We start from the raw sequence: 72,089 nt of genomic DNA on the forward strand, positions 1-72,089 counted from the left end.
TAAACCATGCTTCTTAATTTTAACATGTACCCAATTCAACTGGGGAACTTGTTAAAATGGAGATTTTAATTTTTTTTAGAGTAAGGCCCGAGAATCTCCATTTCTAACAAGATTCCGGATGCTGCTAGTCTTGCAAGTGGTGTGGATTTCAAATTTTAAGAGGCAGGAATCTTAAAACTGGGTAACCTTATTTGGGCAAGTTCTGACACTGGGCTTGTTTATGAACTGTGAAACTTCCTACAGGGATTTTAGGAATGGAGTGGCTTCACCACCTGAGACTCCTTCCTAAGATTTCACACGCTCTTTTGGGACTAGTTTTGAAGGCAATAGTTTGTCTTTGATGCTCTGTGGGTAGACATTAATATTATTTGTCTTTTAGGGAATTTCTGAGGTTGCTGCCAGTTTCTTCCTTGAGCTGCCAAGTATTGAGTTCCACCAGAAAATCTATTAGTATCAGTGGAGTAAATGGAACAGTAAATTGAGTCAGAGGACTCTAAAAACAGCACTCTATCAGCGTGTAATTTGTTTGAGCCTATGTAGAATGATGTCTTTTCTTGGGAATTTTCAAGTTTGAAATTTGATTGTGGGACAGTTTGTAATTTTTTTTTGGTTTGCTTTAATATGTCATCATCCTATAATGGAAATTTAGATGTTCCTTGGGTCTCAGGAGCCCATAGGAGGAAAGACAGTTCTATGGCTTAGGCTGAAATCCACTGGCATGATGCTCTCATTACTTTGAACAGGAGCTGGGTCTTCATTTCGAGATTCTGTGGCTCTCAGAGAAGCTTTAGATCACATTTTCTATCATCCTCCATGTGAATGTAGGTTGTTGTTTACACTTCTTCCATCATTCAGCAAAGGGCTCACAGTGGATTCTCCATCCTTATACAACTCCCACAATATGACTGCTCTCCTTGGTGTCCACTGCATGCATGGGGGTGGCCATCCACCTCTTGGACTGAAACTGCCACCTTTTTTTATTTTTTTGGTACCAATGATTGAACTCAGGGGCATTTGGCCATTGAGCCACATCCCTAGCCCTATTTTTTACTTTATTTAAAGACAGGGTCTCAATGATTTGCTTAGTGCTTTGCCATTGCTGAGGCTGGCTTTGAACTCAAGATCCTCCTGTCTCAGCCTCCTGAGCCACAGGGAGAAATTGCCATCCTTTAAGGAGCCTCAACCAGGAGACAGTCTAGTGCAACAGAAAAGGGAACAGTCTCTGGAGGCAGAGTACCTTAGCTATGTGATTTTTGTCAACTTATTAGCCACCCTATATACCTAGTATTTCTTGCCTCTAAAATGAGAATCATCAGAGTTCTAGAATTTCAAAATTGCTGAAAGAATAAGGTAATCCATGTAAGCCCCTAATACTTCATCTGGCACACAGAAAGTGCTCAATAAAGGCTCACCATGACTCAGTGCTTTTCTGTTTTATCACCATGGGCAAGCTTCATTTGTGTTTCACCACAGCACAGTTGAGGTCAGTAAATACAGATTAACATGACATGGCTGATGCTCAAAGATAAGAAGGGTGGATCAAATTCAGGGGAAAGTACAACTGCTATTTAATAAGGGTACTCTCAGTCACAAGAGCCTTGTATGTGTGTGTGTGTGTGTGTGTGTGTGTGTGTGTGTGTGTGTCCTTGGGTCCCATAGGGGGGCTCTTGCCTCCCTAGAGGCCTTTCTATGTCAGAAGCCTCAGAGATGAGGACGGCCAGCCTGGGTTCATCTCCATGTATGGCATCAGTTCCTCCTCAGGGTGATTGACACAGGAATCTCTATTCCCTTCAAAGAAGAGCTACTCTGCCTTGTCCTGGAACGAAGGCAATGGTCCTTTCTCTTTTCCAATCTTGCTGCACAGGACAACCAAACTCTTCATCCATTCTAAAGAGATAAACTCTCACAATAATAAAAAGTTATCTGATGTTTTTTTTTTTTTCTTGCCCCAGGACTTCTGCAATGAAATTTCTAGAACACGTTTCTTATTTCACTTCTTGCTTAAGCTACTTGTTGCCCTCTGGCACTTGGGAGTCCAAATTCACAGTAGCCCAAGAGGCTCTTCAGGAGTCCATCCCTTTCCCCTTGAGATGGACTCTCCTCCCTGGTTTCCTGTGAAAATGCCCACTCTAACTTTGTGAGCCACCTCCAAATGGATTTCCTCCGGTTGTATTTTTCTCTGAAACCTGACTGGCACCAAGGGAGCCAAGCTCCCTCCTCCAGGCCCCATAGCCCTGCACATTACTCCAGCAGCCCTGGCTTGTCATGATTGGCTTCCAGTTCCTCATCCCCCATGAAAAGGAAGCTCTGTGAGAAAAGATGTTTTATCTTATTACCTATAGTGCCCAGTTTCTTAAAGTGTCTGGTGATAGGAGTGGCCAGTGAATGAACTAATACTTATTTTGCATTGTATGGAATATGTATTCAGTGACTCTGATCCTTACCAGAGGTTTGTGAGATAAGTACAGTATGTATTACTGGAGTCTCCACTTTATATATGAGAACAGGAAGTTCAGAGAGTTGGGTAAACTCATCCATAGTCACTCTGTCAGCTAAGGGAGGGAAAACAGAAATAAATTCAGACTTAGTTCTTTGGAACTTAATGCCAACACTCCCTATTCCTACTTTTTCTTGCTTCCTTTGGATAGAAACTAAAGGGTAAGGACTCAAGGAAGGCAAGACATGGGGTTAAGGAAGACAGGGAAGATGACTCCCAGGTAAAGCTGTTTGGGTATGATATGCCCTAAGCATGGTGCTGACAGATTTCTAGACTTCAGGGAAGGTGTTCTTTGATTAAAACAATGAAGATGGGGATGAAGGTGGGAAGGGAGAAACTCCGTGATAAATTGTCATGCTTAGCCCAATGACATTAAAACTCCAGCCCCAAGTAGACTTCTGAGAGCACCCTTCTTTTTCAGGTGCCCTCTGGGTTGCTCCAAGTGATGGTGAATACGTTTATAAAAGTACTAAACTGTTGTTAGGAGTCGCTTTTTAAAGCTGAAAACAAAACAAACAAACATGAATTCCTAACAGAGCTGAGAATAAGCCCTGGAGAGGGTGAGGGCAGTGGAAATAGTCACTGGAATGGAGGAGAAGATCACAATGTACCTTGTTTTAAGCCCCATGAGTGCTGTCACCTCACCCACTTGCAAGTCCTGTGGGCAGTCTGAGCTCAGCTGGGGAGAGACGGGAGACGCCAGGACGGGAGGCCTCAGAGCTATTTCAGACTGCAGGCCAATATCCACGGAGACCTTGAGTTATGTCATCGAAACTGTCTGGATTTTGGTCCCTTCATGCCAAATGCGGTTTCCAGAAAAAGGATCCGCTGCGTATTTGGAAGCCCAACTGCAAGTCGCCTCGTCACTTCACTGCATGATATCTTTTCATTTGTGAAGGGCATATTATTTTGCTTAATTATGGGCTTTGAGGAGATGGCATAGAACAGTGGAAAGAGCATTGTGCTGGAGTCAGAGAGTCCTGGGTCTGAATCATGGCTCTCCCATCCATCAGCTCTGGGGCACTGGCCTGGTGGCCTCTGTGTCCTTATCCATGAACTTAGAATAACCTTATAATCATTAACTATGTTGTAGGGAAGTTGTTAGGATTAGGTGGTCAATGCATGTCAAGAATTTCGTATTATTTTATGACTTAGATATTTAATGATTAGTAGCCATTACTAACAAACTATCTTCTAACAATAACATTCGGCAAGTAAGATCTCACTTGTACTCTGAATGTATGTCCTAGCAGGTATAGCCTCCTTTTGATTTCAAGATACTGATTATACTAAATTTCCATTTCCCTTAGCAGTTTAGATATATGAATGCTAACTCATGCTGATTTTCAGCACCATAATAATTTATTATTTTTAAATACTTATTGTTCATTTTGGAATCATCTATGCCACGATGAACTTTACTATTCTTAAGGAAGAATGCAATCCAGAAAAAAGAAAACCAGAAGCTTTTACCTCTTATCATTTGGTCACCAATGATATTACCTTCTTCATCTGAGGTATGGGGGAAAATATTTGATCTATATATTTTACAAGGTCTTTGCTTCATTCTCCCTGAAACAAAAATCAGGTAAGAGTTTTGTAAATTAAAAAGGAGTTTTTAAATTAAAAAGAAATGTAAATATAAGATCTGATGACTTATCCCAGCCACTCTGTAGTAGACAGGAAATCCTTTGTGCTGTGTCCACCTACCTGATGCTATTGACTGGCTGGTGTCATCTGCCTAGGAGTCACCTTGAGGTGACTTACAGCCTCTTTCCACCACCGGATGGAAGGAGATTGGGCAACTTTATTGAGCAATTAGCTCTTCTGACTCATATTTCTGCAGTACCCATTTTGACCCAGGTGCTACTCAGGATGAGCAAGGAATTTCCTCTCTGGGGATGTTTAAGGAATGTTTTATCTTTTTAAAATCTTATGGTACTGTCTATATTAGTATTCACAGAACAAGTATTGACTGCTACTAGTTTCAGATCTGCTGAGATATACTCTGGGAAGTGTTCAGAATTCACTTCTTTAATCCATTCTATTCATGGATTCCTATCCCTCCCTACAGACCTAGTTGGGATGGAGAAGTCCAGTTAATATACAATGTGAGTGGTCACAAGTGGCCAAGAGATAGATACCTTTTAGCTGTGTGTCTGCATCTTTTGTTCCCTTGCTTTCTGTCTCTGGTTTCTCCTTTAGCTTCCCTTTTTTCCCCTTTCTTCTCTTTTCCTGCTTTTTCTTTATCAATAGATCTGTCACGGCATACGTAGGCAAAAGTCAGTATACCTAGGCAGAAGCCGTTAGCCTCATGGGAAGTACTCAGAACATGAACAGTGTGGCCATTTAGTCCAAGTCTGATATTCTCACCCCTTTCCGTGCATTACTGGGAGAGCTTAATATTACATGGTGGGAGAGACCCTAGGGTGGAGTCTGATGGAGTCATTATCTTCAAGTTGGAGGGAGTGGACCAGATGTTTTAAAAAAAGCTTCAGAATGATTCTAATATGCATCCAGGTTGCAGATACTCAGAAAACAAAGAGAATAAAACTACCCTAAAAATAAAATAAGGTTTCTGGCTCAAAGAGCTGCAATCCTGTGGTTTTGCTATACTTGCTTATTTCCTATCCATCAAATAACAAGTGTTTTTTGAGAACCACAGAAAGAAAAAATGTTGTTCATGCCCATACACATCATCTTGGTGTGTCTCAAAGATAAGGCGAAAGACCATGAAACATCTGAGGTCATATTGGTTGAGAGCCTTCTCTGAGCCATGTGCTGTGTCAAACACTGACCCCACATTATCTCATTTAATCCTCTTACAACTCTCAACAAATGGAGAAACAGAGGCACCAAATGATTGCTCAGCCAGGGTGTATGACCCGCCCATTATCAGAAGTGAAGCTGAGAGATTTGAATACTGAAATTAAATTGCTTTACTTATTATATATAATGTATATATATTTATTATATATAATATACATATTTATTATATATAATATATTTATTTTATATATAATATATACACATTACCCATATTATTATACATATATTATTTATATTTTAGAGATTGAACCCATGATACTCTATAATGGAGCTACATCCCCATCCCTTTTTATTTTTTATCTTGAAATAGGCTCTTGCTAACTGGACTCAAACTTGTGATCCTCCTGCCTCCTGCTCTTCCAAGTTGCTGAGATGGCAGGCATGTGCCACTGTGCCCTTGATCATCTCCATTTTAATCATTACACTATAGACTTTCTACAGTAGCAGATAACACAAAATAACAAACATTTACCAAACCAGTGTTTTTCAATCTTGGCTGTGTGACAGAATCATTGAGAGGGACTTTAAAAAACTTCTTTGCTCAGCATATAGCCTGGAACATTTTTATTCTATGCCTCAAGAGTGGGACCCAGGCATTTGAAAATGCCCTGGTAACTCTAATATACAGTGAAGTACTGGATTAGAGGAATGAAGACAATACAGATGAGAGGCATTAGGAAATCTTAACAGGCAAAAGCTTACCTGAACTTGGCCTGTTTAGGCAGAATAAAGCCCTCCCCACTAGAACTCTGATAACCTTACATGATAAAGGGGAACTAGCCCTGACAATGGAATGAAGTTATTAATTAGGTAAGCTTAAAATGGAGAATTTGTTTGGATTTCCCAGGCAAGACCCAATAGAATCACAATGGTCCTTAACAGTGGAAGAAGGTGAGAGAGTCAGATGGCAGCCTGAGGGGCACTTGGTCCAATATTTCAGGCTCTGAAGATGATGAATGGGCTCAAGGAATGCAGTCAGTCAAGGAGAAGATGGAGAATCAGACTCTTCCCAGCATCCAGAATGAGCCTAGCCTTGCCAACATCTTGATTGTACCCAGTGAGACCCATTTAGGGCTTCCTATCTCCAGAACTGTAAGAAAATTAATTTGCATTGTTAAAGCCACTGCTCAGGATAATTGGACTTGACAGGAAATTAATACAGTATCTTAAGAAAAATATAGAATTCCGAGAAATATATGGTAAGAATGGAAAATACCAGTTAGCTACAGATTCAATTTTCTGTTGGAGCATAGTATATAATAATTTGGAGAAGTACATGAGGGCCTGGCTGGCTAAGCCAAAAAATATGGTTATAATAAATAATAGAGGCAAATGTGCTAAAGTTTAAGAAAAATAAACCAAAGTGTATTGTGATTATCTATATGTCACACACTTTCTATATCTGCTACACACAAGGCCTGTACAGGTAGACATTTGTATTTGTAGTTGTTCCAGGATTCAAACTCGAGCCTTCTGGACTCCAGAACCAGTGACCCATCACAGTTTCCATACTGTGTTTTATCTCTTTGCTAAGATCCTTTGAAAGTTTAGTGGTTTTTCTGAGGTTTCTTGAGTGCAAGGCAAGAAAGTGTGATGTCTTTGAGGACCTTAAGATGCAGAGAAAAAAGGATTCTCCAAAAGCCTCTTAGAGAAACAAATTGCTGCCAATTCCTGGAATGTTTAAAGATTGATCTGATCTTTGTGTGTGAGAAGGACTAAAGCAGGTAAAGATGGAAGCAGGCAGATCAGTCAGGAAGTTAGAATAACAAGTTTCTGGGGCAGAGCCTAATAGAGGCTCTGCCTGACAGTCACCATGGGAATGGAGAGGAGAAAATAAATCCAGGAAACCTTAAGAAGAAAGTCAACCCAAAGAAATTACCTTACTTAAGAATGACAAAGGAAGGCAGAGTCAGGGGGACTGGAGATTTTCAAGCCTGGCAGCATCAAAGTGGGATTGATGGTGCTCCTGACAGAATCTGAGATGCCACAAAAGATATCAAGTTGGAGGGGTGGGATGGGGTAGGATGATGTGATATAATAAAGAATCTGACAGTGGGCAAAACAGAGTTGTGCAAGACCTCGATCCTGGGGTAGAAAGAAAATGCAGAGAACATTAATATAACTTTGCAACATCCACTTTTGGTTCTTGATTGACCTCTCTGGCTTCCCCAATGACTTTGGGCCAGTGTCATGGAATCAAATATCAGGGCTTTTAAAGACAGAACTGAGTTCAAATTCTGTCTCTATTTCGTACTTGCTGTGGAATGCTGGGCGTGTAACTTGTTCTTTAAGGGTGATAGCCCTTTATCTTAAAATGGGAATATTAATGCCTAATTTGTAAAGCTACTAAGAAGATGAACATAAAAAAGGTAAGATCTTGGCAGAGGAGAGACGCTCAATGAACACAATTTTCTGCTGTCCTTTAAGATTAGTTGAAGTTGAAATGGTTCTTTCCGAGAGAGTTTTTCCTTTCATCCAGATTTATCAAAAGGAAGTCAAAGTGATTGATGTGGCTTCACTGAGCATTCAGGGAACTGTCTGACATTGGGGGATATGCTGACTCATTTTCCCAAATGCCAGTGGCTGTTTTGGTTTGTCTCAAGGAAAGTCTTGTCACAATTGAAAAATTCACCGTCTCTTCTCTGGGGAAGGGAGACATCTCTACAGTACTGCTCTCTGAGGTGCAGGAGCACCGAGGGACTCTAAGCAGCATTCTGCAATAGGCACGCTGTAAGCTTATGTGACTTTTCCAGGGAAACCAAGCAAGTCTGGAAGCCAGAGTGAAAGCCAGGCCGATGGACACCTCCTTAGATCTTCAACCGTCCTCTTCTGATTTGCCTCTCTTCCATTTTGTGGTGATATGGTTTCAGCTCTGAACCAAATAACTGGCATCATTAACAAGAGGAATGCCCTGATAATTATTGTCCTAAAAATGATTGCATGAGATGGCTAGGCACTACACCCATGTGAATTCACCCTTGGGAAGGAATACATGCTGTAAACATTTGTTTACTATGTAAAATACTAGCTAAGATAGAAATGGATAGGGACCTCTACGTTGGTTCCATAGCTTGGCTATTGTGAATTGAGCTGCTATGAACATTGATGTGGCTGTGTCATTGTAGTGTGCTGATTTTAAGTTCTTTGGGTAGAAGCCAAGGAGTGGGATAACTGGTTCAAATGGTGGTTCTATTCCAAGTTTTCTAAGGAAACTCCATACTGCTTTCCATAGCGCTTATACCAATTTGCAGTCCACCAGCAATGTGTGAATGAACATTTTTCCCCACATCCTCACCAACGTTTATTGTTATTTGTATTCTTGATTGCCATTCTGACTGGAGTGAGATGGAATCTCAGTGTAATTTTAATTTTCATTTCTCTAATTGCTAGAGATGTTGAACATTTTTTCATAGATTTTTTGACCATTCATATTTCTTTTCCTATTAAATGCCTGTCTAATTCCTTTGCCCATTTATTGATTGGGTTATTTGGTTTTGTGGTGTTCAGTTTTTGTTTGTTTGTGTGTTTGTTTAGTTATTTGTATATTCTGGAGCTTAATATTCTGACTGGGGTTCAGGAGGTGAAATTTCTCCCATTCTATAAGTTCTCTGTTCACATTCTTGATTGTTTACTTTGCTGTGAAGAAGCATCTTAGTTTGATGCCATCCTATTTATTGATTCACAATTTTACTTACTGAGGAAATCCTTTCCTGAGCCAACATGTAGGAAAGATGTGGTATATAAACACGATGGAATCTTACTCCGCCTTAAAGAAGAATAAAATTATGGTATTCACCAGTAAATAGATGGAACTGGAGAATATCATTTTAAGTGAAATAAGTCAATCCCAAAAAAACAAAGGCTGAATGTTCTCTCTGATATGTGGATGCTAACCCACAACAAGGGAGGGGAAATATAGAAGTTCATTGGGGAATGTAGGGAAGGGAGAGGAGAAGGAAATAAGAAAGGAAGTAGAATGAATTGGACATGACTTTCCTTTGCTCGTGTATGAATACATGACCAGTGTAACTCCACATCATATACAACCACAAGAAAATGGTATGCAAATGGGAATGGGTTGCACTCCATGAATGTCAAAATACTCCATACACTCATGTATATCTAAAACCAATAAGTTAAAAAAAAATAGCATTGAAATGGTTTAACCAGAGAATCATCTCAAATTTTCCACTTAGTCATCCCTTTTATTATATGAAAGACTTGTTATGTCAAAAATAAATCTTTTAATTTTAGACATGATTATTAAAATTAATATTTAGCAATGTGTGTTTCAAATAAAGATAAAATGCTAGTTATGAAAAAAATAAATGGATAGGGAATGAAGTTTCTGGGATCATATTCCATTCATTATGAACAGAGAGAGGCTGAGCCCTTAAATGATCACGTGATGCACTCAAAGTTACACTATCTGGAAGAGCCAAGATTTCAAACCTGCTATGTCAAATTCCAAAGTCATTTTCCCTTTGCCCAGTTTCTATTAGCCAATAAACATGGGGCTGCTTTTAAGAAAGACTTGTTTATTTCTAGATTGAACCTGCTCTTATTTTTCTTTTTATTCTCAGACCTTACCAGACCTTATTTTTTCTAGAAAATTTATGACATTCCTTATTCTCTACATGTGGCTTAGTCAACGGTTTATTTACAAATTATTGGGAAATAAAATAACGTCAACTACACCCAAGTGCCAGTCTGCTTCTTTTATATTTTGTTTTATAACCAGTCTCAACTTCATGGTTTGGGTTTTACAGAAATTTATTCTGGAGGCTTTAGCAAAGTTTGCTTCTTTTGCCATCTCCTCTTTAGTAAACAAATCCTTTCCTTGCCAAGAGTGCTTCATGGCAGAGTACATCTTGTCACCATCCCAGGTGACATATTCTACTGACTGGAGAGGAAAATCTGATCCAGAACCCACAAAGAGCAGACGAAGTTTTCCATGAAAAACCATTACCATCGCTGGCTAGCGAATTTCTCATTTCCCAGAAATGTGACTTTTTCTTTCTGATTCTTGATGCCATCCTAATTCAGGGGGTGATATTTGACTTCTCAAGCTTAAATCTAAAGGTAGAATCAGAATTGCTCCTTGGATGTGACATACTTGGTATAGTTGGGGCTATGAGATAAAGCACAGTTTGTTCCCAGTCTGGGCAGTAGGTAGGAGTAGAGATCCCAACAGAAAGGTGGTTCACATCAGGGGAAGTAGCTGCTAAAGCTGTTAAGATTTAATAAAGTAATGATGATAAAATAAATGAGTAGTGGAGGTCAGGGGGAGTGAGATAATTGGATCATTGGGATTTAATGAGACGATGCCTGTAATGGTCTTAAGAACAGGGCTGTGTTCTTTGCAATTTCTCAACAAATGGGATTTGCTGTAAGCAGCAAGGTCACGGTAGAAGCAGCAGCAAATCAGAGCAAGATGAATTGGGGATCTCCTGGGTTTTGGCTTTGTGAAACTTTGCTTTCTAGGAACATGAATAGATCCATTGTCTGGAAAGAGGAAGTTCTTTAATAAATGATAGTGATTATTATTATTATCTTTAGAATTAAAGAGGACAGATGAACGGACTATTACGCGAAGTCAGATGACAAAGTGCATCAATAGTTGCATCCATCCAAATAGAAGAATTGTTCTCATCTGCACTAAAAGAAACACAAAGTTAAACAAGAGTTTTAGTAAGACCAAGGTGTACTGAGCTCTACCACAAGCTGAGCAATTTAATTTCTCACATCCTTGTTTAGACGCTTAAAGAGAAGCGAAGATTATATTTCCTTAGACTTCCCAATAAGAATTCCAGTACCTTACCCTCTGATCAGCATGGAAGTGTGCTGGTAAAGTACTAGGAAAACTCATTTTGAACAAGTAATCTTAGGATCAGGTAAATTTGAAGTATACTGGGCTACAGCAATCCATAAAGCCCCCTTACCATCTGCTCTAAAATTCCGAGAAAGTTTCTAGTTAAGAAACCATTTTTTTTTCCCACTCCCAATTACAGAATGAGAGTATTAAAATTCTGGAATTGTGTTCCACTGGTTCTGTGTCAGTGTGTATATGTGTGTGTGTAGGGGGATCATTATAGTGATAAGATATTTTCAAAGTGGTTGATTCCCAAGTCACCACTCTCCAGGATGGCTAAGGTATAGTTGGACCAGAGCAGGAGCTATGACCAGGTGACCTTGTATTTTTCTCTTAGAAACCTATGATTCCTTGAGAATGACACTTATTTTGTACATCATCTGCTGTTTATCTCCACTTGTCTGAAGTCAGTGAGTCATGAAAAGCCAAAATTGCAATAGAAATGTCAAATTGGAAGATGGCTTTGTTTTAGTTAGAAGAATTTTTGTGGAACTATGACTTAAGCTTTTGTGTCTCAAAAGATGAGGTGGATTTCCCTCGGAAAAGACTCAAGAAACCCCAAGGAAATGGAAGATTTTTTTGTACTCAATACTTGGAAAAAGACAGAAGTCTCAATCCATTAGTCATAACCAAATATCCGTGATAATGTTCCACTTTTTATGACTCTTCTGGAAAGATTAATGGTTCTTTAATCTGACCCATCCTTTCCACATGAGACTCTCTCCACCCCCATCCAAGCTGAGTTGTCTATTTATCTCAAGATGGTTCTGGTATTCAACCAACTGCTTTAATTGTCTCTAGCCCAATTTTGCTCCAATTCATTCAATACTCTTTTGCCAAAATAGTTCTTCCAGTATCCTCTTGGAAAATAATAACACCATTCTTAAGATCCTAATGACTGCCATTGTGCTAATAGAACATATAAAATTAGGGCTGGGGTTGTGGCTCCATGGTAGAGCACTTGCCTAGCATTGTGTGAGGCACTGGGTTTGATTCTCAGCACCACACATAAATATATGAATGAAACAAAGGTCCATCAACATCTAAAAAATTTTTAAAAAGAAAATATAAAATTAAAGATTCTCAATCTCAAATGGACAGTCAACTCCTGAAACCCAAATATCTTCATTTGGCATTCAAGGCCCTCTTACTTACTTCAGATATTAGTCAGGATTCTTGTTTATGAATCATAGAAACTAACATAGGAAATTCAGTGATTCACAAAACTAAATAACAAGAAGAAAACAAGTGAATAGAATCAGGGGCTCGAACATCAAAATTCTTTGTTCATCTCTTCTCCTAGTTCTTCTATTCGGTCTCTTTCCCTGGGGCCTCTGGAGGCTTTAGGTTTACACCTATATGGCTTTAATCAAAGCGAAAAATAGTCCTTTTTAAGTAATTCCAAATGTTCAGATCCTAAGAAAGATCTTTGACTGGATGCCTTCATTTGAGGATGAGGAGAGTTTGGGGGTTATCAGACCCAATTGGAACCACATGGTTGAGTTGGGGTAAGGTGCATGAAGCAGCTCCCTAAAAGAAAGAGGTATTGTAGATAAAAATGAAGGGTTCTGAGTAGATAAAGCAATTACAGTGTCTTAGTAATCAACTTCTATCAGTGTACTTTATGCTATTCGCAATTTATATACAAATCACGGGGGTCTAACCAATGTTTCCTCAACATTTATATATATCCATTTTAATCGTTGAGGATTTTCCAATACAATTCCCTGTGTCTAAAATTTGCCACCTATTTCTCTCTGCCTGTAGTCTCCTATAAGACCTATCTGAAGTTTTTGCTTCTTCGTCTGTCCTGGGGTTCAGAGATATCATTCCATCAAGGTACCATGTTTATTGGACTCAGCTGATACTAGGCACATACTATATAATATCAGCAATTACTCTTTCATGTTTGTACCCTGTTTCCCCAAAGACAGTAAGCCATCTTCAGGAAGATATATATTAAATTTAGTTATAGTCATAATTGCTGCTGGCAAAGTATTGTGGGTAAATTCCTCTTTTATAACTTATTAGATGTAGGAAGAGAAATTTGGAAAACTACAGTAAGAGAGCCATAAAGAATTAGATCATAACTAGATTTGACACTACCAATCATAATTACCCTGATTCAATAGATAGTAGCCACTGGAAATTCTGATCAAGGGAACAGAGTTTATCCCTCGGATTGTATTTAGGCATCAGTTCAGGAAGCAGCTTCAGCAGGACTAAGTATGTTAGAAAGAACCCAGTCTAGGGCCAGAGAACCCACTGGAAACAAAGGGCTTACAGTTCTCTTTTCTTTGTGTTTTTCCTTTTTCTCACACTCATCTCTATACCAAAGTACAAACACCTTGTGTTTGTCAAGGATGGCTTCACAAATAGCAAAGAAAAACAACCAAATACTTGATGCTCTTGAGGGCAATGCTGGTTTACAACTGCGTCCCTTGCTTAAAAATGGTCATTAAGTGCATGGTCTTAAGTCCTCTGAATTTTTTACTTGGAATATTTTTTCAAATAATTGTCAATTAAGATTTTTAACATATAAATAAAAATTGAAGGTAGTGTGTTGAATAAGACATTTACAATACATAGAACAGAAAACAGTGATTAAATAAACAAAGGCTTCATGGAATGTTTTTGCTGACACATTTAGGAAAAGTCTTTTTCAAAATTAGCTCTTTTTTAATGTTTTTATTAGTGCATTATAGTTATGCATCACAGAAGGGTTTGTTTTGATATATTCACACCTGCATGGAGTGCAATTTGCTCCATTTCAATCTCCAGTATTTCCATTTTCCTCCCTGGCTTCCTCTCCCTGTCTCCATTCTTCTACTTGACGGGGCTTCCTCCTATTTATTTATTTTTTAATTGGTGCTTTGTAGATGTACAAAAATGTGGAATTCACTGTGATATACTCAGATATGCACATGGTATAATTTAATCAATTTAATTTCACAATTACTCTCTTTTTCCATCCCTCGTCTCCCCTTTAATTTCATTCCTCTGCTCCACCAATCTCCCTTCTATTTTCATGGAATTTCCACATTTTAAAAATTATTTTATTCTAGCTTCTGCACATAAGAGAAAACACTCAACCTTTGACTTTTTGAGTCTGGCTTATTTTACTTAGTGTGATGTTCTCCAGTTCTATATGATTTCCAGCAAAAGACATCATTTGATTCTTTTTTATGGTTGAATCAAACTCCATTGTGTATATATCCATTTCCTTTGTCCATTTGTTGACAAGCACTTGAGTTCCTTCCATACCTTGGCTATTGTGATGTGCCTGTATCACTACAGCATGCCGGTTTTTTAGTTCTTTTGGATAAATGCTGAGGACTGGGATAGCTGGATCATATGGTGATTCCTAGTCTTTTGAGGAATCTCCTTACTGCTTTCTAGGGTGGTTGTACTAATTTGCAATCCCACCAACAATGTAAAAGCGTGCTTCCCCCTCTACATCTTTATCAGCATTTATTATTATTTGCATTCTTGATGTTTGTTAACTGGAGTAAGATAAAACCTCAGTGTAGTTTTGATTTGCATTTTCCTGATTCCTAGGTATGTTGAATTATGTGGAATATTTTCCATTTATTTTTTTAGCCATTTGTATTTCTTCTTTTGTGAAGTGTCTGATTAGTTCTTTTGCCCATTTATTGATTTGGTTGTTTGGGTTTTGGTGTGAAACTTGTGAGTTCTTTATATATTCTGAATATTAATCTGTTGAAGAAGCAGCTGGCACATATAGCCTACTATTCTGTAGGCTTCCTCTTTATGTTTTTTAATTGTTTCCTTTGCTTTGAAGAAGCTTTCTAATTTGATGTCATCATGCTTATTGATTCTTGGTTTTATTTTTGTGCTTTAGGAATCTTGCTAAGGAAATTGGTGCCTGTACCAGTATGTTGGTTGACCGTATGTTTTCATCTAGCAGTTGCAAAGTTTATGATCTAATTCTTAGATCTTTGATCTCTTTGAGTTGAAAGTAGTGCAGGGTTAGAAGTAGAGATCAAGTTTCCCTCTTCTACATACAGACATTCAGTTTTCTCCGCAGCATTTGTTAACAAAACTATCTTTTCTCCAACATGTTTCTGGTACATTTGTTGAGTATCCGTTGACTGTATGTATGTGGGTTTGTCTCTGTGTCTTATAGCCAATTCAATTTGTCTTCATATCTGTTTTGATGGCAATTCTGTACTGTTTGTTATTATAGCTCTGTAGTATAATTTGATATCAGGTATTGTGATGCCTCCAGTGTGACTCTTCTTCCTCAGTATTGCTTTGGCTATACTGGATCTTTTATTCTTACACAGGAATTTAGGATTCTTTTTTCTAGTTCTGTGTAGAATGTACACTCTCACTACTCCTGAAACTCTAGCCAGAGCAATGAGGCAAGGGAAGGAAATTAAAGGAATACAGATAGGAAAAGAAGAAGTCAAACTATTTCTGTTTGCTGGTGACATAATCCTCCATGTAGAAAATTCCCCTCTCCACTGCAAAACAAAACAAAATAAAACAAAAATTCCACCAGAAGACTAGTAGAGCTAATAAATATATTCAGCAAAGTAGCAGCCTATGAGATCAATATGAAAAGTTGATAGATTTCCTGTATGACAATAATGAATCTGCTGAAAAGGAAATCAGGAAAACTATTCCATTCACAATAACCTGAAAATAAAATAACTTTAAATAAATCTAACCAAGGAGGTGAAAAATTCTATAATGAAAATTATAAAACACTGAAGAAAGAAATTGAAGATGACCTTAAAAGATGGAAAGACCTCTCATGTTCTTGTATAGGCAGAATTACAAGATCAAAATGTCCAAAAGTGATGTACAATTCAATGCAATCCCCATCAAAATTATTTCTTAACATTTTAGTCCATAATACTAACCCATAGAAATTACAACTTCTAATTGTTTCTGGATGGACAGAAAATGACAGTGAATACAGACTAATGGTGACAGTTTTAACTCCAACTTAATTTAATCTTTTACATCACTTTTTTACTCAAGATTGACTGAAAACTTTGGCTTTCACTTTGGTATGCCCAGAACTGGAGGAAACAGAGAAGAAGCTTTAGCGATGCTCCCAAACTTAGGACAAAAAAGAACCAAATTAAGTTCAAATTCATGACCTTTAAAAACTCACTGGAGACCTGAGATCACAAAACAAATAATTGGCCTGAAATCTAAGAAGAGACAGTGACTCCAGGGAAAGAAAACACACAAATGCATGCTCACCTGGATTGCATGCATCTGGGCACTAGGAAGAATTCAGCTGGATGAAAAGTCAGTGGAGGATCAGTGTAGGCTAGTGGCAGAGTGAAGATCTATGGATGCTATGGAAATTGAGGGAGCCTATTCCTTTATGGAGGTTCTTTCTCCATGAACTCCACTGAGTGGCCAACAGAATAGTGCTCAGAAAGAACCATAGAACATTAAAGGCAGAAGAGCAATGGCCCTGTCGACAGGTCAAGAAACCTCACTGGAGAAACAGAAGGGCTAATCTCTCAGGGAAAGGGCCAACCTGCTGGCTTTAAGACATCTGGTGACACTCATTGCAGTTTAAGGAAGGAAGCAGGAGGGAGAAAAAGCCTAGTCTTGGGAAGGGAGGCAGGATTCAGTGCTGAGCCCATAACTGCTGTCAGAAGGAGAATTGAAAAGGCCGTGTATGTACCTAAGACAGCCTTCATCAGAACACCAGCGCTAGACCCCCACCCCCACTGTGAGGCTAAGAAGCTTCAGGTAACATCTGCAGCAAAATAGTGCAGAGAGGGATGGTGAACATCAAATAGGTGGAAAGGGAAACTCTAAGAGGCACAGCTGAAAGACCTAAGCTCAGATAAACATTGCTGTAGTAACCATCCATGACCCTCAACACCGCTATCTGTAAGAGTTTGAAATCAGTGCTGCACTGAGAGTAACTATCACAACAACAACAAAAATCAATAAATAGTCCAATTACTAATTGGATTAATACAAAGTTTCTATTAAGGTTCTTATAGAAGGAAAGAAAGGCATGTTCATTGATTGATCTAAAAAACTCTACTTATTTTTACTAAACTTTACAACCTATGTGGATTTGGACAAACAAAATTATGAAGTGCAATAAGAAGTAAGAAAAAATATTATTTCCCCAAGGGACAGAACAATTTTCAGAAATAATCTCAAGACTGATTGTAAAGTGACGGTAATTAATAGTGTATGGCGTTGGTGAAAGAATAGACTTTAAAAATTAATGGAATAGAATAGAAAGTCCAGAAATGTGGCACACAAATATTATCAGCTAGTTCTTGACAAAGAGGAGAAGACAATTCAATGGAGAAATGCTAGTCTCTTAGTCTTCACAAATTATGCTGGAACAATTGGACATCCATATGCAAAACAAAAACAAAAACAAAAAAACTTCAACATATCACATACTGTACAAAAATTAAAGTAGTTCAGGAAACTAAATTTGTAATATAAACCTGTGGAAAAAGACAATCTGTGTGGCTTTGAATCTGGTGATGAATATTTAGATATGACACGGAGAGCACAATTCATTTTTAAAAATGCTGAACTATATTAACACCTAAAACTTTTGCTTTGTGAAACACACAGTATGCCGTAGATTGAACAACTGTTTGTAAAGCACGTACTGATAAAGGGCTTGCACCCAGAATAGGTAAAGTACTCTTAAAATTCAATAGTTATAAACTATGCAATATGATTTTTTAAAATGGACAGAAACTTCCCCAAAGAAGATAGACATGCCAATAAATAAGTGAAAAGATGCTCAACATCATTAGAGTTATGGACTCACTTGTATCCTCCCTGATTCATATGCTAATCACCACCTGCCACCCCTTGTGTGCACAACCCCCTCTCTGTCCCAGGTATTTGGAGACAAGGCCAGTAAGAAGATAATTAAGGCTAAGTGAAGTCCTAAGGTGGCCTCCTTATCTGGAGAGGAAGAGACACCAGAGCACTCTGCATCTGCACAGAGGAAGAACCTGTGAGGACACAATGATGAGACAGTCATCTATCTATACCACACCAGAAACCAACCCTGACAACAAACTTGATCTTGGACTTCTGGCCACCACAACTGTGAGAAATAAATTTCTGTTGTTTAAGCCATCCCAGCCAGTGGCATTTTGTTATGACAACCTTAGCAGACTAATATAATTAGTCATAAATCATTCGTCAAATGCAAATTAAAACACAGTGAGATACCACCATACAATACAGAAATGGATGATGTATGAAAAATTAAACCTGACAATATGAGGCACTAGCAAAGATGTAAAACAGTAAGAACTCTTCCTTAGGTTTGATGTGGTGGTGCATACCTATAATCCCAGCAATTCTAGAAGTTGAGGCAGGAGAATCACAATTGCAAGGCCAGCTTCAACAACTTTAGGGAGACATAAAAAAATTAAAAAACATAAAACAATTTAAAAATAAATAAATAAATAAATAAATAAATAAGAAAGGAAGGAAGAATGAACAAAACTAAAAGGTCTGGGAATGTATCACAATGGCAAAGCATGCCTGGGTTCAGGTCCAGTACCAACAAACAAACAAATATATAAGCAAACAAAAAACACCTCTTGGAGGGAATGCAAAGTGGTACAGCTATCATGGAAGCATTTGGTAGTTTCTTACAAAGTTAAACAAACACTACCAAGACCTAACAGTCTCCTACTCCTTGGTATTTGCCTAAGTTAAATGAATAAACAAACATTTATAGCAACTTTATACATAATTACACCCAAACAAGACAACTACAGTGTACTTCAACAGGTGAGTGAATAACCAAGAGTCTGGAACATCTTTTTGATGAAGTGCTACTGAGAATTATAAAGCAACAAACTATTGATTCACTCAGGATTATGAATAGATTCTTAAATGCATTTTGTTAAGTTTAAAAAGTCACAAAAAGTAATATATTATGTAAATTGGTTCTCATGAACTTTTGGTAAAGGCAGAATCATAGGGATGGGGAAGAGTTCAGTGGTTACCAAGGGTTGGTAGAAGCACGGAGGGCTGATGATGAAGGAGGCACACAACACTCACTGTCAGGTGATAGAACTGGTAGGTATGACCAGTTTGACAAGAACACAGTACTTGGCATCCACCAAGTGGATGTGCTTTAGTTTGCCACCAAAAAAAAAAAAAAAAAAAAAAATTTAAATGTATGTAAATTCAGAATATCAAAGATGTAGGGGAAATCCCAGGATGAAATTTAGATGGTAACAAATAAGTACAACTGTATTCAATATGTCATGTAAGTGGATGAGGACAAAAAGACCTAGCCTAAGTCACTTTGGAAACCAGTGTTTTGAATGGATACTATAGAATTAGAGACAAAGGATCTGTATAATAATATTGCATTCTAATGGGTAAATTTGTTTCTCATATGAGTAAATCTCAGCAATTCTGAAGATATTTGATAAGCATCTATGGTGAAAAAACAAGTGTTATATATCATGTCAGGAATGTTTCTCACTCTGAGAAAGAAATTAAAATAATCAGGGGGAAGGAGGATAAAAGCTAGAATGAACTTAATGAGGTAAGTATGTGTGATTTATACTATACACACACATATATACAAACACATATCCACATATGTGTATACATATATAGACACACATGCATATACACATGTACATTACACAAATATGCACACACACTGATGCACACCTATTTGCACAATAGACTCACATATGCATATGTGTGCATACAAATACACACATGCATGTATATATATACACACATGTGCATACGCACATGTTGCACACATGCTGTTATGGTTTAGATGTGGTGTCCCCCCAAAGCTCACAGTTAATACAAGAAAGTTTAGAGGAGAAATGATTGTGTTATAGCCTTAGCCTAATCAGTGAATTAATCCCGGATGGGATTAACTCTACTGGAAAGGTGTGCCTGGAGGAGATGGGAATTTGGGCGTGGCTATGGGGTATATATTTTGTATCTGAAGAGTGAAATCTCTCTGTCTGCTTTCTGATCAACATGTGAGCTGTTTCCCTTTGCCACACTCTTCCAATATGATGTTCTGCCTTATCTGGAGCCCCGAGGAATGGAGCTGGCCTTCTATGGACTAAGACCTCAAATAAGCTCTTCCTGCCCTAAAATTGTTCTGGTCAGATCTTTTAGTTGAAGCACCAAAAAAGCTGACTAAAAACAGATGCATGTGCACACATGTGCACATAGAAATGCATGCATACACGCACAGACATGCATGCAAGTGTATATATGCACACACATGTGTATTCACATGGATGCACATACACACATACACATGTATGTACACACATGTATACACACATGCATGTGTGTGTGTGCTTATATGTACCTGTATTCACACATAGATATTTGCACACGTACATTGTATTTACACACTTATATATATATATGTGTGTGTTCATATATGCATCTATGAATTATTATAGATGCATGTTTTCATAGCTTTTTTCACTAAGAAGGCCTAGAAGGAATGATACCTCAGTAGCAAAGATCTTGGATTAGAAAATACCATTTTCTAATGAAATGAAAAATATCTCATTAGGGGGCTGGAGGAAGGAAAATTATTTCATATTAAAAGTTTAAAAGAGTGAGACATGTCTTTTATGTATTTTATCTCCCTTGAGGAGAAGCTTGAGATCCCAAATGAGTCTATAGTGAGGCCAAATAAGTAAGAATCTGAGTAACTTAGCCTTGTTGCTATGAACTTTCGCACATTTCTTAAACCTTGCCAACAGGTGTAGGTCATTGCAGTTTCTCAAAAGGGAAACTTTAGTGACGAACTGGGGCTTCTGCAGGGAACCTGTGGGGAAGCCCCTGGCCTTCTGCTTAAACCTTCGGCATTTAATGGACACACCTTCTCCACATCAAGGATGGTGACCCTGGAATGCTGGTTCCCGGGTTTGAGCCTCTTGACTACACCTTTGCTTTTTATTTCCCCAGCATGATGCCCTTCTATGAAGGTGGCCATAACTGATCTGATTTCATAAACAGGGTTGATCTGCATCACACCTATATTCTAAGGTCATGGTAAAGTGAGAGAAGAGGAGACAGACCAGGAAAGGGCAGGATGTAGTGGACTCTGATCACAGGGGAATCTCCTTCTTGGGAATTGAAACTTAAAAGTGAAGGATATAGAGATACGAGATTGGGAGAAAAAGTGGGAAATTTGGCCTCCAAGGGACGCAGGGTTGTCTTGCATCTGTGCTTTCTAAAGCTTGGATGCCACCTACATTGGTTTCCTGTGGCTATTGTAGAAATTTCCCTTGAATTGGATGGCTTGAAACATAGTAATTTATGCTCACAGTTGGAGGCCAGAAATCCCAAAATCAAGGGGTCAGCAGGGCTCTGCTCCCTATAGAGGTGCTGAGGGTAAACCCACCTTTGGCCCCTTGACTTTGGAAGTCGCTTCCAATTCTGTCTCCATCTACATCATGTCTTCCTCTTCTGTCTGTCCACTCTGTGTGTCTCTTATAAAGACAACTGTCATTGGATTCACGGCCCACTTGGATAATAGAGGATGATCTCTTCATCTCAAAAATACGTATATTAATTCATCTACAAAATCTTTTTTTTTTTTTTTGATTAAGTAACATTCACAGGTTCTTGTGATGACATAAATTTAGGGGACCATTATTCAACCCAAACAACAAACCATCCTTCCAATTAATTTCTTCTTTTTCTCTAATTAAGTAGTGCCAGTTTCTATTATTTTCAACTGGAAGAACTTACTAGTTTGGCCCCTCAAAGTTTGCAGCAGCAATTTTAAGTGGCTTGTACCACCTGTTTACTAAGCCTGACTTCTGAAATTCTCCAATTGTAGTGTTAAAAAAAATTAACTTTAAAGCTTATTAAAAACACAGGCTTATACCCTCATCCCCTGAAATTTTTAGCAGATTGGCCCAGGAATCTCCATTTTTAACAACTCCTAAATATTCCTGTGATGAAAGAGGAATAGAGAAATCAGGAGTTCAGGCCCCATTATAAGGTCCCATTCAAATACAAACAAGAGGAAAAGCAATGAAAAATACTTGGAAAACTTTAATGATGTTTATATAGTAAAACCATAAAATCTCTTAAATAAGGTACATTCAATTTCTCAGAGCTTCTAATATTCAGATCATTTATAATTCACACACTTCCCAACATTAAACAATTGACTAAATAATACATTTTTGATAAAATGATATTACAGCTTATACAGATAAAATTATATCACAAAAACACTCCACACAGGAAAAAATGGCAACACCTATTAGAAAACCCTACGAACTTTCCATTAAAAATATATATTTTATCTCTTTCATCTTTCATAATAAACAGAATATAGTTTTTATTTCTAAAATTAAGTCTTATACCATTTCTCTCTAGGACGATAATATGTACAAATCTTATATCTGAATGAATATAAATAGCAATACTGGAATAGTGTTACAGATATATTAGTAACTTTTGCAAATGAAACAAAAAATAAAACAACAACAATGTGGCTTTCTAATAAAAGCCCATAGCACAGCTGAAATCTCAAAGCTACTTAAGTTAGACATTCCCATATTTAGAAAGGCACAGTGGAGTCTAGTTTTTATTATTATTTCCAGTTAAATTACTGCAAGCAGTAACATGGGAACATACAGTCAGTGGACACTGGGCCAGTCCTGACAGTTGGATCAATTATTGGGGGTTTATTGGGGAAATTTTCAGGAGACATTAGTTCTTTCTTTACATCATAGTTGCTTTTAGTGCCCTGTGGCAAAATTAGCCATTAGTGATGAGAAAGAAATCACTGTATCCCTTCAATGCCTGAGAAACAGTCTACTTATCCATCAGATCTGGCCCATTGTGAGTCTGGTTATAAGCAGCTTATTTTTCCTGATTGGACCTGGTTGCCTATCATTTCTAAAAATAGCTTCTGGTATAATCTGTACATCGTGAAGCTGTGAAGGAACCGGATGGATTTCTTCAGGCTGTGTGTGACAGTTTTGGGGAAGTGGTATGTTTTCAAGTGCTTGAGCGCATGCATCAGGCCCTTCAAGGTGTCCTGGTCCCCATTTTTTGTTCTCCATAAGCTGAGCAGCTTCAGGAGTTGCTCACTTGATTTGCATGTCTTTCTTGCTCTTTCGATGTCTTCTATTCCAACTTTCTTCCCCGGTAAGCTTTCCATCAAGCTGCGAAGCTGCTCAAAGGTGAGGTTTGCGTGCCCAATGTGCCGCTGCACACCATTTTCACAGAGGTCAATATCTGCATAAAGCAAAAGCCCAAAGAGATGTTCACATCATTTATATTCATCTAATGCCATCAAAAAAAAAAAAAAACAGACTGAGGCAAAAGGTTCTCGCAGAATTTTATAATTTTTAAACTTTCCTTCCCCCCTTTTTTTTCAGGCAACTCAAGTGACACTAGTTATTTCTGAGAACTAAGATAAATATTATTTCATGCTATAATAAGATGCTATATATTTTAGGCACCCAATACAACTTTGTGAGAGCCCCTAGTTTTGAAAATTAATAGTGGAGAATTAAAGACATCGCTCTCAGTTTTCTATGATCAGTTTGAGATCATAAGAGTTCAGAAAATAAAGAAAGTCAAGTTAGCTGTGTTGTAACATAAATTTCTCTAGTGGATCACTGACATGGGCACTCTTTGAAGAGTGTGAGTCCAAAGAACTAGAGTATATACCTCCAGAGGATATTTCAGCAGGGAGTTCAGCATAAACATGAGGCAGTAAGTAATATTCCTATTAATGACATTTGTCATTTATTATCTGTGAGCCTGAAGGCAAGAAAACTCAGTTCATCTTTTGGGAGTTGAAATATACTCATTTATAAAATAGGGAATTTGGTCCTTTCCAATTCTAACAGTTTCTAATTCTCTATTTCCTGTTCTTTTGGCTTCAGGGCTAATTATATGTTCAAAGAACACTTTTGTTTTGCCAAAAACAGAAGAAACGTTAGCTCTTTGCATAAGCAAAAGCATTCAACTCTCAAATGTGTTAGTCTCCTAAAATCCATTGCTCTGGTTCCAGATGTTTGAGGTTTTCAGGATGGTGAAGGAAAACTCAATTATTTAACTATGAGTGAAGAGCAGAATGAATTTCTTATTGGCATTGTCTGCTTTAGGAAAACCACCCTCATTTTTCTGACATGTCCTCCCAATGATAGTTGAAGATGAAACTCTTTCCATTGTACATCCTAAAGCTTACAGTCCACACAAGGTTATAGTCCACAGAGATTTCCTCTCTTTGCATTTTTCTATCACATTCTTTGTGTTTTCCATCACGTACAGGTTCTTTCTCTCTCTCTCCTCCTTTATCTCAATTCCTCTCTCTGTCTTTCTTTTTCTAGCACACCATTCATTTCTAAAGGAGATTCTTTGGAAACCTCTAAAATGACATTAGAGTTTGTGGTCTTAACCATTTTTTTTCCCAAGATGCTCAAGCACTTTTCACACTATCTTATGAATCCTCTCTATACATGCCATTTAATTGGCGATTTTAATACAGGCCCCATGGTGAGAATGAATGGGAGGGTCCACAGAAGACAGTAGCATCTCTCTGGAGAGAACTGCCGAATAGACAGAGCATAGCTTCTTGGTGGAAATGTGAGACAAGATCCAAAATGGCTAAAGACCTTATCCTAGGCATGTAGGGAGGCTAAGAAAATAGCTAAAGGATCTGCAAGCAGATTCCCTAAGGTCTAATCCTTTTGGAGTATCCAATGCACTTTAAAGAGAAATTGGGAGCAAGGGCGAGAATAAAACCTTACACAACTGCTGTAGGAATAGCATCTACATTGTCACTTGAAAACCTGTTCAGTCCAACTCTGATTCTTTGAAGGAAACATCATGCAAAACTATGCAGGCATGTGGTCTTGCTCCTGTTTTACGACAACTCAGTGTCTTTGATTTCTGACTGAGCTCCCATCTCAGGTGTACGCACCTTGGATGATCTTCTTGACCATATCTTGGTCTTTATTTTGATGCTTCCATAATTTCAGCAGCTGGAAAGTTTGTTCTTGTGAGCTGTGCCGCCTCTTTATCCTCTCAACGCTTTCTGCATTTACTTTGGTTCCTGGCAAATTATCTACCAGGATGCTGAGCCAATTAGGGGTAAATTTCGTAGGAACAGCAAACCTGAAGAATGCCTCTTCACATAGGGTGACATCTAAAGAGGGTAAGGAGACAAAGAAGATTTACTCAAGGATTGGATTTCTGGACGTATTTTGAATAGAAACAAACGAAAAGCAGCAAATGGCGTTTTCCAAAATATAATATGCTAGAATGCAAAGTTTGAGGCTCTTAGAGATAGAGTCTTATTGAACTTAGGTGCTTTCTAATTTTTTTATGGGCTTTTGGGGTGTGGGGAGGTTTAATAAATGTTAAATAAGAATGTAAATAGCTACAAATAAATTAAATATTTTGTCAAAATTCTATAATTTGATATAAATATTAACATTCAAAGATTTATTTCCTTCAAGATCGGTGTCAAAACCAATATAATCACTGACTGTAAGGAGCATGAATATATACATATATAAACATACAGTTTACCTGTGTACTCAAGGCAGGAGATAGATTTCTAAATATGCATTAAGGCATTTGGGTGTGGCTCAGTGGTAAAGCATTTGCCTAGCATGTTCAGGACCCTGAGCTCAATCCCCAGTCTGACACATATAAAATAGCATGCATTAACTGAAAAAAAAAAAAAATCAAACCTAAAAAAAAAAAAATGTCACTCAGTAAAGGGTTGTGATGGCCTAAGTATCTGGTTAGAGTCCATATATTACAGGGATTGGAAACTTGTTTTTAGATTCATCAGACCTGCATCTGAACTTGACTCTGACATTCACACCTATCATTCACTGTGTTTCTGTAAATCTTAAAGCCTATATAGCAAAGTACTTAGCAAATATTAAGTGCTCCACTAATGACAAAAATAAAATTAAAGTGAACTAAATAAAGAGAATGCTAAAGTTAGGAGTCACTCTTTTTATTATCTCTTGCCTTATTTCAATTATTAGATGAGAAAGCAGAAAGGCTAGAGAACTTGTCTAAGAAATCAACAACATAGTGAAGAAATGTGGAAACTTGGTTGGAATGATTAATGCATCAGCCCACATTCCTATGCTTCAAATACTTCTATGCATTTCAGAAAGATATTTGGGGAGAGTCAAGCTGGTTCATGCTATTGTTTGATTAAATGCACAAAGACAGATCACCCTTGGTTTGATATATCCTCCAGGGAAGGTCTTCTTGTAGTCTAGGGGTGGGGTGACAGGGTGAGAGCATACTCCAGTCCGATTAATGTCATCAACAACATGGGGCAGGCTCAAAGAGTTTAGAACCACCAGAGGAATTTGGAACTTCATGCACTAAACAGTCTAAATCCATTGGTGACAAAGCCAAGTATATGTTCTAATTTGTCGTCAGCTTATGTCATCTTGCTTCTTGGTTGCCAATTATAATTTAGCTAATAAAACAGTCATTCTAGAACGTGATAAAATGTCCATCAGTTCTACAACTTGAACTCTGCTAATTTGACCTCAAGTAACAAACTTGACACCGCCTATGAATAACACTGAATTTGAATGTGAAAAGAAGGGGAGAAAATCAGGGTTTGGGGTGTTAACTGTGAGAAGATGAGGACTTTTTCAGAGATTTTGAGTTGTGGCTTTAGCAGATGTTAAGCTGGTTAAGAATCAAGACAGGGAAAATGTGACTAAGAACTTGGCCAGAGTCTGTTGTGTTCCATTCAGAGAGAGATGACAGCGAAAATGAGACAAAAACAGAGTTTGGAATGTCATTACCTATTCCACATTTTTGAGTCGATTCATTGTTTGCAGAACATACATTGTCATGCGTCGCGTTTCCTTTCTGAGTTAGCAAGAGACCAAAAATGCTGCAGTTTGTGTGTTTTCTACAGGGAGCTTTAGAGGACGTCTCATTGGAGAAGAACCCATCTGGACATCTTTTGCAAACCGTATTTCGCTCCGGGGTTCCTAGAAAAAACACCAAGCGATTTAGCACCTTCTTCTCAAATACTTTCACAGCAGATACTCTCTTAAAACAGTTCTGGAAAGACTTCTCACTTGGTTTTTACTGCTACTATTATGTATTATGTTGCATAAAACTTTAGGCATTTTCATTTTTCACTTCATTAGACAGAGAGAACAAAACTTCTACAGTCAGCCCCTTAGGCAGGCTCCCCTTCTCCTAATACAAATGCAAGTTTGTTTTGCTGTTACCTACAAAATGATCCTGAAATGTGAGAGGAAAGGAGAGGAAGGGAGGGTGTTCATTAGTCCTGCCTCTGCTGGATGGCAGGAAGGCGGGTTGTCAACTGCATTCTTCACACAATTATTCCTGGAATATCATCAAGGTAACTGCCATGTGTCTGCTGTAACACCATCCTTCGAAATCAGCACCCACTGAAGGTTGCCTCATTAAATTCCAATCAGTTCCTACTGAAGTTCTTTCTTTCCTGAATCCTAATTGCAAAGCAACTAGGAAGCGTACTAATCTTGAGAAGTAAAAATTTACAACGTTACAATAAACTTCTCAAAGTGGCAGTAAAGTTGGCCGCTGACTCAAAAAACGTAAGCCTGCAGTGAATCACAAGAGTAAATGGAAAGTGATATACCATTTGCTTGAACTGTTGAGCGAAGGAGCACATCATTAAGACTTCAGGAAAGGTAACTGCAAGGACATCTGACTTTATTGTGGTGAGGTATTTGATAAATTTGGAGACATGGCTAATCAGAGTATATGAACCAGTCAGCAACCAAAGTAGCTGTGAAAGCTAAGTAACTTCAAACCCTTGACTCTATTATGCATGGATAGATCTGACATTATAGTGTATTTGCATATGAAAATATCTCCATCTAGTGTAAGCTAGTTGAAAAATTTAGACTTGGGTATTCAAATGTAGATTTTACAGGCCAATTCTGGCTTATGGGAGATAACAAATGCAAAAGAGACAAATGAAAGCTACAGAAAGTTATTAAACTTCATTTATTAAAAATTTCAACCTCTTACTTCATTATATTTTTTTTACCAAACGAAAGGAAAAAAAAAAAAAAAAAAGAGGAGCCAAATGGATTGGTTCTAGTTTTATCTCTTGTCCCTTTCTAAAAGATTGATGATTCATTGACCTATAAAAATGACAAAGGACTGGCAGAAACAAGAGAGAGAAAGAGAGAGAGAGAGAATGAGAGAGAGAGAGAGAGAGAGAGAGAGAGAGAGAGAGAGAGAGACAGGAAACCACAACAGCCTGAAACCTTCACATATTAAATGTTATTTTCAGCATTGTAGTGACATTATCATTATCTTAGGAACCAGCTAACAAAGCAAGGGGGTTTTTATTTTTATTTTTTTTAATGTACTTTCTTATTATATGCTTTTTCTTAAATGGAATCCAATTCTACCCCAAATTCTACAATATCATAAGCAGAGATATTTGAGCAAGAATTTCAGGACATTCATTCATTGCTAATTCACTAGGAATAAATGAATTGGGTATATGGACCCAAGTATCCTTTTGCCAACTACCACAGGTTCTACACAAAGAAGAATCTTGCTATTCTTTGGATACATATTTAGGTCTTTTTGTGCATCTTATTGAGAAGATCATGTGTATGAGATAGTATTTTAGGTAAGTTAGTCTTTAAGTTCTTTAATCAAAGGACTGAAGAATGGTAGAACTAATGCTTTATGTGTAGAGGGATCTCTAATGATCTTTCTAGACAGGAATTCCCTCTTTATACCTGGTAGAACTTTTTATATATAAAAAGATTTACTCATCTAGTAATGATTCTGCCTTATTAATATATTGGAAATATGAGAATTACAACCTGTAAGGCAAAATATGAAATATTATATGATGAAAAGAGTATGGTTTTACAGTTAATAATTCGCCATGCTAACCATAGGTAATCTCATAAGAAATCAGAAGGCCAACTAGAAGATAGAAAGGTGTAAATAAAATGGGAGAAAAGAAAATCTGACTTAAAAGCAGCAGCAACAACAAATGGATGGTTATTAAACACTTTAAAGAGTAACAGAACATAATGCTTCTTTGTCCTTGGGCTGGAAACCTTTTATTTGTCATGTGGAATTTTAGGCGGAAGAGATAAGTAAACCCCACTGTGGTGCCACAGAATAAAACATGTACCTTTGTCCTAAGTCTCCTGGTTGCCTATGTACTTCATTCTACATTCAGACATTCATGCATATGAAGCCTCTTTTGCCATTTCCATTATTTTTCAGAATTTTCCAGTTTCTAAGCTGCATAGACCATGCTTAATTATTTTGCATAAACTACTTACTGCACTGAATGAAATGAATTTGGTTTAGTGGGGTGGGCTTCCCTCACTCCACAATTTGGTTTAGCATTTGTGTCCCAAATATCACTCAGTAAAAAGTAGAAAATGTTACTAGTTCCTCCCTCAGATACTCATACTGGAGGCATCTTAGGGTTCTCCATGCAATTTGATTAATTTTTTTTTTAAGTTTCTCTTATAATTTTTTTTTTTAAGTTTCACTACTTAGACTGAACAGATTTCAATTTTGGGATATTCCCTTTGAATGCATTTAGACCTAAAGTATTTGTCATCTAACAATTGACTTTATGTATTATTACTCTCTTGTGTGTGTAGATGTGTGTGTGTGTGTGTGTGTGTAGGTGTGTGTGTGTATGTGTGTGCGCGCGTGCAGGGATTGAACCAAGGAGTGTGTTATTACTGATTTACATTCCTCAATTCTTTTTTATTTTTTATTTTTAGACAAGGTTTCACCAAGTTTCTGAGGCTCTTGCTAAATTGCTGAGGCTGATCTTGAACTCATGATTCTCCTGCCTCCCAGGTTGTTTGGATTTCACTTTTAAAAATTACATATAATTAGCATTCACTAGTCCAGTGGTTCTTGACCAGGGGTGTTTTGCTAGCCAGAGGACTTGTGACAATGTCTAGAGACATTTTTGGTTGCCTCCATGATGGCAATACTGCTATTGACACCCTGTGGTAGAGGTCAGGGTTGCTACTGAATACCCTACAGTACACAGGACCGCTGCCCACCAAGGAAGAATCCCCCAGCCCCAATGTCAATGGTGCTGAAGTTGAGAAAAACTATTTCAGTAATCTATGCAGATTACTCCTTCTTCCAGCTGAGTAAGTGAATACTCTTGATTTTTCCAAACCATGAGGAAGTTCTTATCTACATGGAAGGTTTATGCATGAATAGAAAAAAGAATTTGAGGTTGCAGATTTAAAAGAGTTTGCGCACACTGGTCCTAACCTATGCTGCTGGAAATGCAGAAAGGGAAAGCATTTTGTTCATGGTTAAGGCTTCCACTTGGCTTGACATCTGTTTTGTCTAACATAAAGAATAAGCCGTTTAAGGAGGCTGCTAGAGTGTTTATCCTTCCAGATACTCCACTAGGGTACTAGAGAAAGAACTAGCTTCATTTTAAAAAATGAAATGCATTTCCCCTAACCATTTCATTTTTTACATAATTAATTATAACTGCTCATTGTTAGCACTCCACAGCCTCATTAATATCAGCATAATTACTCTCTTGGTATCAATTAACATTTCTGATGTTTGTCAAAAAGCACTTCAATTTTAAGATGTCCATGATGAAGTGAAGGTATATAGCCACTATCATTGGTGCGACTTAGAGCATGTTCCTTTAAAAAAGGGTAATCCATCATGCATCTCATTAGGGAGCAATTTGCTGCATTTGAGATCCCTCACTAAATTACCCTGCAGAGGCAAAGTATTCCTCAGAGAAAGGGCCTTGGAAGCAATCCAGATACATAGTATATACCCAGCATGTTCCATTACCTTTGCAAGTTGCCATCCTGTAGCTATCATCAGAACTAAGGTGTCCCTCAAATATTTCACTACTATCTAGCTTGGCACAATACTGTTTTTCTGCATGTTGGAAGCAGATACGTACCAGCTTGCACCACTCCAAATCCAGGGGGACAGCTCCTGTGCTTCAAACAGAACTCTACCTCGAGGTAGCGCCCTTCCTCACACTCGCACACACGGTTGTGGGTGCGATTGCACTCCTGTTTGACATACTGCAGCTCCTTGCACACTGAGCTGCAGTACAGACACTCGTCACTGGTGTGCCAGCTGTCTGTGTAGTAGTGGTCAGGGCAAGGGGTGCACACGGTCTTCCGCCTCGCAGTACAGTGTTGCTTTAGGTAGGTGCCAGGAGGACATTTGTCACACATGAGCTGGCGAGAGGTCTCTGGATCATAATGAAGGTACTTCGGAGGAAAAGTTTCCTGGGTGGTCCACTTAACAGAGATGTCCAGGAACTAGAAAGAGAAAGAGACATAGTGGCAATTTAGCATGGAAATAAGGTTATTCTATGCAAAGGCAGCATTAGACTCAAAAAGTCCCTTAGTACTTAAGCTTAAGGCCCTTCTTGTCTCTTGAGATGGCCACAAAGTAAGTTTAGAAGCCATAATTTTTGCTTTCAGTGGCTGAAACTCAAAGACTATGAATGTGGATAGCAATAAATATAGTAAGTAAATCCAGGCTCATAGATGACTGAAACAGGAAGTTTATCAGAATACCACCTACACTTTGATAACTTGCTATACAACCATGTGACTTGAAAAAACCTGGGATTCAGGATTTTCTCTAGATTAGTGAGTGGATGAACTGGTGGCTCCCAGAATAGCTGAAATCAAATCACCTAGACTCCTTACTAAAAATGTAGGCTCCTGGGATTCATAGGCTTAAGCCCTTAGCCTTCATCAGTGTGGAGCTGAGCCAGGGGAGCAAAAAAAAAAAAAAAAAAAGAAAGAAAAGAAAAACTCCCCATAATTCCTACAGTGATTCTAATGCACAGAGAAGATGCTAATAATTATTCTTTCATTTGTTGATTGGACAACTAGTTATTGAGTCCTCAATATGTTCCAAACTCTGTTTCTGACTACCTGGGATTCAATCCTGACTAAAATAGGCAAGAAGTTCTGCTCTTGAGACACTTACTATCCAAATGGAGGACTAAGAAAATACACTGTAGATAAATAATGTTTTAATAGAAGTATTGTAACAAAAAGAAAAGATCAGGTAAACCGGGAGGATAAGGTGGGAAGATCATAATTTCTAAGTGGGGTGGTCACAATAGTCATATTTAAGACTAGATGATATCTCTTTGAGTTTTCCTATTATAAGACTTTATGATGAGCAACAAAGTCAAGAGTCAGTGATGTGTGAAGATACAGGATCACACCCACAGTCCTCATTCATTCAATGATGATCCTCTAGGAGTCAAGTACCAAGAATATGCTGGTGAGTCCGACATGACTACTGTCTCCATAAGCTCACCATCCACTGGAATTTTGAGGTTGACATTTTCTCCAAAGGTCATTTGGGCCAACACTCGTGAATCTCATGGGTGAGTGATATCTACAAAATAAAATCACTCCCTCTCCTCAAGTTAATTGGGAAAACTTCCAAGGAGCAGGCAAGGTTTCAGAAGTTGCCACACATAATGGCAGGAAGGAGTCTTCATCAGGAAAAAGTGTTTCACCAGCTTCACGTGGGCATCTATCTTTGTTATTCTACATCTTCAATGCTTCAAGGGAGCATTGGAGAAATTCTTCACACTAATTTCAGGAAACACACACTGAGAAGAAGCAGTGTTGTTTGTGGGGGGGGTGGCTTGTTTGGTTTCTATTGTTTGTTTTTGGTGCAGAAATCAACACTGACTATTTTCAGACTCTTGGGAGGTGGCAAACCAAACACAATAATTTTTTCCAAACTCACTTCTTTGCAGAGCTCAGGAAATGTCACAGAAACCCCCTGAACTGGAAAAAGCATGCCAAGCTAAAGAAACAGCAATCAGTTTTGAATTAGAGGTAGTACAGGTAAAAAATGTCCTTTTTCATAAACATTTAGGTATTTTAATGTAAGTAATTTCATTCATTTCATACTGGAACATGGCAGGTGTCTGGGCTGCTTGGACCTAGTATGAGCTGACAAACCAGAAGAAAATAACAAAACATCGCACTCAGGGCCATAGATTTTCTAGCAAGGAGCAATTTTCAAAGAGTGATTTGATGTAAGGGAGTCCCAACTAACAACAACAACAACGAAGCAGAATATAGTGAGAACTCAGGGCTGCTTCAGCAGTCTTTGCAAGACAGCCTTTTGACCTGGGAGTTTCTGGGGACAGCTTGTTCTTGAATTTCCCTGGGGGCTTTTTATTATCTCGAAGGAAAAAAAGCAAGATGAAATGACAGACTTTCTGGTTGGTCATTTGAATATGTTACAAGGCATCTTTTAAGGCCCTATGCATGGATTTAGTTCAAATAGTTCTAAAATACTCAATGCAATCAAATGAGGTTTTCCTTACACAACTTGTAAATACATATGAAAGCAGTAAGAAAAAAAAATCCTCTTGCTGTTCTTTAAATTTCCTGGAAAGCCACTTTTGGAGTTCTGTCTGCTTTCAAGAGGCGTGACTCAGAGACCCAGAGAGACCCTTTATCTCAAGGGCTACAGTTAGGTGAGCCACATCCTGCTGTATTGCAACCCCAAGATTTTCCCCAGCCTGACTTCTCATTGTTGCGCTGTTCCCATTACAACATGGCCTGTGTTTCCATCTGATCATCAGTATTGACTCTCCCTTACTTAAAAGTGATGGGGATGGGATGAGAAATCCCAACCAATGATGTTTATGTTCCCAATCTGGAAGTCCAAAATCTGAAATGCTCCAAAATTCTAATCTTTCTAAGCATCATATTGGTGCTCAAAAAAACTTCAGATTTGAAATTTTAAATTAGGTGTTCTCATCAAGTAAAGTGTATGCAAATATTCCCAAATTTAAAAAGAAAAATCTAAAATATTTCTTGTTTCTAGCTTCTCAGATTAGGGTAACTCAACCTTTGTGACTAAGAATGCTAATAAAATGTATATTTTTCTAAGTAATTGGACATGACACTGTTGGTTTCCTGAAACATTGCTTTGGAAATTAGTAGCTATTTCTTTCACATACAGGGAAGTTGGGATGAAAGAAATGCTCAGAGAAGAATAAATAAAGAAGCTTGACTTGAGGATTAGAAAGTAAGCAGTGGAGGCATTTCTCCAAGGCTTCCATATGGACACATCATCTACATTTTTAAAAATTAGAAAGTCTTGAGGAATTACAGACTTGTTTTCAGGGAGTTCAATAGGATCTCTGTGTTTGATTTGAAAAATTTCCACTTTGGTAAAAAGACAGAACTCTGTGTGGCCAGAATTGGATGTTTAGGTCTCAATCTTCGGTTAGCCCCAATTCCCACACAGAATTTCTGGAACTGGTTACTGGACAGAGGATGGGCAAGATTAATAGACTCTTTGTCTCAGTCCTTTCTGTCACTTTCTTCTGAGTTTCCTGAAAACTCAAGGAAAATGAAGATATAGAACAGACCACCATATCACTGGCTAGAGCTCCTTTTGCCAGCTGATATTTAAAACCTAATGAGAGTTTTAAAATGAATTTTTATGCAATGCAGTCTCCAAATGACCACTGATGAACACCCACAACAGCATGTATAAGGGTGTCTATAAAAGCATAAAGTGCTTTCTGTAGAAGAGCCCCTTCTTTCTTGTGTTTTGCCCTTGATTTATAAAGAATAAAGTAGAATTTTCTGTTTTTTTTTTCTTTTATCCTCCTCCCTTACCCTGTCTATTCATTCTTTATTGAAAACCATTCATTCTTGAAGAAAATCTGAAAGTCTTCCAATCTTCTACTTAAAAAAAAATATGTGTGGGTATATATATGTGTGTGTATATATACACACACATATATATATCTATCAATGGACCTTTATTTTATGTATCTATCTATTCATATATTTATTTATTTATGTGGTGCTGAGACTAGTCCCAGGACTTCTTCCCCAAGCTTCCACATCTCTTCTTAAAGACAGTTTTGGCTGCCTCTCTGATAGCCTCATGCTCCCCCTCGTCTTCCATTTTTAATGTTGGGAACTGAAGAACTTTCTATTTCAAGCCTATCTGTCTTCCCTCATCCATCAAATGTTAGCAGATGACTGTAGAGAGTGAAGATTGTGGCTGGGCTGAATCAGTTGTTCTCTAAAGTCTTTGCTCGTTCTATAATGTTCTTTTCTTTGGTTTGGCAATTTAATTAGCCAATGAACTTGGGAGCAAATGCCTTAGTCTCATCCCCTTCATTCTTCTTCCTCCACTCTGTTTACAAAACTCCTCTGTATGGCTGAAGTAGTTTTGCCACTATTCACTTTTCAGATTCACTCCTGCCTTCCCTGTCCTCTGTAAAACCACCTGATGTCCCAGCATGCTGGTAGGTATGCCTGCTCTCTAGCATGCATCTTGTGCTTGATCTTCCTGGAGGAGTCTCATGCTTAATAAAAGCCAGTTGTACATTTGTTGCTGATCTAGTGGGTGCTAGTTATAACTGTAATAAAATAATTCAATTAAATATGTAAAGTATCAAACATTGATGAAAAAAATAATTATATTTCTATGAAAAGTAAATTGAATGTTTTGGGATGAGTTGAACACTACTGCCCCCTCCCACAATCAAACAAAAACCCTGCAAAAATAATAATAAAACCAACCCACCATAGAATTTAAAGTAAGCAACACAATTCTAGAAAAAAACAATAAGGAAAGCATCAAGAAGTATTATATGCAATCAATTAGTTTTATGAGTATCTTCAAGTTTAAAAACTGAATAGATGGGCCATACTCACAGAGAAGGGTTTTGTAGGTAATACAGCATAAGAATCTAGTTAGCAAACAGAGATTCCAATAAAAGAGTTGGTCATATCTCAAAATACAGATGAATATTTATTTAAATGTTTTAAATCAAAATAAAATATTTCAGATATATGTGTATAATCTTTATTATTAAATGCTCTGACCTTACAATTGATTGTCCAACTATTGGTCCCAAATGCATATAAATTTCTGACAATAGTGCCTCATATTTAGTAAGTAGAGCAGTATGGTAATGGTTTGTGTAAACAGAAAAAAAAAACCTAAGTAAATAGTTTATTCATTAATTCATTAATATGAAGATGGAATTCCATTTTGTCTATTCCATTTAAACATACATGTATTAAATCTACTCTGTGCAAGGCAATTGGCTAATAAGCAGCACATATAATATTTTGGTTAGTACTCACTTTAGAATTCTTTTTACCATTATTATCACTAAGTCTCCACCAGCTACAAACACAAGTCTTAGGAAGGTTAATTAACATGTCCTAGGTCATAGTAATCACTGCCAGCCAAATTCAAGCCCACAGCATATGCCCCATAAAACTATTTTGGTGGAAGGTCAAATTCTAACATTTAACTAATGCTTTCACTTATACTGTTGCCTTTACGAATAGTGCAGGGGGTAAACCCCAAAGTGCTTAGTTCTCATTCAAACTCAAGGGCAGAGACTTAGGAGACCACCAGCATTAGAAGAACAACCAAAGCCTTCTAAAGTCCAAATGAATGGATAATGACGTTTCTCTCTCTGTACTAAGACTAGGACTTGTTCAAAGCTTCTGAGTTGGAAATTTCGCAGATGACAAGTGATTTGATTAGAACACTAAGCTGCTTTATGCATCTGAATGACAAAAGGATACACTTCCTCTAGAAAGCTTATTTTTGCATTACGCAATGCAGCCCATCCCATAGCCGGGCTTGCTCTCTGGTATGCAGAACCATGAATGACCCAGTGGGTTTCCATTTATGGAAGATTCATTAAAAGGAGCCCACGCAAAGCCTGAAATAACCATTTGGTTTGGGAGTTCCTTTTGTGATCCCTCGTCATGATCTTTGCCGCAGAGAACTATTTGAGGACTCTCCAGAGTTAGCTAAACTTTGGTCAATTTGGAAACCATGCCATTTTCTAGTTCATCTTAACCATGAAAGAAAACATCCAGACTATATATCATGCTGAATTTCCTAAATATTTCTTGTAATATAAATTATAGTGATTATTAGAAACAAACTACTTTCCCATAAGGGTCAGTTTATTTAATTTTTAAAAATAGTTGTATAGTGCAGGTTCTCTTCTCTGTCCTCCCTCCATTCCTTAAGTAAACAGTTTATTCATTAATTCAGCAAATATTTATTGAAACAATGGCTGTGCCCTGGAAATACAATTAAGAAGAAACATTTATATAAAAGCCCAGGCTGGTATAAAATATTCATAAACTTGTCACTGGCAAAGCAACTGGAGGCAGAAGAGAGGAGAATAAAGACCAAAAAAAGACTCAACAGAGAAAGAGGTCAGAAATTACAAGGAGCACTGTAATGGAGAAGGAGAGAAAGGGATAGATCTGGTAAGTCAGCTGATTACTTTAAGAGGGGGTGGTGCTAGAATAAGCAGTTGAAGAACATGCCTCTGAATTCCAAGGATTAGGCATTAGATGTTGCCATTGATTATTATCAGCAGGAGAAGCAGAAAGTTATGCAGAGAGAGAATGGATTTAGTTGGGAACAATTTCCATCTTTGAGACTCAAGTGATGATGCTTAGCAAATGAATGGATGTATGCATTGAGAATTTGGGGGCAGAAATACAACGGAAGACACATCTTTTAGGGTTAAAAGCACATAAATCTCTTTAGGAGCAGAAAAAGTGGATAGCATCTCCCAAGGAAATAGCATACAAGCAAAAAGGACAAAATCATTAACCTTTGGGACTTAACAAACATTTGAGAGATTGGATGAAAAAGAGCAGGTAAAAATGTAGGAACATCATGGAGAATTTCAGGAAGGACACTAACTGAGTAATGAATAATGACTTTTGAAAAGTGTGAATTAGTAAAAGCATTTTCAGCTGGGAAGCTGGTATTTGCAATTCTACCACTAGTTTAGTAATCCCAGATCACTCACTGATGAGAATGATCTTGTGTTACTCAGCCCCAGACAATTGGCATATTTCAAACCAGTAAGGAGACAAATGAAATTGATGATAAGGAAGGAAATTCCAAACAAGCAGGAGACATTATTACATTTGCTAATTACCCAGGAGGTGGGAAATGGGAGAGACTTCTGGAGAGACTGGAACCGTCTCTGGAGACATTTTGAGATTTCTTGATCAGTAGGAAGTTACACACCTAAAATGTGCTGTAAGTTGATTATTCTGTTCTTAATTATCTCCAGAAAAAGCGCACCTGACTTGGTAGAATTACAAGAATTACATTCAGTGTCTTCCCAATTGGTGTCATTTTCTTGGTCCTAGTCAAATGATTCTGGGCAGTTACATGGCTTCGCTTAGAGGATGGGATGGGATGGGATGGGATGGGATGGGATGGGATAGGATAGGAGAGGATAGGATAAAATAGGATAAGATAGGAAAGCATTTGTCTCCTATTCCTTAAATGCTTAGCATGAGGTTGCATACATAGAAAGTATTCAATATAGATAGATTAACTGTATTTAACTCACAGCTATATTAAAAACCTACTATGTGTAATTAGGATTATTGGGAATCATACAGATGCAGATAAATATCTGAGATGTAAAGGACGCATTTGCAAGGGCAAGAGCAAAGTCTGCAATTTCCTCATCTAAAATGATAGGCATGACAGAATTAGCCTAAAGAAAGCTATTTTTTAAAGCATCTTTCATTTTTCATGGCATTTTGCATGGACTGTTCCATTTCTATGTGGCTGCAATATTAAACATGGTTGTGGAAGAAAGGCAGTTCATTTGAGAGGTTTATCTAGCGCTGCCAGCTCCCCACCTGAAGGTCTTCTACTGCTTAAGAACTTTCACAATAGCCAGCTGTTTGGCTGAGGATTGTGTCTCTAGGTAAAAAAATAAGAGCAAGTGAATTAAATCTGTTCATCTCTACAGGACTTATTTGCTGCCAACAGCTTTCCTAGGCAAACGGGGACAAGAAACACAAATAATTATGATTTATTAGATGAATCACTGGGCCCAATTCTACACTGTTTTGCTTCCCATGGGGATGGAGAACTGTCTCCAGGTAAAATTCAACTTTGAGTGCAATTTTTGTTCCCTTTAGAAGTTTCCTGCAGTTGTCTGAAGGCTTTAAAATTAATTAGCAGTAACTTGTTTGGGGTGGGAATCAATCAGAATTGTCAGAATGGATTTGCTTATGACACTTTTGCTGCTTCAGTGGATTTTTATAGACAATTAACATTTAATAGATTAACAATTAAAGGCAAAAACAAACAAACAAAAAAAAACCCTCAGAAGAAAGAACTTGTAATACAGGTAAATATAATGTAGATAAACAGAACTCTCACATAATTTGACTCCCTGGATCTTAACATTTCTTTTCTTTGGCTTCTGTTTATTACTAGATTTGAGACATGACATCAGACCTGGACACCATGGTGTCCTGTGCCTTGATCTCCTTCAGGTCCCTTCACAAGCACAAGGCAGCAGCACTTCCTCAAGATTCCCCAGCCAGTTTCTATCCCCTGGGGCTCACCACTGGCAATACATTTTAGTATGCTGGTACCTCTGAATGTGTTTTGAAGTTCCATTTTATTTCTTTAGTGCTTCTCTTTTTTTAATATTTATTTTATTTTATTTTTTTAGTTGTAGATGGACACAATACTCTATTTTGTTATGTGGTCCTGAGATTGAACCCAGTGCCTCACACATGCAAGGCAGGCGCTCTACCACTGAGCCCCAGCCCCAGCCCCAGCCCCAAGTGCATCTCTTTAAAGATAACTTTAGTCCACCACACCTTTTGATTGTTAATGAAACCTGTTAAAGTCCAATCAACATGCGGCTAAGGGTCAGAGAGAGTAAGGAAAGCCATGGTGGCAATGACATGGATAGAAACCAGGAGTAAAAATGGAATCAAGACACTTATGAATTAAACATGTGACTATTTCCTGTGTGTCTGCCATGTGGGAAATATCCAATTGTTGTCCTGGATAATTTGGTGAAGAACAGTAAGTGAGTCTACTATGATCTTCTTAGACAGCAGACTCTGGACTAAGCCCACTCTCCACATCCTGTTATTTTCCATCCGTCCACCTATCTCTATGAGGATGTGGCTAGCCCCGCTTCATAGAGGAAGAAACTGAGTCACAGAGAAGTTGGGTGAGTCAAAGGTCACAGAAGTAGCACAAAGTCAAGCTGGGATTCAAATCAATTGACTTTTCTCTGTGGGGATCTTCAGTCTTATGAAAGAGACAGACAGGTACATGATCCACTGTAACACAGTATAGAATTCAGAGTGATCTATCATTTATCTATCTTCTTTTATCCTATCTTTATCAATCTGTCTATCCATCCATCCTTCCTGATGAACAATAATTCTTTCTTCTCCTGTTCCGTAGAGCAGTAGTTCACACATCCTGTCTGCAGGTGGTCCTGTGGGGCTGGGCAAGCAGCTCTCAGTAGTGTGCTCCCATGAGTTGGCTCTTCCTCCTTTTCTACCTTACTCATCATAGGCTCACTCTTGCTTCTCCAGGGCTGCACTCTCTCATAAGCTACTAAAGCTTTTTGCCTCATGCCATGTTACCTAGGGAGTCTGATTGCAGACTCATATCCTGTAAGGAAACCAAGACATTTAGTTGTCAAAGAAAAAAAAAGTATGGTAGCTCCCTAGAGCTGAAGGAATTGAAAAAGAGATGAAAACGTACTGGAATCACTTTGTCTGAGGAGTTGGCCCTCATGAACCCCATGCAGAGAACTAGGAGTTGAAGGTACCCAGAGACATGGCTCTGATTTATGAGTAATTTTCACTGGTCTTAGCTACTAGATATTAGCATACTCTATGACGAAGTAGGAAAGAACATGTCATCTCAGTAATCTTAGGGGAAAATTGCCTAACTTCTCTATTTCCTTATCTGCAAAATAGAGATATTAATATCTGCACCAAGGATTTTTATAAAAATTAAGTGAAAAATTACCTGTGATATCCAAATCCGATGTCTATTATCAACATGGTTAGTATCTTTCTATTTTGTGGTCTCCTCCTAATGGCTGGTCATACGTGGGTAGAAGTTGTAGATGAAGATGAGTCAACTTTTACAAAGAAATGCTCAGAAACCACGAAGAAATCAAAATATGATCTCTGTTTGGTCACCCTCACATAATAGGTATTTGATTTAGTCTCCTACTAAGTACCTGTTGGGCTTCCTCATTTGCAGCCCAGATAAGCCTGTGTGTAATTTCAGTTGCCTAAAATTTTGAAATTTTAGCAATAGAAGAAAGAAGAGTTTCTTTTTCAAGAATTTTCTAGTACTGGTTTTGATGAAAAAGGAATTTTAACTGGTAATCTAGAATTATGGATTTAAGTCATTTGTGATTTTTATTTATTTTCTTTTATTATTAGTTGTTCAAAACATTACAAAGCTCTTGACATATCATATTTCATACATTTGATTCAAGCAGATTATGAACTCCCATTTTTGATTTTTAAATTGTCTTTGTAATTAATGCCCCTCATTGAGCAGACAGAGTTGGGGTTTTGCTTGAGTCAATCATATCTGGTTAGGTTTTATGTTGTTCTAATAAACAACATTGAAATATCTGTGGCTTAAAAACAACAACAAAGGTTTATTTCTCACTCATGATAATGTCTCTGCTGATGGCACTAAGCAAAGTCCCCTGTCCAGGACCTAGGGCCACCAATATCTGGAAAATTGCCAGTTTGCTTTGGAAAAAGAAAAGAACAACAAAACAAAACAAAGAAAAAACCCCAACCCTTGGAGGGCAGAGATGGGCAATTAAGTGTTCTAATTTGGAAATGACATATCTTTTTAAGTTGCAAGTCATTGGCCAGAACTGTTCATATCCTCCCTCACTGCATTTTCACAGGGAGAAGACTGGGAATTACAATCCTGCCAAGTTTCTGGGAGGAAGAAGAATTGAGAACAATTGGCAGAAAATAATATCACACCTTCCCCTCCAAAACATCACTCAATACTTTCTAGTTCACATTTATTCAGCCCAACCTACTTGATTTTTTTCTTTCTTTTTACTGGACAGTAAAAGAGGAGGCAAGGAACAGAGTGTGGGTAGCAGAGGTCCTCTGTCTATCAGCCTGGTGTATTATTCAAATGTAGTTTTTAATGGTCTTGCCAAGCTACCTATTATCATGCTTATTATGCCTGAAGGTTTGACATTTATTCCAAAGAGCAGTGTGCAATTGTCAAGTACTTCTTTGTGAATACAAATTCAAAGAAAATTCTGCTCAATGAGTCTAAGGAGGCTGCTAGTGACCATAATTATACCTCTTCAGTAAGTCCTGAAGGAATGTCTTGGACCTGACTTTTCACTAAATGAAATATGAAAAAAAAAAACATATTAACAAATTCTATGCACACCTGCTAAAGACAGAAAGAACTTGTTTCACAATGAGAAAACAGTTTTTTGGCTTTAAAGAACAATTTGTGATCCTAAAATATGTAAGTCATGCTACCTAAAAGTAGGTAGTATTTCAAAAGCTGATTCCTCTTGTGATCTCATTGACCTCCACAGAATTTCCTATACATGATGAACTAATGGAGCAGAAGAAATTTTGACAAAATAGATTATTTTAAAAACATTTCTATAGAGTAATATTTTTATACAAAAATGGTATTTATTTGCATGATTGTGGTGGGAAATAGTAATAACCAATCTTTTATCTTTCAATTCAAATGTAAAATATTTAAATCTAAAGTATACCTTTCATATATGACCTGTTACATCACCTCTATGTTGGAGATGTGTTAAGGAAGACCCAGAGAAGGGGAGTCACTGATTGCCCCTCAAAGTCTAAGGCAGGACTAAGAAATTCAAGTTTTTGTCTCTCCTCTGCCCTTGCTGTTGCAGAGTATTGTCACAATGCTTACAAGTGAATTCCTAAGTTATAGTTTGTTGTTTCTGGTGGTGATGATGCAAAGTGATGGTGAGAGGAATCATAATGAATAGGGTCCTGAATGCATATTTTTAAGGAAAAAAAAAAGCACAGTTTTTTAAATAAGAAAGTAATAGAAGTTTTTGCTTTTCATCAATAAAACACATGGCTAAGAGCAAGACCAAGCACATGAATAAGACCAAGGCCAAGGCCAAGGCCAAGAATAAAACAAAGATAGGATAAATTAAAAACATTTCTGGGCAGATGGATGCGTTAATTAGTTGGTAGAAATCACTTTACAATGTTTAGCAAACCCTTTATATTATATACCTTAAATATATACAGTTTTTATAAAAATATAAATTTAAAACAAGATGATTCAAGGAGATTAAGAGTATTTTCATGGTAAGGCTGTAAAATTCTAAGGAAGTGCATTTTTTGAAAAACTTAAAGAAAGTGATAAATCAAGGCCATGAATAATTCATTACTATTTTAGAAGGACTTCATTTCTCTTGCGTCTTATATCCATTTGTGATATGGCTAGTTCAGGTGCTTCTGAGAAATTGGAGTTAAAAACCTACCCAAGCACCTGGGAAATTATGTCACCTTGTAGCTGGAAGAAACCATTTTGGTATGTCTGTAAAGTGTTCTGGCTCTGAAACATTAATTTAGAGAGGCCAGGTAAGTGTGAGAGTGGGTACCACACAGCTTCTCACCTATCATGTTGCAACACTATTCTTATCCCTTACAACTGTCTAAAAAAATTCTTTTTTTAGACTTTCTATGCTAGTTACCCCAAAATATTCTGTGGTGCTGAGTTCCAAAAACTAATTACATGTCACATAAAAATACTGTCCTTGTATCTATTTCAAGTTGGCCATACCTCACTCATTCTTCTTGCATAGATAGTTTACAGATGTTGCTAGGATTTCCGATTCACTAGTTCCTGCTATTGTGGGTTGCTAAGTTTTATTTTGATTTTTGTTTTCTTTTCTAAACATGGCTGCTAGTGCTGTTCTTATTTGCATTTTGTTTACCAGACTATCGATATCAGAAATGTGGCCTGGGAACAGCTCTATCCTCTCCTTTTTTGCCATGAAAAATCATCTTTCTCTATGACCCTCTAGGACAGTGACCCAAATTTTTATTTCCAGTCCAAGATTCTCCTATGGCCTAAAATTTCTTGATTCTAAATACTTACTCGGAAGCTCTGTTGGATTATTTTACAAACATAGAACATATCTCAAATCCAAAATGAATACTTAATGCCCAACATTAATATCATGAACCCATTAATTACTGAAGATGGTACAATATCCAACCAGATGGGAAAGTAAGAAAGCTAGTCCAGTTGAGCTTATGTTGCACTTTTGAGGATCAATATATGAATGTGACTTATTTTTGTTGCTTGCTTAAGTACGAGCTTTCACACAGTATTGACATGCACCTTTTCTTTCTTTTTTTAGTAGTGCTGAAGATCAAATCCAGGGCCTCATGCATGCTATCTAAAAGCTCTACCACTGAGTTACATCCAAGTTCCTGATATAAATCTTCATAATAGAAATGCATAAAAGAATATTTAAGAGGCTGGGGTTGTGGCTCAGGGGTAGAGCACTTGCCTCATATGTGTGAGGCACTGGGTTTCATCCTCAGCACCACAAAAAAAAAAAAATTTTAAAAATGAAGGTATTTTGAAAAAAAATATTTGAAATATTAGTCAGCTAGAAAGAGTTATATATTAGTATGAGATCAAAGCCAATATTAGATTGTTGTTTACTGGGAATAAGCTAAATTCTGTTGGAACATTCATGGAAACTGACCGTGGATTAACCAATACTTGAGAAAATCTCACCATAGCTCCTTTGTGTCAGGCACTATGGAGACCATGGGGCTATGATGAGTAAGATAAAAATCTTTGCAAGTAAAGAGCTCATATTTGGTTGACCTCAGAGAAGTTCTGGGAATATGAACATGAAGGGTGTCCCTAAGGGCACTATGACTGCTGCTGGTGTCCTGAACAATCCCATGTCCCACATGCATACAAATGTCCTATTGACAACTGACATACATAATCTAAGTGAAAAACCTACTTGTCATTATCTGAGCCAGGATCGGAGCTCCATTTTATCTATACACAGAGTAATTTTTACATAATTATTCTACGTATGGTACTTTCCAGGAATTTGTCTACATAAAATTTGAGAGATGATGGAACTTTGTGATGTTTAAAACTCTAACAAGATTTGTCCACCATTTTAGAAAAAATCACAGCACCAAAGCCAACCCTGGTCACACTGTTGAGCCACAGTATGACACACAAGCCCAGCCTCCCTTCGTTGCGGTGTGTCTGGTGGCAATTCCACATAAAGATGACAGCAGATCACAACTTCTTTATGCCTTCTAGAGAAGCGTATTTTATTATAAATTACTTTTCTTTCATTACTCTTTTATAGTATAGTTATGCCAGGATATTGATTTTATAACAATTATATGTGGAAGCAAAATATATGTACTCTGAATTTCATTTCAGGAGACAAGGAGGTTGTTACAAAAGATTTATTATACAAGTGCAGGGAAGGAGTCTGATATAATTGAGAACTACTGCCCTGCAGGGTAAAGCAGACAAACACACTGATAATTTTGTCATCTTTGCTCCATCACAGTGACCTATGGGGCAGCCAGGCGTCATCAGGCAAGACCTTGAAAAATGCATACATAAATTTTTGTAAGATTACTCTTTCTCCTCAGTCTACTCCTCAGTTCTTTTTAATCTTGCTAGTTATTCATTTTTGATTACAAAAAAAGAGAGTGCAGGCTATAGAGAATGCTATTGGTTAATAAGATGCTCAAGAAAAGAATGCTTTTCACAGAAAACTCTCCTGCAAAGGGAGCACAGTCAGGGAGCTGAAGGTTCTTGAGAGAAAAACCCAGGAGGTAAGTTAGTGGATAGAAGAGCAAGAACGTTGGAGTGTGTTCACTGTCCTTTTGGTGAACGTTGCCAGAGTTCTCCCTCTAGAACAAACTAGATAAAACATTTGACACAGAATGTTTTCTTTCTCCACCAATGATATCTGACAGCTGAGATTTTAGCCTAAAAAGTAAAATGAACAACCAGATTGAAATTAGGAACTGCTTGAAGATTGCTAGGTGACCACCGAGGCCAGGAGGGTTGCAGTAGAGAGGGATCAGCACTGTTTGGAGTGGAGTATGTCAGATTCTCCTAGAAACTGCACAGTATTCATTTGCTTTAAAAAAAAAAAAAAAAAAAAAAAATGGCTAGGCAAATACACATACTCAGCCACTGGAGGAAGGGGAGGGAAACCAAAATAAACACAAACAAAAAGTCAAAAGCCCCAAAGAGCTTTATTCTAAAGTTAGATGGTCAGACCATCTTTATCCTTTAGGATAAAGGAAGATGGCCTGAAGAAAAACCATCTCTACACCTCCCACCCCTCCATCCAAACTTCTAGTGACCTTGGATTAATTCTGAGCTTAGCTTTAAATTCAGTGGGTGGTTCTGGCAGTACATGGTAGGAAGTTCCAGCCACCAGTTAAAACACAGGCCTAGACCAGTGTGTTCCTAGGACACCAAGTAATTCATGGGCAACCATAAAAGAAATACCATCGTGTTATTACTATCCCATCCTACAGAGCAGGTCTCTCCTAACTACACTCAAGCATTCAAGGAAAGCCCAGGATGATGCCCCATCCTTCCTTTCACTGCTTGCCAAACGAAATGTCCTCTGCTCTCACAAATAGAATCTAGAATTCTGCTTTGACATACAATTTTGCTTCTTCTACATGCTGGGTTCAGGATGCCCTGACTTCATCTCCAACAATGAAAATGTCCTACCCCTCACCAGGTGATTCTCCCTCCTCTGAGTATCACCTGCATTATTTTTTTTCTTTTTGTTTTACATATTCACTTGGTTCTAGATCATCTTATAGTTAGCTGTGAACATAAAGTTAGAAGTTACTGTTAATATGGAGCAGGAACTCTGTGTGTTTTTTTGAATGCATGCATATCATTGTAACCCATTTACATCTGCCTTCTCCACTGGGCGCTAGGTGGGCTGAGCTCTATGGGGGCAGCAGGGTGTCCATCCTGTTTTTCAATCTGTCCTGACCCCCTGGTGGCATGTTGCTACAAGAACAAGTAGCTGTATTGCTTCTGATTCCTAGAATTGCCTCTCTGTGTTTACTTACAAAAGGGGATTCAGACTCTGTATGTGTAAATACAGAGTGTCCATTTCTAGCTATTCATAAATTAAGTCAATCTCAGACTCTAAAGAAAGGCAAAGTGAAATCCTTCCTATTTGAAGTATTTGCTGTGTTCAAAACACAAATTTTGTCTTCAGATACTGTTGTAACACATAACATTGTGTTACCTGCTTACATCTCTATCTCCCTATATAAACTAATACAAATATTTCTGCTTGCTATTAAGAACATGTAGTACCATTTAGAAGAAATCTCCAAATTTAAAAGTTATTAATAATCTGTTTATTGTTAATAAATTCTATGACAGAATAAAAAGGGTTAGAGAGAATAAAAATGCTCCCTCATTTCAGAAGGGTTATATATTCTAGCCAGAACCTGGAGTGATTAGTTGTGTATCCATACAATGGAACACTATACAGTGAAGAAAATGGACAAACTACTGTACTTCCAACACTTATGATGAACTTCACTACAGAACTTTGAGTGAAAGGAGCCAAATGCAAAAACCACACGAAGTTTTTTTTTTTTAAATATAAAGTTCAATAATAAGCACAATATAATATGTTGTTCAAATCAGAATATTGATCCTTATGGCCACCAACATAGCAGTAACAGGGATGGGGACAGAAAACTTTTCAGGTAGTATTGGTAATGTAGTTCTTGATCTGTGTCAATTTGAAAATTTCATTAGCACTTAACAACTTGTGCAATTTTTTTGTTACATATTTATAAAGCTTCATTTTTTACAAAGTTCTCCAGGGTATTTGTATTAGCATACATATATAATTTATATATATATATATATATATATATATATATATATATATATATGATATATATGTTATATGTATAGATGATGTATATAATTGACATACATTAATTCCTGTCCAACTTCTCTTGAATGACTTTGTTATATGTACTTATTTGGGCCTGTCTAGCATGGGAACTAAGTGGAACACTACCTAGACTTCCATTCACACTTTGTGGGTGAGAGGCTGAAGTTTAAACATTTACTCTAACACATCCAAAACACAAATATGGCTTATATACGAATTTTCCTACCCTTGCATGAATGTCTGATTAGTAAACTTATATATTCAGCACTCTTACTGACATAAAGGAAATAGCTATTTGGTCATAAAATAACCTACATACAGATCTTAACAATGATCCATCAAAAACCCAACCTAAAATAAATTACAGAGAATCCTTTATTTTCCAAACAGCATTTAACATCGTTCTTAACCTTATGTAGTAGTGCTGAACTTCTATTATTTAAATGCATTCTTGCATACACCTAACAACATTTCACCAATATTTTCCACATTATATTGAAGTTGAGAACTAGAATAATCTTTTTTAACAATAAAGTTATTAAAATATTAAATGTCACAGTGAATGGTGTGTGTGTGTGTGTGTGTGTGTGTGTGTGTGTATGAGAGAGAGAGAGAGAGAGAGAGAGAGAGAGAGAGAGAGAGAGAGAGAGAGAGAATCTTTTCCCTGTTGCTAATGATTCGGAATTGACCACAACTCTCATAAAAGTGAGCCTAATGATGTATCGTGTTATGTTCATGGCATCCAAATTGTGTTCTATATCATAGTTTTTAAAACTGTTGGTAGAGTGCTTGCCTCACATGCACAAGGTCCTGGGTTCAATCCCCAGCACTAAAACAAACAAAAAATACTCTCAGGGGCCACAGCATTGCTAAATGATAAAAAGACCGAGATAATCAAGCAAAAATATAATGAACAACATGAGAGCAGAGACGAAGAAAGCAAATCAAATGGATCGCTGGTCTCCTTTCCCCATTAGGGAACTTTGCAGGGTGGAGAGGAGCCCAGGCGAAGCACGAAATAGCTAGAAAGAGGTTTCCTGTTCCAACCTGACCCCAGCTCCCTCCTGGGAGAGGAAGTTAAGTGGGCCCCCACCAGTGGGCTGGGAGGTCCGGAGACCAGGTGGCAGGTAGCCGGCTTCCCCTGGCCCGGGGACTCACCACGAGCGCGCAGCACAGCAACTTGTTCATTGTGGTCCCCGGGAAACCTCAGGCGCTGGGAGGCGGCGGCGGCGGCGGCGGCTGGGCCAGCAGCGCTAGGTGCTTCTCCGCGGCCACGGCGTTGGTGACGTTTTATATAACGTTCCAGCAACAGGAAGTATCTCTGGCTTTGATCAGTCATTTCTTTGTCCTGGACCAAACTTTGCACCTTCCCTTTTTAGGAACCTTGGGCGGGAGCGGGCGGTGGGGAGTGGGGGGTGGGGTGCGGGGCCGCGGAAGGCTCCGGGGTTAACGCTTTCAGAGCCGGGGTGGAAAGAATCCCCCTGAGAGGTGGGGCAGGGGTGGGGGAGGGCGGGGATGTCTGGTCTCTGCCAGGGGGCGGGGGGCGGGGGGCGGGAGGAAAGCCACCAGGCTGCGGAACAAGGCGGCAGCTGTCTCCGCGGCTGGCCCTGAGGTTTCCCAGCCTCTTCCCGCCAGCGGCCGGCCTCCTGGCAGCCGGGACCAGCGGTGGGAGGGTTGGGCACACGCTGGGTAGCCGCTGTGCTGGTGGCTCCTCCACCCAGAGCGTCCAACTAAGCCAAGATCCGGACACAGCTGGAGTGTCCCAGACTTTGTCCCCCCTGGGGGAGCTGTGAGTTTCCGCTTTGCCCGGTTGTCTGACCCCTTTTCTGCCAGGTTCAGAGAGCTGGGATAACAAGGCTTCTCATTTATGCGTTCCTGGGAGCACTGTTTGGGAAGTTTGCAACAATTAACCTTCAAGGTTGCATAGAACCTAAGAAGAAGGAACTTCTGTCAATGATGTCCAAGTCTAAAGCCCGTGCTTTCCACCGTTCACTTCTGGTTGTCTGGGCTATTCAGAGCCAAAAAGAATCAGAAGAATGAATTTTACTGCCTAACGCAGGGACAACCTAGCAACCCACTATTTACATCATCCTTAAAGTGCTATTGGTACCTTAGTATACCATACCTTGAACCTCCAGATCAATTCTTTAGGGTCATTCCACTGCCCCAAACTTTAAATAGAAGTTTGGTGCTTTGCATAAAGAGATCTTGTCTTCCTCATCAGTCTCTTCAGCTGCTTGTCTGGAACCAATCACTTCCTTTGTCTGGAAGTAAGACTTGATCACCACCACCACCACCACTACTACTACTAGTAATAATAATAATAATTACAATTCCTCCTCCTCTTCTTCTCTTCCTCTCCCTCACCTTCCTCCTTCTCCTTCTCCTCCTCCTTTTTCATTTTTTATGGTACTGGGGATGAAACCTAGAGGTACTTTACCACTGAGCTACATATCCAGCACCCCCCCACACACACACACACCTCTTTTGAGACAGGGTCTCACTAAATTGTCCAGCTGGCCTTAAACTTGTGATCCTTCTACCTCAGCCTCTCTAATAACTAGGATTTACAGGCGTACACTACCACACACAGCCTGACTTGATCATTTTTCAACTGAATTTCCATGCCAATGTCCTGGGTGCAGTTCAGGGATCACAGCTTTCAGGTTGTGACACAAACTCTGTTTATTCATGACTGGAAAAGTTCCTGCAGAACTGGCTTCCCCATTAGAGCCAAGGGTTGGGTGATATGTCACTTGAGAAAGGCACATTCTACTTTTCACCAGAGTTCAGGGAGAGGAAGGTGAGAAATCAGGAAAGAGGTCTGCTGGATGGCAAGTTTGTCAACCAGGATCAGAATGCCCACCCCTTCAAATGGACACCATTCCACCACCAGCTCATCCATAGACTAAGCAGAAAATTCTTAGAAAAAAAAATAATTTCATGAAAAATGAATTTCCACTCTGATTTCTGGGAGAGAGGGAGTCACATTCAACTTTGTCTCTGTGAAGGTGGCACATACCATCATGCTAGTTTGTTAAGTGAATTATTGATAATGTAGGTCAATGAATTATTAAGTGGAGGACTCCCTAGGAGCCCCTTATATTTTGAACTTCAGTTTTGACAGTTACAACCTAACCTACTACACTTAGACTTACATGAAACTCAGGTGCTAATCGTAAAGGCCTACATAAATGGCAGTGCTATTGTTTCTGCTAGAGTAATATTTATCTAGGATATTATTTGAAGACATTTTTTTTCGAAGCATAACACCATACCAATATGTGAGATTTAGGCCTTGGAGAAAACTGATCAAAGATTAAGTCCTTTTCTTAAACCTGGAAAATGTTCATGCCTCTCTAAGCCTCGGTTTCCTTCTTCATAGGGTTAAAAAACCAAAACCAAAACCCAAACAAAACAAACAAACAAACAAACAAAAACTGTTTTTGCAGAAGGAGCAAATAGAAACATTTTAAAAAGTATCACAAGATCCTAATCACTGTCATGAGCATTAAATAAAATGATGCATTGAAACTAACTTAGCACAGTGCCCGTAGGAAATATTTACTGAATTCTAGCTATGATTATTCTAGGGAAATAACTAATACTGGTCTTTAGATCCAGACACTTAGTTTTGAGCTCTAGCCCCACGTCTTCCTAGCTCTGTGACCTCAGCAATTGCCTAACTTAGTTGTTTCATTTTGATTTCTCCATCTGGGTAAAGACAGTAATAATCACATCTACCCGTATTATTAAGGGATTTATGAGGATTACATTAGATAAAACATGTAAAACACTAAAAATAGTATCTAGCCCCTAGTGTTAGTTATTATTTTTAGTATTTTTATCATATGAGGTTCTTGAGATACTTACATGAGCACAAGATGAATCAAAGCCCCTGAGAACAGGAACCCTGTATTTTCCTATGGTATTCACTGAAGATTTTAGCTCAGCTTTAGCTCTTTTCAACTTCAATAAATAATGGAGTGATGTTGGTGGCTTCTAGGGGCCCTGGGAGGACTGATAATTAGCTGAAATCTTGAGACAGATTGGTATACCATTTATCTAGAATCACAAAATAGACTGAGTATTGACTAAGTATCTCAGAACCTGACTATAGGCTGTTCATTAATCACTCCCTGGCAGGAAACTGACAGAGACCATGAGTTATTGGTCATTTAATTTATTATACTCCTGGACCAATCTGGCCAATCCCCCAGGATATTCCCAAGTGATCCACTATTGTGGGTAGCAGGCTCCCAACACTGAAGCTAGAGTTCATCTCAAGATTTAATTGGAAAGACCCTGTGATTCCTGACTGCACCCAATGCGGGGTATTTGAATAGTAACTTGGCAGACTACATTCTTCTTCCTGTGACAGAGAGATCCCTTATAGGCACAGGCCTTCGCGATATTAAGCAGGGTCCCATAAATTTAACCTTTTTTTTTTCTTTTTCTGGGCACCAAGAATGTGTGGGACTAGCTTTCCAGAAGAGACCTCACCTGATACCCCTTATCTTCTCTTCCCTAAACTTCTCTGAATCAAGTTCTTCACTTAAAACATTCTCATTGCTGGTATTTCTGATTGTCCTTGACAACCCACTGTCATCTCCCCCAATCCCCTACTCCACCCACTCCCAGCTCTTAGATAAATGGTACCTGAATCCTGGGAGCTCCCATGGGGAATGTAGTCCATCTCTTCTGCACAGAAGTTCAGCACCTGGTACAGAAGGTCATTCGTTATCATCAGCATCATGGGAAGGGCTATAGCTCAGACAGCAATTGATTTAGATGATTTGGGAGACAGGGCTTGCTCTGAGGTGACAAGGACTCTGAGGTGACTGACTGATCAAGTGTCTAAAACATCTTGTGCTTCTGCTTCTTCACCTGAAAAAAAAAAAAAAAAGAAAAGAAATACTCATTCTGAGGTTATGCATACAAAAGGAGGATACCTACTTGAAGAGCAAAACTAAATTCCTTGTTATTTCAATGTTATCAGAAGAAGCTTTATTCTAATCTCCTAGAAGGAACAGAGGGAAAGAAAGTATTGTGCAAATAAGTCAATGATCTGATTTTATTAATGTTTGCCAGTTTCTTCATTGACAAATTTAACTGAATTAACCCTCTAAACATTAATATTCTGACTGTAAAAGTATTGTAGACTATGTTCAGGGTTGCATGTGTACTTGTTTTATAAAAATCATAGCTAAAAAGGCAAGGCTGTCCAGCAAAGGCATTTTTCTGGTGAAGGGAGTCACCAGTTGCTTAAGGATCTGATTGAAAATGTTGAGCAGGCACTAGTTAGGGCTCCCTACTCAATCGTAAATACTCAGTGACTCATTCAGTAAAGTTACACTTTCTTTCAAAATTAGCCTTTATCAGACAATCCCATAATTTTATGGGATTTTATGGTTTGGATGTAAGGTGTCCCCCAAAAGCTCATTTGTGAAATGAATTGGGTTATGAGAGGTTTAACCCAATCAGTGAATTATTCCCCCATGGGCTTAATTGAGTGGTAACTGAAGGTGGATAGGGTGTGCCTGGAGGAGGTGGGTCATTGGGTGCTGGGAGCCACAGCCAATTAATATGATGCATGGCATTTTTGATTGAAAGGTGATGCCAGCTAGCCATTGAGATGATATGATTATGTTAAAAATTACATTCATATGGATACCGGACTCCTGCTGCGGGACTCCTGGAGAGTTCCCATTGGTTGGGAAAGTGCAGTAGGAGGGAATTCCGGGGAGGCGCTTGCGCTAGAGTTCCGGGAAGGAACCAGCAGAACGCCGCGTGGGTGGATCGGGAAGCTTCCCGGGCGGACGTGTTATTGGCGGTTCTTTCAAATAAAGTTTGTTCCTGTTTGAGTGGCTCGTGATCTTGTGCCCAGCCAGACAGCGGCAACTGGTGGCCCTGTACGGGGAGCGCCTGAAGCTTGGAGGTGAGTAAAATTGCTCGCCCCTGAGGGAAGGCGACAGAATGGGTGACCATTTCAAAAAACAATGTGTTCTTCTTTTGATTTATTTTGTTTTTGTTTCAAGCTGCCTATCCCTAGAATTTTCTCAGGCAAACTGGGAAAAATGGTTGGCTCAAGGCTTGAAGTTGTTTGGCCCGGAGAAAGAGAAAATTGATACAACTATTCTTTGCTCCGTTTTTGTTTCATTCTGTTTCGGGTTTGTTTTATGCTACCTAACTGGGTTGCGTTACCTTTATAGTAGATTAGAAACTAGTAAAAAACAAACCGAAAAACTGTTAAGTAAATTGTTAGAGGTCCAAACTGTGGTAGAAAACATGTCAGGTCAAGCAAAAGAGAAGGTCTCTCCAGCTAGTCAGACAGAGGAAAATTTGAAGAAAGAAAGCTTAGAGGAAAAACGACCATCAGTTGGGGAGTTACAACAGGAGGCTGCTACTAACTCCGTTCTATCACCAGAGGGCGTAAGAGCTGAGCGGCCCTCAATTCCTGTAGTTAATGCACAAAATCCTAAGGCAAGATCCCAAAGACTAGCATGCCCTGTACTTGAGCAGGCAGGAGGGCAACGAATTCATCGCGCTCTAGATTTCAAAACAGTAAAGCAATTAAAAGAGGCTGTAACAACCTATGGCCCGCAAGCACCCTTCACCATAAGCATGGTTGAATCTATTACCAACTTAGACATGACACCAGCAGATTGGGCTAACATGTGTCGATCTGTGCTAAATGGAGGACAATATTTGTTATGGAAGGTTGCCAATGAGGAATTCTGCATGGAGACAGCTAGGCGAAATACAGCAGCCGGTTACCCTCAAAGAAATCTGGAGATGTTGTTAGGAAAGGGACCTTATGAGGGTCAACGGCAACAAATTGAATATGATCCTGGTGTATACGCACAAATTGCTGCAGATGCAGTTAGGGCATGGAAAACTTTACAGGGGCATGGAGATTTACAAGGACAGTTATCTAAGGTAATACAAGGAACTAACGAACCTTACGCTGAATTTGTAGATAGGCTTATTCAGACAGCTTCTAGGATATTTGGAGATGTAGAACAAGCAATGCCATTTATAAAACAACTGGCTTATGACCAAGCAAATCGTTGCTGCAGAGAGGTCATTAGACCATGGAAACATGAAGATTTAAACACATATATTAAATTATGTAGAGACATTAATGAACAAGGACAAGTCTTAGCAGCAGTACAACAGGCTTTAGATGCCAGGCCAAAAACATGCTACAATTGTGATCAGACAGGACATTTTAAAAGGAATTGCCCCATAGGAGGAGGGTTTAACAAAGCTAGGTATCAAAGGAATAGAATACCAGGTATTTGCCCACGATGCCGTAGAGGGAGACATTGGGCTAATGAATGCCGTTCTCAAACCACCATAGAGGGCACTCCGTTATCAAAAAACGGACAAGGATCAAGTGTTTACCCACGATATCGTGGAGAAAGGCATCAGGCTCCATTGCCAAAAAACGGACTGGAGGGCCCAATGCTCCGGGGCCCAAAACCACAAATATACGGGGCAATGGAGGAACCCAGCAGCACCATCAAGGTAGTGCCCAGGACACATTATCCATTAAATCCCTCATCAGACAAACTAGAGGGAGCGCAGGGCTGGACATCTGCGCCTCCGCAAGAGCAGTACTAACTCCAGAGATGGGAATTCAAATCATTCCCACAGGAGTAAAAGGACCTCTTCCCCAAGGAACGGTAGGCTTATTATTGGGACGCAGTTCTTCCACACTAAAAGGACTTATGATAAGTCCCGGGGTAATTGATCCCGATTATGAAGGTGAAATAAAAATTATAGCTAGTTCTCCAAGAGGCATATCAGTTATCTCACCAGGGGATAGAATAGCACAGTTACTAATAATACCCAGCCTACATGATAAATTTTCTAGTCGTACTGTAGAAAGAGGTACCAGGGGATTGGGCTCCACAGGTGTAGATTGGGCTATGCTGTCTTTAAATTTAGATTCTCGCCCCATGCTAAAACTAAATATTCAAGGATACGACTTTAATGGGCTACTGGACACAGGTGCAGACCTTAGCATCATATCTAGTCAGGAATGGCCAAAACATTGGCCATTACAACAAGCCACTCAAACGCTTCGAGGCCTAGGAGTGGCTACTAATCCCCATAGAAGTGCAATGGTATTAGATTGGAAGGATCCTGAAGGATGTGAGGGAACTATACAGCCATATGTATTGGATCATCTTCCTATAAATTTATGGGGACGAGATGTCCTAGATCAATTAGGTTTAACGTTAACAAATAACATCAATCCTAATGCGCCCACTACTAGGGCTAAACAAGGTTTTAAAAAAGAAAAAAGATTAGGAAAACAAGGACAAAATATAGCAGCACCAATTCAAATAGATCAAGGAACAGACAGACATGGGTTGGATTTTCAGAAAGGGCCACTGAGACAATAAAAATTACTTGGAAATCAGAAAGACCAGTGTGGGTTCCTCAGTGGCCCCTGACTAAAGAAAAGATACAAGTAGCCCATGATCTGGTTAAACAACAATTAGCGAAAGGACATATACAACCTTCCATATCTCCCCATAATACTCCCATTTTTGTTATTAAAAAGAAATCTGGTAAATGGAGATTATTACAAGATTTAAGAGCCATTAATAATGAGATGGTTATTATGGGACCTGCTCAATCAGGGATTCCCCAATTGTCTGCTTTACCAAAAACCTGGTATGTTTTAGCTATAGATATTAAAGATTGTTTTTTTTCAATTCCTATTCATCCTGAGGATAGTCCACATTTTGCATTTACTATCCCTGCACTAAATCATGAAGGTCCTGATCAGAGATATGAATGGAAAGTACTCCCTCAGGGGATGGCTAATAGTCCAACTATGTGTCAAATTTATGTTAACAAAGCAATCCAACCACTTAGAAATCAAAATCCTGAACTACAAATATTTCACTATATGGATGATGTATTATTGGCACATAAAGATAAAAACATATTGCTGGAATGTTATGCCACACTTACAAACTTATTAAAAAATTATAATCTAGAGATAGCAATAGATAAAGTACAATTAAATCTTCCAATTAATTATCTAGGAGTCCTGTTATCCTCAACCATGGTCCGTCCACCAAAAATTCAAATACGAGTAGATCAACTCAAATCACTTAATGACTTTCAAAAGTTATTGGGAGACATAAATTGGATAAGGCCTTATCTAGGCATACCAACAGGAGAGCTAGGACCTTTATTTGATATCCTAAAAGGTCCATCAGATCCAAATTCACCCCGCATGCTAACGCCTGAAGCAAGAAAGGCATTAAAAATCATTGAAACATATATGGAAAATATGCACTTGGATAGAATTGATATAAGTTTGCCTTTATTATTTATTGTACTACCAACAAAAAATATTCCTACAGGAGTATTTTGGCAAGAAGGTCCATTATTGTGGATACATTTATCTTATTCTCCTAATACTATTCTTACTAGATATCCTGAGGCTGTAGGACAATTAATACTCAAAGGAATAAAAGCAGCAAAGGGAGTGTTTGGGATTTCTCCCAATAAAATTATTACTCCATATACTATGGATCAAATTGATGAGTTAGCCAATGAGTTAAATACTTGGGCAATAATCATGTGTAAATCTAATGTTTCATTTGATAATCACTTGCCATCTAATCCTTTGTTGTCTTTTTGGTCTAAGCATCCTGTAGTTTTTCCAAAAATGACAAGAAAGACCCCTATCATGAATGCTCCAAATATATTCACTGATGGGTCAAATAATGGTACAGCAGCAGTAGTTACCCCTGATCAAACTTTTACATTTTTAGTACCCAAACAATCAGCTCAAAAGGTAGAGCTTAATGCAGTATTACAAGCTTTTATGATGTTTAAAGATTCCGTATTTAATTTATTTTCTGATAGTCAATATGTAGTTAATGCTATAGTATCCCTTGAAGATGCAGGTAGGATTTCCCCTTCTTCTACTGTTTTCTCTTTGTTTTCCACTATACAAAGTCTAATCTGGGACAGAAAAGATCCATTCTTTATAGGACATATCAGGGCACATACAGGATTGCCTGGAGCCCTTAGTTTGGGCAATGAATTAGCAGATAAATCTACACATGACATACATATTTTCTCCACAATAGAAGAAGCTATAAATTTTCATAAAAGGTTTCATGTCAATGCTAATACTTTACAAAAACGTTTTAAAATAACTAAAGAACAAGCCAGACATATAATAAAACAATGTCAAAATTGTGTGACATTTTTACCACAAGTTAATCTTGGAGTCAATCCTAGAGGACTGATACCTAACCATATTTGGCAGATGGACGTCACACACTTGCCAGAATTTGGAAAATTAAAATATTTGCATGTTACAGTTGATACTTCTTCTGGATTTTTGATGGGCTCCCTTCATGCCGGAGAAAAAACTAAAGATGTTATAGCTCATTGCTTACAAAATTTTGCCACTGTGGGCGTTCCAAAACAGTTAAAAACAGATAACGGTCCCGGTTATGCTTCTACCTCTTTTAAACAATTCTGCTCATCATTTGGCATTACTCACATAACAGGAATTCCATACAATCCACAGGGACAAGGCATAGTGGAAAGAGCTCATCAAACTATTAAAATGTACTTATTAAAACAAAAGGAGGGAATTGGAAAGGGGTATATATCCCCCAAAGATAAACTTAAAATAACCCTCTTTACTCTAAACTTTTTAAATTTGGATTCATCAGGACTTAGTGCTGCGGAAAGGCATATGTATCCAAAAAATGTGCATAAGCCTAAAGTTCTTTGGAAAGATATTCTAACAGGACAATGGAAAGGTCCTGACCCAGTAATTGTCTGGAGTCGGGGCTCTGTTTGCGTGTTTCCACAGGGAGAACAGCAGCCGATTTGGATTCCAGAAAGACTAACTAAAACGATTTCTACAGATCAAAAAGAAGATAATTTGACTCAAATCCATAACAGCTGATATCCAGAACTCCAGCTTGGCCATTCTTACATCTGCGACTGATTAACCAGGATGCTTTTTTCAATATCTATTTTATTATTGCATTTTTCCATATCATAGGTTCTATTTTATTTTTGAGCTCATACAGACCTAGGTTGATGTTTTTCTGATCAGTTTTATTTTTTAACTGTGGAGTTTTTAACATTGCAATGGAGATTTCACCTAGGTGAAACTACAAGGCCTTTACTATTGTCTTATGTGTTGTATGTTATATGTGCACACTTCTGTTTTGTGTTATGTGTCTATATGTGCGTATGTCCATAGATCATATATGAGGAGTGCTCATAAAAAAAAATGGATCCAAGTACTTTTTATTATTCACGTAATTTTAATGGTTTAATTTAAATTGGGTAAACAGCTGTTAAAAATTATTTTAATATGTGTACAAATAAACAGGTTAACAAATCTGTTTGTTTATTTTCATCTTTCCTTTTCATTATATTTAATAATTCTGTTCAAGATAATGTAAATTGTTCTAAAAAAAAAAAAAAAAAAATGTTTTCTTAGTACCTGTTAAAATGTTACATTTTTTTTTCTTTCTCTCTTTAACATCATTGTCAAAATTCCTATTTTTCATCCCAGTGCCGGTGAAGACAAAGATGAAACCAAACTACAACTTCTTCGATAATTATCACAACAAACTGTATAAACTGATACATCAATGATCTTGGGAGGAAATGGACATATTGATAGATTCCTCCACTTTGAACTGCTTACAAAACTTGCCTGGACTATGTATCACTTGTATGCACTGTGATCTATCTGTTGATACAACAAATTATGGTAATGCTGGCGTATCTTTGCTGATGTGTCACCAGTGATGCAATTTTCCCTAGGAGTCGTCAATTGATGTGGTGTTGTGGCATTTCTGTATCCTCCTCCCTTCTACTAGTGATGGTCTAATTTTGGGGGCCAACAGAGGTGAGGCAAAGAACCTCACCCCCCCACTGGCACCAAGGCCAAATCTGGGGGCCAACAGAGGTGAGGCAAAGAACCTCACCCCCCCACTGGTGCATAGGCCTATCCACAAGTATGGCTATTTGCTGGACCGGTAGTCAGTGACGGGTATGATCCAATTGCAATGGTATCAACCTAAGACAGGAGGCTGACGCCTAAAGGTCAGTTTTCCAATGACGGGTAAGAACCATATGTTGAATTGGACAAACCTAACAGGCACGGTCCCTAGCCACATTACTTGTTTCTTAATTAAACAGAAGGGGGGAGATGCTGGGAGCCACAGCCAATTAATATGATGCATGGCATTTTTGATTGAAAGGTGATGCCAGCTAGCCATTGAGATGATATGATTATGTTAAAAATTACATTCATATGGATACCGGACTCCTGCTGCGGGACTCCTGGAGAGTTCCCATTGGTTGGGAAAGTGCAGTAGGAGGGAATTCCGGGGAGGCGCTTGCGCTAGAGTTCCGGGAAGGAACCAGCAGAACGCCGCGTGGGTGGATCGGGAAGCTTCCCGGGCGGACGTGTTATTGGCGGTTCTTTCAAATAAAGTTTGTTCCTGTTTGAGTGGCTCGTGATCTTGTGCCCAGCCAGACAGCGGCAATTGGGAGTCTCTCTGCTTTCTGATTATGATCATGTAGGGCACTTCCCTCCATTTCTGCCATAATGTCCTGCCTCACCTCCACCCCGGGAATGGAGCTGACCTTCTATGGACTGAGACCTCTGAAACCATGAGCCCTCCAAATAAACCTTTCCTCCTCTAAAGTTGTTCTTGTCAGGTCTTTTAGTCACAGTAGCAAAAAAGCTAACTAAAACACATGGAAAGAAAAGAAGTTGTCAAAGGAAACCCTGACCCTGTGGATTGAACATCTAACCTCTGAAAAATGAGCGTGTTAACAATTAGTGAAATGCAGAGAAGGAATGGAGCAGCTAGATCTTCTGGTTAGCAGGCCCCAAGATGGGAGGAAGCAAGCTGTGATTTTAAAGAATTAGGAGAGGGCTGGTGTGTCTGGTGCATGGAGAGCAAGAGGCTGAATGGGATGGGAAAGGCTGGGGAGCTGAGTGTTCAGGATGCAAAGTATGATGGAGTCCAGTCTTTCTCCAAAGAACCATATAAAGCCCTAGAGTCTCCTTGTTCTTTATTAGTTTAATTTATTTTTGTTATTTAGGGTGAAAAACTTGGTAACATTAGACATTGAAACTCTTCTGGTCAAATCATACCTGTGAGTGCAAAGTGATCAGTAATTCTGGTATATTTTATTCATTTATTTTTAAGCATGGGAGGGTAGCTTAGTCAGTTTGGGTTGCTATAACAAAACACCACAAACTAGGTGGCTTAAAAACAACAGAAATGTATTTCTCAGGTTTTAGAAGCTGGAAGTCTGAGACAGGGAGCAATCCTGGTTGGCGTCTGATGAAAGCCTTATTCTGGGAGGTACAATTCTGACTTCTATTCATGACAGAAAGAGGGTTATTCAGCTCTCTGTGTCTCTTTTGTAAGGGCACTAATTCCATTGATGAGGGCTCCATCCTCATAACCTAGTAACCTCCAAAGACCCTTCTTCCTAATGCCATCATATTGAGGTTTAAGAATTTAACATGAATTTCTGTGAGGATATAACATTCAATCCATTGCAATGTGATGTGACCATTATAACTGATGTGGGGTGTAATTTTCTGAATCTCTCCCTGCTGACCTCTGAAGATCATAGATCCAAACATACAGGAGGAAGCCAAGTTTATGATACTTCTGGACATAGAAGTTGGAAATAAGGAATAAAAATTTAAGTAAACCATTACAGAGGGTCTGTTTCGATCAGCTAGAGGAAGAGGCATAATCCCTTGATGATAAAAATCACTACCGTCACTTCAACTGGAGTTTCTTGAAATTCAGATAACCATCTGGTACCTAGACAGTCCCAAGAAGTTGGTTCCTTAATTAAATAAAGGTGCATATCCCAAATAAGCAATTGCCCAAAGGCTTCTGAACAAACAAATGTTTATATCCACAGAATGGTAAGAACACTGGAGGCTTACTCAGGTTCTTCCTCAAAATTCCAGATGGGATTTAGTCATCTCTAGTATTAATTCAAACATTCTCATCATCCCCCAATATTCATACAGTTAGTCAGCACCTAACATGGTGAAGATATTATGGATGGGAATTCCTAGAAGTATTCTCTTAATAGTCAGTTAGTGCTTCCATTTGGGAAAGTTCCCTCCTTTAACTAAAACAAAGCTTTAGAAACAGAGGTTTTGTAGCCTTCAGAGAAATGAGCCTACAAGAAGGAATCACCTTCTAAACTAAGATTTTGACTGCAAAAGTTGAGCCTAAAGGAATTTATGTGAAAATAATATAAAGGAATATCTTTATGCTAAAGAGAGGAGCAAAACTATTTAATGCACAGTGAAGGGAAACTTCAGATGAAGGAGTGAAAATAATCAAGTAAGCCTAGAAGTGAACTCTAGGTTCAGTCTAGGTAGCACGCTTGGGCAAGGTCAGTGAGGTGAGGTCCAACACAGAAGTCAGTGTGGTGTGAGTGGCTAAAAGGGGCTACTTCAGCTGGCTTCTTAGGAACTAGCTCCCTTAATAAGGAAGCAATTTTTAATCTGTTCTTTTTAGATACATATGATAGTAAAGTATATTTTGATGTATTACACATACATGGATTGTAACTTATTTTAATTAGGATCCCAGTCTTGTGGTTGTACAGGATGTGTAGTTACACTGATTGTGTATTCCTAAATGAACATAGGAATGTTATGTCCGATTCCTTCTACTGTCTTCCCTCTTCCTATCGCTCCTCCCTTCCTTTCCTTCCCTTTTGACCAGACGATGGAGATGAGGGAAGAGCAGGTGAGATTGCCTACGTGAGAAATGTCAGGAGGCAACAGGAGAAAGAGGGAGAGATAAACTGTAGTGGTCAGAGAGCTGGTCAGGGCCAGTCTGTGGAGAGTCTTCAGGGCCAGGGCAAGAATTTGTCACCACAGTCTACAGAGTCTGAAGCCACTGGGATGCCTTGAATGTGAATAATGTGATTTGACTCATATACCAAAGGATACTTCTGGGAGATGGAAACGTGGCTAGAGTAAAGCAGGAGACCACTGAGTTATCGCCAGGACAATCATCATTGCACCTTCATGTCCTGAGAGGTGAAAGAGGAGTCAACTCCAGCACAGTTTGGTTAAGTCACTCTAAGCCTCTGAGAGTCTCTAGCTTTGGAGTTTTCTAGCTATAAAATGGACATTCTAGTTACCTAATGTGGCTATGCATGCCTCCTAAGGATTCCAGGAGAATCAGATAAAGTATGTAAAGGACTTCATAAGTTATGAAGAGCTATGTAAATTGCCATCACTACTAGTTAAAGATATGTCCCTGGGGCTTCTTTTTTGTTAGCATTCAACATGAACAGAAAGGCACAAGACAATTGAATAGTAAAAAAGGCAGGTAATGTGCTATGTATTTCAGGAGAAAACACTAGAAATATTTTAATACAACAAAATCTACTTAAGAAGACAGACAAATCTTACCCTAATTTGACTATTATACAACGTATGCATGTGTTGAAACATTACATGGTACCCCATAAATTTGTACAATTTTTGTATGTCAAATTTAAAAAATACCACATAAAACAATAAGTAGAGATACAATAAGAAACATTTCTTCTAAGTGCAAACATAAACCTTTTATATTTCTTGAAGTTTCTATATATTTTTTCTAAATATTTGGTATTTAATGTTCTCTAAATAATGATAACAGTTTTGAGTGATTACAATTTATAAAATACCACACTCAGTATTTTGCATTCCTTCTTTATTAAAAAGAGGACTCAGGCTTAGAGAGGTTAAGTCTCAGAGAGGTTAAGTAACATGCATAATGTCAACAGTTAGTGGAAAGATTTGAACCTAGGTGGTCTAATCTCAGCATTTATCTCTTCACTAGCTCTGCTGCTGGTCTAAATTTGAGGGTTTTTAAAAGCTAGAAGTCAGTCTGATTACACAGAACTATAGGTATTTGGTGTATCTTCAGAGCAGTGGGGAATTTCAAGAAGATAAAGGTTAGCTTCTCTTCTTAGACCAAAATCTGCCACAGATGCACATACCTATCAGTAAGCAGTCCCCAAGTAGTGACACAGTGTGAACTAGAATCTTGATAAAGTCTCAGCTTTCCTCCGTTCTGGGAGCTCTGGACTTAATTTGCATAAAAGGTCAGGCTGAATCAAGGGTGCAACTGACCAGGGGCAGAATGAACTCCAGTGCTCCCATCAAACATGTATCTCTAGAACTAGAGGTAGAGTACAGACAGTTCAAGAATCAAACCTAGGACATCAAGCCTGAAAACAAAGGGTGAAGACTCGGCATTTCTACAAGACATAGAGGTTGTTAAGAGTGCTTTAAACTAGTGTTTCTCCACCTCTTTGGTACTGCTATTATTTTTCCACAGGAGAAGTTTTTAATTTAATTTAATGAGATAAATGCAAAGGAATGCATTTTTATCAGGTTAGGATTAGCAGGCCACCAAACCCTAGTAGAAGGTCAGACTCCCCTCCCCGCCCCCCCCCCCCCCCCCCCCCCCCCCCGCCGTAGTGGGCACTCAACTCCTGAACCACATCCCCAGCCCTATTTTGTATTTTGTTTAGAGACAAAGCTTAGTGCTTCCCTTTGGCTGAGGCTGGCTTTGAACTCTTAATCCTCCTCTCTCAGCCTCTGGAGCCGCTGGGATTACAGGTGTGCACCATTAGGCCTGGCTCAGACTTTTTAAAAATACCTTTCCAACCTCTAAGAACCAATTTTTGCCCATTTGTAGACAACATTGCCCTCAGTCATTGAGAATGCATGTTTTAAGCCAACCCAGCACCTTGAATACCCATAATTTCACCAATAAGAGCAAAATTACCACCATTATGCTAAGTAACAAAGCTTTAGTTGTTTCAGGGTTGAAACACTGGCATGTAGACCTTATGATAAAATGACTTTGGGAATCCTGGTTACGTCAACTGTCTACTTTTAGGGAAGCGCTCAACCTAACTAAGGTGTCCACAAGATCACAGTACCCATGCTACAGTATGAGTTACAGTATGTTTAAAATGAGTTTTAGACGTAATAATAGGAATCATGAGCAAGTGAGTAGGTTGAGAATAGGGAATAGCCCAGACTCGATCCTGGGAAGGAGAGACACAATGGGGCTTGGCTCTGCAGGAATATAAACAATACATAAAGACGAGCAGCCCAACTTCTGTAGCTACTGCTCCTCCTTGGGCACATGAAATGGCCTTTGAAGGTTCAGTTTTCTGTAAGCAAAATGAATGGTTGAGAGTTAGGAATATGAAATCAGTAGACCTTGAAAAGAGTCAAGGTCACCTTTGGCTTCTGGTGGGAAGGACACTATCTATGCTTTGGTTTCTTCTCTGAAAAGACATGCCAGTTCTGCTAGAAGGAGTTCCAGTAAAGGCAAAGGTACACTTGAACTTCTAAACCAGACCAGGTGGGAGTGTTTTGCACTGTGGAACCGAAGACCAGGTCTACAGAGGATGTCTTAGCAGTTGGACTCCAGTCCGTATGTGGCAGGAATGTTTTCTTGGCAGGAGAAAACCTCATGGCTGGAACTTTGGGTCTTTTGCCCAGAAAAATGGTACATAGGCTCACACAGATGTCTCATTCAATTTCAGAAGGTTCATGGCCTATGGCTTCAGTGGGGGAAATGATTTGGAATATGATGAAACATTTGCTGCCCATTTTTAAAAAGTGATGTTTGTACCTTGGTTAATAATAATGTTGTTGTATCATCACTTGTCATATTTCAATATTTATCCTCTGGAGTTCTTGTCCAGGATACTGATCCTGAATTTTCGATGTTACATAAAGGAAGGTTGTTTTCTTCTCTCCAGTGCATCCTTGTACCGAGCACTTCTATAAATGGGCTCGCCCTTTGAAATTGTGTACTCTCAGGACAGCTCAGATCTTTGGCGGCTGAGTCTGCTTGGCAGGTGTGGGACGTGTAATTGAGTCATTCCAGAATCTCAAAGAGATATTTGTTAGAGGGAGCAGCAAACAGTGACTGATTCAGGAGCTCCCTGGGTTCCAAACAACCTGGTACTTACCACAGTTTACATTTGAAGGAAGCTCTACCCCTTCTTTAGTGGCTGTTAGATATAAGGGAGATGAAAGGGAGAGAAAAGCAGAAGTGCCAACAGCAGGCACAGTGGGAAGTGCAAAAAGGGGACTTTTGGTGGCCTTTTCTTTTCTTTTTCTTTTTTTTTTTAACCGACAAGAAGATAAGGCTTGGATAGCAAGGAAGAAGATCTGGCAGTTTATTAGCAAGTATGGTCAAGTCATTTGAGGCCTTTATAGACTAAAAAACAATAGGATGGGGGTGGTTAAGAGCTCAAGTTCAAGCTAAATTGTTGGCGTTTGGATTCTTGCTCTCTTGCACATTAGTTGTGTCCTTTCATTTCTCTGTGCCTCAGTTTCACCATCCAGACACTGGAGATGCTAGCAACAGTCTAATAATAATATCCATGTTTAGTCTTTTTTTTTTCTCTGTGCAGTACTGGAAATTGAATCCAGGGCCTGGTACATACAATGCTAGCAGTGAACTATATCTCCAGCTCTTTTTATTTTTTTGAAACAGGGTCTCACTAACTTGCTAGGATTGGCCTTGAGCTTGCCATCCTCCTGTCACAGCCTGTAATCCCAAGCAGCTGGGATAACAGGCATGTACCACCATGCCTGGTTTAGGATTTTTCTGAGTATTTGATGAGAAAATATATGCAAGCTTCTTAAAACAATGTCTGGCAAGCCGTAGCTTTCCACAAACATTAGCTCCTATCTGCAATCAAATTCATTGCTAAATTACTTTAGAGTGATTGAACTTTGTGCTGTGTCAACGTGGCCATCAAGGTCATTACACAGGAAAATTTTATAATTTTACAGAATGTTCATGCTATAGTTAGTACTTATTTGATAGTATGAGCTAGATGTCCAAAGCACAAAATCTCCCAATGACCCTGGCAGTCAAGTGAGCTAGAACATAAGTATCTCAAGTACCTGCAATATTCCATGCCAGACACTGTGGGACATACTAATATTGATGTACATAAGCACATGGATGTGTCTTCCTTCTCGCCTGTCTGATCTCTTAATCCGAGCTTGTCCTATCCTGTTACGTTCTTTTCAAAAACTTTGAGAAATGTAGTGGTGAAGAGGGTTAGAAGGCATAATGATATAAATTTTGTTTAAAGTTTTAGGAGTTTAGGGGTCAGGATGGAATGCATTGAAGTTGGATGAAGATTGTATCTGCAAATTCTTCTTGAAAAAGGAGTTTTGAGAAACTAGCAGGGCTTTGACAAACAGATATGAGAAGGAGAAACAAGGTTTCTTCCAGACAGGAGAAGCAAGGATACTGAAGGCCCTGTAGTAGACAGAAGAGGTGGGTATTGCTAGTGGTGATAGAAGAACAAAATGATGCATATTCTGTGGTTCCAACAGACAGAAGATGTGCAAAGCTGAGAGAGGACCTAGTCACTAGAGCTAAAGCTGCAGAGAGAGAAGGGGTTAAGGGAACATGTGGGTGAATCTGAATGCTAAATGCTGGATTGTTCTCTGGGAGGCAGAGGCTCAAAATGTTTTCAAGCACAGTCAGACCTAAGCTTAAAGCACCATTTATAAATGACTATTCTTTTTAAAGTATTTTTTTTTCATACTTCATCTTGTCCTGCTAGCAATGCTGTGCATTGCATAGGGAGCCAGAATGTGCCTCATTTACCTAGTTATGCCCATTGCTCTTAAAGCAAGAAGTGGAAGAAAGTGTCCTGTTCATGTCCTAGAAAGAATGAGGATGAAGGGGAACAGACCATATGGATGACCTGTGGACAAGAGCTTATTCCACCCTGCTGTGCCATTTGTTTGGAAACAAACTTTGCTTGTCTTTGAGACTGTGTCAAAAGTTTAAATAAGAAGCAATGTCCTTATTCATAAGATATATCTTATGTTGACATCATATATTTAAATATATACTATCAATTTATAATTTAAGTCACAAGGCAAAATCTAACATTTGCATAGTCCTTTCAAATTTACACAAAATTATTTGGTCATTTAATCATTTGATCTTCCCAGTAAACTGACAGGTAGGTTAAAGAATAAGATTAATATTTCTGGTATAGAAATGAGAAAATAAAGACTGATGGAGGACCAGTCCCAAGTGATATGTTTAAAAAGAAAGGGACCCAAGATTAAAGCAAAAGCTTGGACTCCAGATTCTTTCAAAACTTCCATGGTCCATCATACTTTGATAGCTGGTTCTGTTTAAATCCATTGCAACTATTATCCATCATGTGCAAGTAAGCTCTCAATGATTTATAGGCTAAAGGGTATTTTGATTGTGATTAAGATCTTTATTTGCTTGTGACTGATGGATTTGAAGCCCGTGGATGGGTGCCAAGATGGAAAACTACAAGTTGTTTGATTCAGGAGCTAGCCCTCTGCATGGTACAGAAAGTGGTGAGCAGCACGGAGGGACTCTGCCATGCTACGTGGCTGTGAGACCTGTTGCACTTGGTTGATTTCCTGGCTGCCTCCTGCTCCTCTCCTCTTCTTCTTTTCACTCCCGGGACAAGAGGCACAGGGGAGGTCTGACCCTGGAGCCCTACCTTTTCTGATGGGTTACCCATCTGCGTCAAAGTGGTGTTGGATTTGGTGCCTGGGTACCTGGACCTGAGACCATCCTTGAGCAGTCATTATTTCTTTCTAATAGTTTTTTGACCTTTGAAGCCAGGAGGTTTTTATTGCTTACAGAGACCTCAAGATTTCAATGGGAATTTGGTTTGGGATATTTTTTAATACTCTACTCAGTTCCTAAGAAATGAAAAGTCACTTTTGGAGAAGGGCTTTGCAAGTTGGCACGTCAGCTAGTGGGCCTACAGTAGGCTCTCCAAGGACCTGTATCTCTTTAATATTGTTCTTGTAGTATGAACACTGGATATGTGATCTACCTTCTTAACAAATTCTAGTTTCAATTTTAAGTACTGCGCTGTACAGATCTCTAGAACTTATTCATCTAGTCTGAAACTTTATACCAGTTGAATAGCTCCATACTTCCCTACCTTTCAGTCCTCAGAAAGTGCTCCTGTATTCTCTGCTTAGGTGAGTTTGACTATTATAGATGCCTCATATAAGTGGAATCAGCAGTATTTATTCTTCTGTAACTAGCTCAACCAAATTCATTCTTTCACCCAGTCAACAAATATTATAAGAACCTTCTAACTGCCAAGTATTGGCTATAAATAAGTCAGGGTTCATATGCTCAAGGGATTAATTATCTAGTGAGGAGATGGATTAGTTACAAGTGGAAACAGAAGGTACAAAAGAGAACACAGAGTGCTATTGGGGTTCATGAAGTGGGAGGAAGCCCAGGCCTGGCAGCACAGAGCACAGGGTCCAAAAATCAAGTTGGAAAGTCACTGCCGTTCAGTGAGGAGTCACTGAATAAAATGATGAAGTTAATTAAAAACCCCATTTATAGCTTATCATTAAGTTCAGGGTCTTTTGTACACATTTCCCATTTTCTAATTAGGAAACAAAGATTCAAACACTTGTTCAAGTCCCCAGAACAAAGGACAGCCAGAGCTGGAGTTAGGATATATCTGCCACGAAAGCTACTTCATACCCTGTGAATACAAGTTGGTTCTTGATCAATATGTCTATTCTTTATGACTACCCACTTCTACCCACACCTAATTCCAACTGAACTTATTCATCGGCTCCAGGAATTATCTCTTGACACATCCTGTCTACCTTTATATTTCATTTTACCACTTGTCATCATTTAACATCCGATATACTGTATTTCAACAACTTTAAGGGTACTTTTATTCACATTTTTACATCTCTTAGAGTTAGGATGCATGAAAATACCAGCAGCATGGCAGAATTCATTATGCCCTCTCCATCCTTTGTACACAAAAATAGCAATGCATCTTTGGAACATCGGCTTTTGTGATTCCTGAAATACGTACCATTTTACTTATACTCTATTGTTTATTCTCTCTTTCCCTAGTAGAATATAAGTTCTGAGAGGACATGGATTTTTTCTGCCCTTTTCATTTTTGTATCCACCATCACTTGGAAATTTGTTGACCAAATGAAGGACAAATAGATACTGAGCACCTATTAGGTGTTGCAAGCCGAATGAATTGCTGGATATAGAGTGAGGAATATCACAGACATGGTTCCTGCCCTCCTGGAGGGGATGCAAATAAAACAGACATGCAAATAAATTAATGCATGAACAAATACGAGATTTTGTGGGCAGCTGGGAGGACTGAAAATATGAAAGTGCTGTGGAGCAAATAAATGGGGCTGGAGTGTTTTCCAAATTTAGATTGGCAAGTCAGGGAGGACCTCTCTAAGGAAATGCATCCCAAGCTGATACGAGTAGGGAGAAGGCAGTGAATCCTGGAATCTGACTACTACCCTCCTTTCACATATAATAGCTAAAAACCATTATCCTAGTCCAAACCACACTCTTTGCAGCTGTATACAGCACTTGTATCTGCATGTACTGATCCTTTCTGGTAGAACAGTAGACCTGATGGTCATTCTGACTTTTCCCTATTTTACAGAGGGAAGAAGTTACCCCAGTCCTCAGTATCTTTACCTTCCCATTAGGAAGTAATATTAGAGAATCTCTAAGGCATCATTGAGCTTTAACATTTAAATGCAATAATAAGGCTGGACATGGTGGCACATGACTCTAATCTCAGTGGCTTGGGAGGCTGAGGAAGGGGAATCATGATTTCAAAGGCAGCCCCAGCAACAGTGAGGCACTAAACCACTCAGTGAGACCCTGTCACTAAATAAAATATGAAATAGGACTTGGGATGTAGCTCAGTAGTTGAGGGCACATGAGTTCAATCTCCAGTACCTAAATAAATAAATGCAATAATAATTAGTCCATTTTAACAGTTATTGAAGAGCTACTATGTGCTAAGCTGCTAAATTTTCTGCAGGGCACAGAAGAAATTAAGATGAAAGAAAAGTAGGATACAATCCATTTATTTGAATGCTTATGATATTGAAAAGAAGACTGATAGTTTGATGACTTCAATATAATGCAGCCTAGAATCCTCCTTGCCTCTAAATCTTCAAACACAATCAGTGTTTCTCTTAGTGTGAACAGCGTCAGTCCCATCACCCTCTCCCTCTTAGTAAAGACACTCAAATATACCTGGAATCAATAGGTAGAACAAAGGGTGACATCAGCTAGATGGGATTGCATTGGATTTTAGAGCTAACGGATGAGATACTAGTCTGAAAACTTATTTGCAGGAAAATAATTATTTATAATGCAGAGTACCATGGGAATTGAAAGTGAGGGTTATTTTGTTCTATCTCGGTAGGTGTCAGAGGCAGGGAGTAGTGTGGAGTAGATCAAATAGTATATTGAAAGAGACTTTGTAGGGCATTGATATCTTGAATACATTTTGAAAAAAGGGAAGGATTAGGTAGGGGTAATACATAGGATACTCTCCACTACAAATGTCAAACCACCCAACTAAAAGTGGATCCAATAAGTGAAATTGTAATTCCACCTAATATGAAGGAGAGAAGCATGGGAATTTCATGCTCAAATGGCATTTCAGTGGCTCACAGTGTCATTGAGGACAGGCTCATTCTTTCTGCTGTCACCTTTAGAATGTTAGGTTCTGTTCTTAAGCTTTTCCCTCATGGTGGCAAGATGGCTACCAAAAGTTTTGACATAGTGCTTTTATACAACTCTATTAAAATAAAGTCCAAGAAGAGGCAACTTTTCCCCAAATTCTCTTTACCAAAGTGAAAAACAATACTCTTGCCCCATTTCCCCCATATCTCACCCCAGTATCAGCTGATTTTTCTTGAGGTTCCAGTGGTGGTGGCTGGGCCACATGCCCAGGCTCTACATGCAGGGAAGGCTGGGAATGTACACTTGGCATTTCTGTCTCTACATTAGATGGAAGACTCTGTTTATTTTATTTTATTTTTTATTGATTTT

The 72,089-nt window shown here is 38.6% G+C and overlaps 1 protein-coding gene across 1 annotated transcript; it reads right to left on the reverse strand.

Annotated features, from left to right (window-relative positions):
* Positions 1-22,324: 22,324 nt before the first annotated feature.
* Positions 22,325-49,536, reverse strand: Tnfrsf11b (TNF receptor superfamily member 11b). The gene is made up of 5 exons (XM_076835959.2): positions 49,255-49,536; positions 31,171-31,540; positions 27,023-27,214; positions 25,156-25,380; positions 22,325-23,459 (listed from the first exon to the last, which is right to left on the reverse strand). The coding sequence occupies exons 1-5, from the start codon at positions 49,282-49,284 to the stop codon at positions 23,071-23,073; spliced, it is 1,206 nt and encodes a 401-aa protein (XP_076692074.2). The 5' UTR covers positions 49,285-49,536; the 3' UTR covers positions 22,325-23,070.
* Between the last annotated feature and the right edge of the window lie 22,553 nt (positions 49,537-72,089).

This window comes from Callospermophilus lateralis, chromosome 16, assembly GCF_048772815.1.
Source record: "Callospermophilus lateralis isolate mCalLat2 chromosome 16, mCalLat2.hap1, whole genome shotgun sequence".
Classification (NCBI taxonomy): domain Eukaryota; kingdom Metazoa; phylum Chordata; class Mammalia; order Rodentia; family Sciuridae; genus Callospermophilus; species Callospermophilus lateralis.

Excerpts from the sequence above, each read along its gene's own strand:
- Tnfrsf11b (XM_076835959.2), bottom strand. The coding sequence starts at position 49,284 with ATGAACAAGTTGCTGTGCTGCGCGCTCGTG. Across the intron at positions 31,541-49,254 it reads TGCTGTGCTGCGCGCTCGTG|TTCCTGGACATCTCTGTTAA; the intron begins GTGAGTCCCCGG and ends TTCTCTTTCTAG. Across the intron at positions 25,381-27,022 it reads GACTCAAAAATGTGGAATAG|ATGTCACCCTATGTGAAGAG; the intron begins GTAATGACATTC and ends TACCCTCTTTAG.